Source organism: Protopterus annectens, chromosome 9.part0 (genome assembly GCF_019279795.1).
Source record: "Protopterus annectens isolate FY-2018-M chromosome 9.part0, PAN1.0, whole genome shotgun sequence".
Lineage (NCBI taxonomy): Eukaryota > Metazoa > Chordata > Ceratodontiformes > Protopteridae > Protopterus > Protopterus annectens.
Genome location: NC_056743.1, coordinates 1,498,084,376 through 1,498,156,464, shown reverse-complemented (window position 1 = coordinate 1,498,156,464; position 72,089 = coordinate 1,498,084,376).

Here is a 72,089-nt window from a genome sequence, read left to right as displayed (position 1 = left end):
GAGGCAGTGGTTGGCAGGTTTATTGCTGCATCAGCTCAGACTAGCCTATTCTAGAGCAGATACAAGATTTACTTAATGAGCATCTCCATGATATTTGAAACACAGAGGATGGCATGGTCCATACCGATGGTCGCTATAACACATGTGTACCATTTACTGGGTCCATCTAATATCGCTCTGGGCTGGTTTGCTGCTGACATGCTCCCTGACTACACACTATCCATAACAAGTTTGAAAACATAATATTTTGCCGTAACTCATCTCTGCATGTTTTCTACTCTTCCTCCTCATTGTTTGTCTGACATCTGTTTGTCTCCTATCCCTGGTATGTGCCCAACCAATCCTGTTTGTCTGGGCAGTCTTGTGCTTGTTAAAAACTGCTGCCATCTCTTCCACACCTTTCCTCAACTTGTTTGGCTATCACCCTTCTTGTCATCACTTCTGACTTAAGAAAATGTAACATGCACCCATAAAAAAGTGCCCTTCCTTACCCATTTGTATTTTCCTCTGTGCTTTCCTTCTGCCCATACTTCTGCTAACAATATTCTTTAATTTCCTAATTTTCCATATTTTCTATATTTCACTTTCCTCACCTTTAATGTAACTAAGTGTCCAGCTAATCAGGTACCACACAGCAGGTGTTCATAGTGTGCTGTATAAGTAACTCCAGTGTGGCACTTGGTGACACATTACTGCAGCAGGTACTGACTCATGCTATCATTGGAGCTATGCTGCAACAGTCTCACAAGCTTTATGACATCACATGCATTGCTGGTCTGTAGCTGAGCAGATCCTGCTCTTCTTGATTATACTGAGCTTGTGGCTTTTCATCACTGTGCCAGTTCCCTCAGTAATTCCTACCTCAATAAACTTGCAAAACTAGTTGCTGTTGTGCATGCCTCACTGCAAATCACAAGTTAATTGTATGCACAGCTTTCTCCAAATAACAAGAAGTGAGGCATCTTTTGAAATTATTATTAAGACTCAGCAGATATGGATATTTGTGTAGGGCCAGATACCCCAAAAACTGTGTGCAGTATGCATAGCTGGCTTTAGGCACCAGCGAACCCTGTGGTCGCTGGGGGCCCCCTGTTCCCTGGGGGCCCCCAACCACAGCACGTTATCTTATCCTGATATTTTGTTACATGTCTGTCAAACCAACAAAAGCTAGTACACCATTCTTGCATACTTAATAAACCACATGGATAATAACCCTTACTTATACCTCCTTTAAAATTCAAAGATATTTCTGGTTGTAGAAACAGATTTTTTTGTCAAGTAACATGCATCAGAATTCCATTAAGGTAGTGCAACAGTAAATCCATTGACTGGCGCTACATACAGTCCAAGAGCACATTCCCATCTGCTGACAATACAACATTAGCAGGTGCAATCAGGTGTAAAACAGTCCTAGTACAGAATAAAACAACTGCATCGCTGGATAGACAGCTTATTCAAATGTAAGACTCAAGAAGTTAGAATAAGGCAGTCTACCACAACAAAAAAAGGCCAGTCACTAGTAGAGTTCCTCAAGGCTCAATGCTGGAGCTGCTGCTTTTTTGGCATCTACTTCTCTGATATCAAGACTAACATCAAGGGCCTCTGGCTGACCAGGTTTGCAGATGACTGCAAACATGGCACATTCATAGAATCCCCCAAAGACACAAATAACCTCCAAAAATGCCTCAAACAGACAAATAACTGGTGTCAATGCCACAATCTAAACTTCAGTGCCAAGAAATGCATAATAGTTTCCTTTGGGAAAAAGGCTACCCCTGGACACTGGTACATTGATAATATACCATAAGCGTAGACTCAGTGGGCAGGGATCTGGAAATACATGTATGCAGTAACCTGGCCTTTGACCACAAATCTTCTATGGTAGTAAGGAAATGAGTGCATGTTATATAACTTATAAGCAAGCATATATCATCTAAATCCAAGGATGTCATTGTTCCAGCATACCTGACTCAAATCAGGCAAGCACTGAGTACAGTGCCCCCTTTGGTATGTAACTTACAAGGCATATGCATCACCTGGAGCATCAAGAGAGGTTCCTCACAAAAAGAAATAAAGGGCATAAAAAATGTCCTACGTGGACAATTGCAAAGCCATATTCCTATACTCAGTCTCCTAAAGACTGCTGAGAAGCAATCTATGCCTGGCCTACAAAGCATCCTCTGATTCCACTCTGATGGATTTATTACACATCTAGAAAATAAATAACATCCAAATTGCCCAATCTCGGGACCCAAACCTTCTCTGCAACATAAATAGGACTTGTTGAAGGGGCAATTATGTGTCTCAGAGACTACCACTCCTATAGAATAGGCTTCCCATCTATGTAAATAAAGCAGAGTTCTTCCCTAACCAAATTCAAGCATACTTGGACAAGTGAATGAGGAATCAGCAATTAATCCCTGTTCTGGCACTTATGTCTCTGTTAGACAGAGGCAGCCTGTAAATACTTTACCACCCTTTCCCAAGCCTACATATACTCATTAAAGTATCAAATTCTATAAGACATATGTGGGAAGCATGGTTAGATTTACATAGCCCCCAGGGATTGTTAGCCTCGTAATCACCTATGAGCATGTGATAACAGTAGATGCAGAAGCAAAACATTAGCAATTGGCACATGTTTGAAAGGCCACACACTCAAAGGCAGAAATGGTATTCTGCAAATACAAGTGTAACAATGTTGCAGGGACAGCAGATGATAAGGGCACCAACAAAGAATTGATGATGTAGTGTGGTTTTGATGCAAGTGCAGAACACATGGCACCTTTGCAAATTGATTAGCAATCTTCAGTGCATGTACACAACATTTTTAGCTTTATTTTTACTTCTGGATTCTATACACAGAATCCAGAAACAAAATAAAGTTTCGGTCTGACACAGATTGTCCTACAATCTAAAAATAAGAAGCGTTATGTCTGATTGCTCATGTTCTCTGCCATTCTATTAAAGGAAATAATCATGTCAGTGGACCTTATTTTCCCAGTGAAATTAGCCAGCTTAATTCAGATACCTTTAAATGCTATATGTTTCCCTATCTCACTTGGTTCTTCTCAAAACATTCTACACTGACACACCCTCACACACAAACGCATATTTGCTCTTCACTCTGGTAGCATAAAACATGCATGTTATATAACTTGTCCATTGAAGAATAGTCCAGAATAAGTTTTACTGCCCAACCATGTATGCATCTTAAACAGTGCTAAGTTTAACATTAAAAAAGACAACTCAACATGCTCCTTTGGAGGATATGGAGAATTACACTCAATAAAATAGTGACAATATTTTAAGAGCATCATTATGGAAACCTATTGAGATTATCGTTGCTGTATTATGTAATTTCCTTCTCATTATCTTGGAATTTTAGCTACAATATGACTAAAGTTCCAGTGCCCCATAAAGAAGCAGAAAATATCAGACAAGTAATTAGATGCCTTAGCACTGGGTCTTTCATGTATCGGATTAAATGATGTTTTGCACCTCTTGCCTATAGTTCATAGGTTGGTACTAGGTTATCGGCCCTAGGGCCTGTACAAGCCTAGCCATAACAATTTCCTGGATATTTCTTCCAACAATATTTACTTCTCTGGACCCCTGTCTATCAGGGTGACTGACATGATCCCCAGGGTGAATTTCCTATCTCCCATTCAATCATCAAGGTTCCTTTTGAAGATGGCCAAGGAAGCACTCTGCTTGACATGTATGGGCAGTCTATTCCAGAGTATGGGGAGTCTCTGAGTCAGGAACCTATCCCTCCAGCATGTTTTGTTCATTGTGATGACAAGGTTTAGATCCCTGGAGTGTGTGGCTCTGAGGGATTGGTATTTCTTTATGTGGAGCATGTCCAACAGCACAGGGTTTGACATGGCCTTGTATGTTAAGCAGAGATCGCCTCTGAGTAGACGATATGCCACAGAGTATAGCTGAAGTTTTTTTAGACGGTCAGCATAGGGCATCTGCTTTAGGCCTGTGATTCTGTTAGTGAGGTATTTCTGCAGCCTTTCCAGCTGTTGCAGATGTCTCGTGAGGTACATACCAAATGGGGCGTTGTACTCTATAATGGGTCTAATGAGGGATGAGTACAGTGGGACTATGACCTCCTTTTTCCTGGATGAAAAGCCCTTAGTGATGAGGTGTTCTACATAGAAGGATTTTCTGACTGCTGTGATGTGGTTATCAAAGGTGAGACCACTGTCTACCTGAGGCCCCTAAGTCTCTCATCACACTTTCAGTGTTTAGTGTACTGCCACCAATGTGGTAATTCATGGGTGCATGTTTTTTCCCCAAAGGTGATAACTATACATTTCTTGGCATTAAGCTTGAGCCCATGGCTCTGGCACCAAGCCTCTGTTTCTGTAAGGCCCTTTTGTGGAATATCCACATCATTTGGGGATTCAATAATGGCTCTCAGTTTGCAGTCATCTATCTACAAACTTTGTTAGCCAGAGTCCCTTAGTGTTGGCCTGTACTTCAGAGAAGTAGATGCCAAACAAGAGCGGTCCCAGGACTGAACCCTGAGGTACTCCACTTGTCACTTATCTGGAGCTGGATTTAGAGTCGGCTACTTTTACAGTTTGGGTTCTGTCAGTAACCCAGTTGGCAACCCATCCAGTGACATACAGATTTATGCCCAGCTTAGTAAGTTTATCTATGATTCCAGAGTGTGGGATGGTGTTGAAGGCCTTGTCAAGGTCCAGATAGGCTGTGTGGACCGCCTTAACCTTGTCCATAGCTCTGTAGACCGATTTAAAGAAGTCAATCAGGTTCAGGAGACAAGATCAGCCCTTCATGAACCCAAACTGGGTGGGGTCCAGTGTTTGAAGGTTGCCGATGTCTTTGTTTATAAGTTCCATGATAATGCGTTCCATGTCCTTGCAGATCAGGCTCCTCAGACTGATGGAACATTAGTTCCCGGGATCCAAGGTGGATCCCCCCTTGTGGAGTGGGATAACTGTAGCTGTGCGCCACTCAGTGGGCACAAAGCCTGATTAAACATGACACTTAGATGAGGTGCTAGTTCAATTTGTAGTTTATGTAGTACACAGGCCGGGATGTCATCTGGTCCTATGGATGCTGTATTCTTAGCTTTAGAGGGTGCAGTTTCTACCTGTGTGGCCATGATTACCGGAATTTGGCAATCTTTTGGTATTGAGATGGGCCCTTTAGGGGGTGAGAGGAGGTGAAGTTGGCACTAAATTGATCTGCCAGGATACTGGCAATATCCTTGGGATCAGTATATTTAATGCCATTCTGTTGTAGTTCAGAGCAGATTTGAGCATTGCCATTTACATTTTTGACATAACTATAAAATGCCTTGTGGTTGTCTTTGGGATTTTTGGCAATGTTATTTTCGTAACTAGCTTTGGAGGATTTTATGAGGGATCTCAGCTTCTTACTGAGGCTGTAAGGGAGTTTTTTGCATCCTGGGATTTTCCGCTTTTCTGCAACAGTTTCTTTCTTCTGTTGTATAGTTTGTTTATGGCAGGGGACCACCAGGTTGCCTTCCTTTTTTTGGAGGAGACCACCAGTCGAACATTCAGATCCCGTCTGCATGGGTGTCATGAAGTTTGTCACTTTTGACTTGAGTAGCATGAAGTTAGCTTTGGAGAAGTTTTTTACAGAGGTTTCCTTACTGGGGGGTGGGGGTGGGATGTGGATGTCAAAGGTGATTTGCTTATGGTCAGACATGACCAATGAAGGGGTGACCACTGGTGTGGAGCATCTGTCACCCATGTTGGTAATGAGCAGGTCTAGGATACTGGAGCCCCTGGTGGGACAATGGATTAGTTGATCCAGGGCATTGGAATTTATAAATTCCAAGAACCGTTGGGAAACGGTGTTGGTACCCCAGTAGTTTTCCCAGTTAATGACAGGGTAGTTGAAATCACCCAGTATTAGGGTGTTTGGTTGTATCTTAATGTTTTCCAGTATCTTTAGAAAGGTGTAGTGAGAATCTTTGGGCATGATGAGGGATCTGTAGCAAGGTACAATTTGGATTGAAGTCTTACCTAGTGTTGCACCTGGAGAATTTCAGATGCATTGTGTTGGGAAGCTAGTCTGGAGGTGTGAATATCCTTGGTGAATATGGACACTCCTCCAACTTTAGTGTTTCATTCTTGGTTTGGTGGCCAAAAAGTATGGTAAGAGTTGTAGCCTGGTATTGCAGGGGTGCTCTCTGGAGCCTTGAACCAGGTCTCAGTTACTGCACAGATATCGATGCTCTCCATTTTTAGGAGTACCTCAAGAGAGTGCATTTTGAGGTTTAGACTTCTAGCATTGAGTAGCATTACCTTCAGATTTTGCATGCTTGTATCTGTTATGGTGGTGGTTTTGTCCTTTGAATCTTGCCTAAAAAAGGCACTAGAGGGGAGGCAAGAGCTTTAACCAGTAACCGGAATCCCAGGGGTGACAGGTGCAGACCATCTCTGGCAAAGTATCGTGGTTTGTCGATCATGTCTTCCCAGGCAGACAGATACTGAATCCCCTTTGAATGACACCAGAAGCTTAGCCAATTGTTGAAGTCAATAATTTTGTCCTGATACTGTGGTATTATTCTGGGCAAAGGCAGGATGCTACTCATGGCTTGGGTCATACCTGCCTGGGCCACATGATCTGAGAGCTCTTCCATGTCTCTTTTCATGTAGTCCAGGGAGGTACGTCTCAAGTCATTCACTCCAACATGGACAATGACAGAGCTTGTACTTGTTGTGGAGTGACTTGAGTGCATGTGTTATGTGGCGGATCCTGGCACTCGACAGGCAGCTGACTGTAATTTTCTCCTTGTTCAGCCTGGTGAGTGGGACGTCAGTGGGCCTGACTATAGAGCCACCTATGACTAAAGTGTTGGGTACACTGTCTTGCCTTAGGGGCTGTTGTTGGGTGGCACACTGGTGTTGTGAGCTATGTGTCACTTTGGTTGTGACTGGTGTTTGTTTGCTTTTCAGCTTTGGAGGTCCTTGTTGCTTGGGCAGGTTAATGTTAAGGGCTGCCGCATATGTAGGTTTAGTGTTGCTATGTGTGGGTGTTGATGGTCTGGGTTTTGAAGGGCTATGTGTTGCTTGAGGTATAATGCAGGTGTTAACCTTCTCCTCTTGACTGGCTAGCACATTCTTAGCTGGAAAGAGCTTTGCTTCCAGTTTGGCTATGTAAGTGCATCTCTCACAGGTTGTAGTGTTGGGTGGTAGGAGGAGAGGGTTGTCTGTGTACATGAGACAGTTGCTGCATTGCCCCAGTATGCCCAGATTCACCAGGTAGACAGGATAAATCACTGGAAGCTGACCCTTGGACATGCCTGTTTAGGTGCTTTTTTGTAAAGTACAAGAGCTGTTTTCCCTTACCTTTGCAAGGTACTTTGCAATTATAGGCTGTTTAGTGCCTATGATTCATTTCTCCTTATTGACAAGAAGAGTTGAGTACTTGTATCAGTTTAAGGCTTCCTAGTGCTTTCCAGCAGGTTCTAGGGCAAGTGCTAGTCATAGAGGTTCAGATTTTTGTGCTAATACTGAGAAACCAGCTAGTTGTAAGGAAAAATTTGAAGAGCAGACTTTCTGACACCTGGAATAGTTTAACCGTAGCCCTGTTTAACCATGCTGCATGATGCGAAAAATGTACATTTTTAAGCCAGAAAGTTGAAAGGGAAAGAAATCAGCCCAAAAAGGCTAATACAATTACAATTTCAGAGCTGGAAACCATTCCTCTAGTGTCAGATAGGCAGTACAATGCTCACCACTCCCACTGGTAAGCAGTAGGACTTCCCTCTACCACAGCAAGGTCTGGATAGCTCCAAACACAGAAAATAAAGTCCTGAGACCAGCAAAGCATGGGATCTGGACTATACTAGTTAGGAAAGGCAGGAAACGAGCAAACAGGATAGTATTTTTTTTTTGTTAAAACAGGCAAAACAATGCAATAATACAGTAAATAAACACAGAAAAGACTAACACACTTGAGTGTGTAACCCTAAACAGTAAATGCGATCAAAACTCTACAAAATTAGCAATTTAAACCTTTTTAAATGAAGCAAGGCAAGTGCACAATTGAAAAATTATTTAAGAGGCATTAATACAGTAGAATAAGCAGGTAGTCTACATGTACAGAGAAGTCTATATATACAGAAAAGCAGCTAAAACACACTTAATTCAGATGTAGTGCAATCTAGAGCACTTGAGTTGTAGCAATATTAAGGTAAATACAGTTTTAATAAATGCACTAAAATATACTCTATATTTCTGAAATGTTTGAGAAGCACAGTCAGAACACAAGGAAATTCATGCAAAATTTATTTTTTTTTAAAGAAAGGGAGAAAGCTAATGACAGTGGACTGGGAGGAGTGTCACAGATCAAATTTACAGTAGGGATGGGTAACCACAAAGCCACCAAGTATAACAACAAGACACCAACAGGGAGAGAGGGTGGGGGACAATATTAAAGCTATTAGCCTGCACACTTTTAGACAGTAAACACTACAGAAATCTTTATCACAGCAGTGAGCCACAAAATGAAAGTTTTTAAACAGATAACGGATCAAGGGGGCTCTACAGAATGTTTTTAACTGCAAACAAATCAGTTACCCCTGCAGATTAGTTAATAGCAATAAAATACAGTAAAAAGTATGCAGCAGGCAATAGAAAGTGCTATATATAAATTTCTAGAAACAATAACCAGTATAAACAAGTGAAAAAAAAAACAGGATACTTATTGTTATATATCTGAAATCAGAGTTGTAGTCAATGCCCCTCCTCCATTCTGCTCAGTGTGTATGGACAGAAATCCTCTCAAAGTTATGGCATAAATACCAGAAGATACAACCTTAGACAACTTTTTTTTTAAAAAGCTCAAAGGAACCAACTCCCACTAGCCAGCAGCCAATCAACACAATCCTATCACTCAAGTAAAGAAAGGCTTCTGCTAATTCAAGATGGCCTGGTCATGTGCTCAAAACAATCACTGCAAAAACAAACAGGCCCAGAAACAGCACATCTGAACTGGGACAATACTAAAACTATTAGCCTACACTCTTTTTAGAAAATAAATACTACAAAAATCTTTATCACAGCAGTGAGCCACAAAATGAAAGTCTTTAAACAGATAAAGGAGCAAGGAGACTCTACAGAATGCTTTTAACTGCAAAAAAATCAGTTACCCGTGCAGATTAGTTAATAGCAATAAAATACAGTAAAAAGTAAGCAGCAGGCAATAAAAAGTGCTATATATAAATTGCTAGAAGCTATAACCAGTATAAATAAGCCAAAAAACAGGATACGTTTTGTTATATATCTCAGATCAGAGTTGTAGTCAATGCCCCTACTCCACTCTGCTCAGTGTGTATAGACAGAAATCCTCTTAAAGTTAGGGCTTAAATACCAGAAGATACAACTTTAAACAACTTTAAAAAAAAAAAAAAAAGCTCAAAGGAACCAACCCTCACTAGCCAGAAGCCAATCAATACAATCCTACCGCTTAGGTAAAGAAAGGCTTCTGCTAATTCAAGATGGCCTGGTCATGTGCTTAGAACAATCACTGGAAAAACAAACAAGTCCAGAAACAGCAAATCTGAACTGGGACAATACTAAAGTTATTAGCCTACACTCTTTTAGACAGTTAACACTACAGAAATCTTTATCACAGCAGTAAGTCACAAAATGAAAGTTTTTAAACAGATAAAGGGAGCAAGGAGACTCTACAGAATGCTTTTAACTGCAACAAATCAGTTACCTGTGCAGATTAGTTAATAGCAATAAAATACAGTAAAATAATGTTCAATATCAGATATAAAATCTGAAAATAAAATGAAATATGCTTCTATTCTATTATTTATTGGTCCCTCTCAATGATTACCATCATGATCACATGACCATTATGTTATCACCCTCCTGTATACTGTCTCCATAGCTGTTGTGTTCATGTAACTTCTATTTCCAACTGGTAAGTATCTGCTTCTGCTCAAAAGTACAGATATGAAACTAACTGCATACTTCATCTCTTCCATCAGTATCTAGTTGGATTTCTCTACATACATTTTCTCACACCATCATTTCCATTGTTACTTTATATTATTAATTAGTCCTTATTGCAGTTCTTTTGGATTGACCTTAGCAAAAGTTGGAGTTTAGGTCTCTTTTATTCCATACTCCAGCATTTCCTGTTAAAGTACTAAATAAATATGCAGGAACTGTTATGCATGTCTTTCTGAGCCTGCATCTTCACCTGTACTTGTAATTCATGTGCACTTTCTGTCCCCTTTCACACTAAACTAACTCCAGTTGTGGACATTTCCTTATTATGTAGATTTATTAATTAATTGTATGGCAATTAGCACAGGTGATTAAAGCTCTGAGCTGTTAATAGGCTGCTATCTGTTCTAATAGGTTTAAGTCCCTCAGTCTTTATTTATGTTCTGTGCGATCCTAAGGAATTTAGTTACCAGATAGTGCTTTGGGACTATTGGGAAATTATGTTAGGCTCCTCGTTTAGTCAATTAATTGCCCAAATCCACATGCTATCTGCTACCTACATACTTCCATAGTAACATATGTTATAGGTTTATAAGTTCATAGGTGTTTACTAGGCTAACACCCACAAGGGCCTTTTTAAGCCTAGCCTTGCATCCCAAATCTCTGACAAGTTCTGACACCCTAGATAAGTGTAAGCATGGGCCTGGGAGATGAACCATTTACAGGTTACCTGTTTGCATTAGAGACATAGGTGCCAAACCAGGGATGAATTTCCAGTTTTACATCCAATTGTCCAAGTTGCACTTGAATTGGGTTAGGGAGGAACTCTTTTTCACATGGATGGGGAGCCTGTTCCATAAACAGATTAGTCTCTGGGATACATACCTATCTCTCCAGCAGGTCCTATTTATATCACAGGCAAGGTAAGTCTTTAGAATGGGTAATTCTGGTACTGTTTGTTTTGTGGATATGCTGAAGGTCCATCAGAGTGGGGTCTGACAATGCCCTGTATGCCAGACATAGATCTCCCCTCAAAAGAATGTAAGAGACAGAATACAGGGATAGGGCCTTGAGGCTGTCAGCATAGGACATGTTATTTACTCCCTGTATTCTTTTAGTGAGGAACCTCTGTAGATGTTCCAGTTGTTGGGATATGCCTGGTTAGGTACATACCAAAGGGGCATTGTACTCAATAATAGGTCTGATGAATGCCGAATACAGTGGAACAATGATGTCCTTGAACTTAGATGCCATACCTTTGTTTATAAGTTGTGCAACATAGAATGATTTCCTCACTGCTGTAGACATGTGATGATCAAAGACTAGATTACTATCTATATGTGTCCCTAAGTCCCTGACTACTAGGTCAGGTCTAAGGGGTGTGTTGTCAATATGATAGTTAACAGGGATGGATGACTTTGCAAAAGGTACAATTATGCATTTCCTGGCATTTAGTTTTAGTCGATGGCTCTGACACCAGTTGTTTGCCTGTGTCAGGCCTTCCAGGAGAACAGCTGCATCAGTGTGAGATTCAGTGACAGCTCCTAATTTGCAATCATCTGGAAATTTAGTCAGCCAGAGTCCAGTGACATTGGCCTTGACTTTTGAGAAGTAAATGCCAAAAAGGAGGGGTCCAAGGACTGATCCCTGAGGGACTCCACTTGTGACTGGCCTCTTTGTAGAGGTGGACTCCCCAATTCGAACTTCCTGGGTCCTGTCTGTGAGCCAGATGGCTATCCACTAGGCGACATACACGTTGGTATCTAATCTCTTGAGTTTGTCAACAATGCCTGAGTGGGGTATTGTGCCAAATGCCTTGGCCAGGTCAAGATAGGCAGTTTGAACGATTTTACACTCATCCATTCATTTGGTGACCTTCTCAAAGAAGTCCCCCAGGATGACTATGCATGATCTGCCCTTGACGAAACCAAACTGGGTTGGGTCTAGTGTCTGGAAGTTTAGTATATCTCTGTTGATCATCTCCATGATAATTCTTTCCATGGCTTTACATACAAGACTAGTAAGACTTATGGGTCTGTAGTTTCTAGGGTCTGTAGATGGCCCACCTTTGTGTCCCACCTTTGTGTAGCGGGATGACTGCTGCCTTTCTCCATTCATGAGGCATGAAGCCTGTTTGGAGGCTACATTTAAATAGTAATTTTAGAGGCTCTGATAGCTCATGTTTCATGCTATTTAGAAGGCATCCTGGGATTTGAGGTGGAGAGAGGGGTAAAGTTGGAGCTAAATTTATCAGCCAGGAGGTTTGCTATGTCTTCTGGCTCAGTATAGGTGGCTCCATTTGCAATGAGCTCTGCACACAATTGTGTATTGCCTTTGAGGTTGCGGACATAGATAAATAATGCTTTGTGGTTGTTCTTGGCCTGGGAGGCCAAATGTACCTCAAATTTGGCTTTGGCAGACTTTATTTGTCCTCTGAGTTGTTTGTTGCTTTTATCCTGTTGGGTGTTGCACCTCCTAATTTTTGCCATGATTTTATTTTTCTTCTGTGTGCACCACTATATAGCTGCTCTGCTGTTACTTGGGGGGGATCTCTAGATTCCATTTCTTTTCACTGATAATTATTAGTACAGTATACTGCTAATCATCCACATAACCATAGCCACACTTGGGCTCAATCAGACTACCCTCAGTGTGTGCTTTTCTGCCTGATGCCATTATAGCTCCTTAGTCTGAGAATAATGTGGCTACTTGGTACAGCGTGAATATGCCCTGATTTTAGATTACTCCTTCTGATCACATTTGTTTCATTTTTCTTTCTCCACCCATTAATCATAACGTCGACAGAAAGATACCGCTGGATCTTAGAGAACCTTAGATTGCAGAGGCACATCATAAAGATGTACACTTTAACTAAGGAAAATCCAATCTGCACTTAGCCCACCCTGTTACATGCATGTTGTTCTGAGTGCTTTCAGAATGAAACTCCCTATCTAGCTACAGAGGAAATGTAAATGTTTCTACTGCATTTGTTCTTTAGTGTGCTTAACATGACAGACCTCATGTAATGTGGTCTGGTGGCTAGCTTAACGGGTAATGGATATACATTTCACTATTAATACTCTCTTGACTTCTTCTAATTCCTTTTTATTTTTTCACAGCATCTCATACCACTCATCTGTCTCACTGGATCTCAGGGCAGGCATGATAGTAGTACAAACGCCCTTTTGGTAACCAGCAGCTTTCATCACATGACTCCAGATCATCCAATAATATCTCACTTTATGATTTACTTTCCTTCTTTCCCTGCTTCAGCTTCATGGGGAAAGAAGGAAAGCCCACTTACTGCCTTCCAACCAAGGGTCTTCTTCTCAAATGCCATTTCTTCATCTGACTTCCTGTACGCCAATCTTTAAATACCTGCTTCCTTCTTACTGTGGGTCTTGCCTCCTTCTGTATTTCTTTGATTGACTTTACTATCTGCCAGTCTGGACTCTGGACATAAGATTGTCTTAATATTAGTCTTCACAGATGACTGCATGACTTGCTAATGGACAGATTCAAATAGCCCAGCAATCAAAGAGCTATCTTGCTTATTCTACTCTTTTGTTGGAGTAAGCTCTCTTTGTTGGAATTGCTGGTGCCATGAAATAATTTCTATGGCTTTTTCCAGTGACTAGAATCAGATTCTTTTTCTCCCTTTACATTGTAATCAGCCTGGCTGAGTAGGCCAGCCATAAAGGCATACCTGCATTCTTAAGAACATCCTTCATTTCAAATTAGGGTTTTATTTTCCAATATTTATTTATTTATTTATTCGGCATTTGTTGACTCAGAAAGTCCGTCTGGATCAGGAACCCATTTTCAGCGGAGGCCCATGGAGAAAAACTCCACAAACTAGTAGAGTTAACAACATATACATTTGAAAAAAACATTGGTACAATGGTATTTGATTTACATTTACATTAGAGAAATACAAAGTAAATATTCATGACTTAAAGATAGAAAGTAAAACATTTCCTTAACATTTACATTAGAGTGTTACAAAGTAAAACCTTTAACAGGTGTAGGTATCACGGTCATTTCATTTATATACAGGGGAAAATTTTGCAGAGTTAGAAGATAGCTAAATGGCATAAAAGCAGTTAGATTTGAATGGCTGAAGTCATTGGCAGCTTTTAGAAAGCAAGTTGGTTAGTATATCTAATCTGGAAAGTTGGAAGGCTAGAGGTATGCTTCTAAATAGCGTAAGTCTAATTGAGGTGGTTGTTTACAGTGGTGTTTAAGTAGTTGATAGGTAAATATTTGTAGATGAAAGAAGAATGCAATGGTCAAGTTGGAATGAGTAAAGAGTGGTATTTGAAGTTAAGTAGGAAAAAAAGGGTAGTTTAAAGAGGGGAGGGGGGAGTACAGAGGAGGGGGACGAAAGAAGGAAATGAAAAAAAAAATGATTTAGGGAATGGGAGGAGGGGTGGAAGGGAGATAAAGTGGAAACATAGTTCCTGGGTTTATTTGAAGCAGGTGCAGATGTAAGTTTCTAGGAGGTGTTTTTAGTCTGAGTTTGAAATGTTTGTGGTTAGATGTTGCCCTAATGTCTGATGGTAAGTCATTCCAAAGTTTAGCTACTGTGTAGGAATATAAACATTGTCCGGCTTTTTTCTTTGGCCTATGTAGAGTTACTAGTTGTTTGTCTTCAGATCGGTGGGTCCTGGTAGTTAAGTCAGATCGGAGAAGAGAGTTAAGTGATGGGCAAGTGTGAGGTTGATATATTGATGGGCAAGTGTGAGGTTGATATACTGATTTGTGTGCCATATAAAGTTGTTGGTGGTGTAAGAGATGAGGTAGTTGGAGCCAGTTAAGGGTTTGGAGAACTATGCAGTGATGAGTGTTGTGGGATGCATTTACAACAAATTTGGCGACCTTATTATAACTGGATTTCAATTTTTTTAGGGCAGTCTGGATGTTTATCAGAATGGGGGCAGCATAGAGGAGAGAGAGGAGCAGGTAGGTAGTGACCAAGATGGTTGTTATGGCTGAGCTCATGAACTTTTTGTGGCGGTATAGCATTCCAAGTTTATAGTGAGTTTTCCTGATTGAATTTTGAATATGCTGATCAAAAGAAAGCTTACTGTCTATGATTACTCCTAATAGTGTGGCTTGGGACACCACTTCTAGTTGGGTTTTGTTAAGAGAAAATATCTTAAATTCGGTTGAAAGATTTTTGGGTGTGAAAAGGAGGAGCTTAGTTTTACTTGAGTTCAGCAGGAGCTGGGTGTTGTTTTTCCAGGTCTCTATGGATGTGAAGGAGGTTTGCATTATTTGCTGGAGGTGTTTTATGTCACTAGAGGTGGAGATGATGGTAGAATCGTCGGCATATTCTATCAAGGAGCTTTGGTATGAGGCACAGTGTAGATTGTTAACAAAGAGGTTAAAGAGTAGTGGTCCAAGAATGGACCCCTGAGGAACTCCACTGTTGTTAGGTAGAAAGTTAGAGAGGGTTTTCTGCCATTTTACACATTGTTTTCTGCCTGTTAAGTAATTGTTGAAACATAGCAGGGCAGAAAGGGAAAGACCAAGAGTAGAGAGTTGTTTCAGGAGTTTTGGGTGGGAAGCAGTATCGAAGGCATTGGCTAGATCGAGAAATATAACGGAAGTTAGTAGTCCAGCATCTCTGGCTTTGTTGATTGTATCTGTAAAGGACAGTAATGCAGTGGTTGTACTATGAGAGAGTCTGAAGCCGTGTTGGGTGGGGATGAGGAGATTATTTTGTAGAGTGTGATTAAGCAGTTGTTTATGTATGTGTTTTTTAATATTTTGGATAAGGGAGAAAGAATAGCGATGGGGCGATAATTTGAGATAGCAAAGCATTTACCTCCTTTGTGCAGAGGGATTATTATGGATTTTTTTCCAGAAGGAAGGGATATAGGATTCTAAGATGGACTGGTCGATGATAATACTGATAGGATAAGCTACGGCATTGGCGACTATGTCTAAGTAATCTGGTGGGAGGTTGTCGGCAGATGCAGAGCAAGGTTTAAGTTTGAGAAATAACCTATATATAACTTGAGTGGGGACAAGATGAAGAGTTAAGAGGGGAATATGTTGAGTTTCTGGTAAGACTTGCGGGTCATGGGAAGATGAAGGACAGTATTGTGTGTTAGTTCGAGGAGGGCTGGGGTTGTGAGGACAGTGGGGAGAGCTGTAGTTCTGAGGGGAGTGAGAGGTTGAGTGCTGGGTGGAGGGATTGAGAAGATAAATACAGAAATTACAGCAAATCAGCATTATATTCAACTGTTGTTATTTGCATATGACTTAATGAAAGTCCTACCAATTCCATCAGTAGCCACAGCATCCTTTTTTTTTCCTTGCATGAGGAATGATAGTGAGCAAGTGATGTGATGGGTATCAATCAGCTCTTTTCTTCCCACCTCTGTGCATTTACTTGATAACAAACTGCAGTCTGAAGGGACAGATATTTTTTATTAGCTCTCTAAAGAAGAATGCCAGTTCTTCCTCTTCAGTGAATTGAGATATCCCAGTCAACCAATGATTTTTGACAGCTGGATCTATTTTCACGGTCATCTAACAGTTTAGTATTTGTTTTATCTTTTGGAATTCTGTCATTGATAATTCAACTCTTTTTATAGTGAACACTCTTCTTCTTCTAACTTCTGAACTTTAAGTCTGAAAGCCTTCCAAACAGTTTGGGTGTTTCTGCATTGTGTCCCTTCCTCTCCATGTGTTATTCAACTCTTTGAAAAGAATGCATGTCTGTGGATTCAAAGAAAAGTAATAGCCTATGTGCTCTCCACATTATGTGATCTTATTTTACATTTTCTTTAAGGATTAGAAAATGAATTATAGATTCATACCAACACCAGGTTAGATCTCATGGTTTAAGCTGATATCTTATAGACTACTAGCCATGTTTTCTTTCTACTTATACAAAGAATTTAACATTATTTAAATGTCAATTTGCAACCTGAAAAATCACATGTCCGTAACCCAATTATATAGACAGCTTAAGATGAATTGTCTGCAATTGTCTGCCTTGCTGTGCCTGTTAAATCAAATTTTATGGCTTTTTCACTGTTTGCAAAGGTCTTTTTGCTATTTTCACTGTTTGTTAAGTATTTGCTGGTGTTTTTAACTGTTGCAAAGCAATCTGTTCTGCTTGTTCTGTTTTTTCCCACCAAGTAGTGTTAAAATAACAGATTTGTTAGCTGTTTAAAACATTCTTTAGAGTCTCCTTGCTGATTTTCTGTTGTTTTAAACATTTTTAGGGTCTCACTGGTATTTTTCTGATGTGTTAAACATTTACTACTGGTTCCCACCAAAACTAGGTTAACTAGTAGCTGTAGCATAGTCCAGATACAGATTTGCTGCATCTGCATCTGTTTGTAGTGGCTGTTTGTTCTGAGCATGTTCTTGGCCATCTTGGATTGGAAGGGGTATTTCTACACTCTATTTAGTGTTTTGTGCTGATTGGAACCTGCCTGGTGAAGGGTGGTTGGTCTAGGGCTTGAAGAAAGCATCCTCATTTGTCCTTTTGAAGCTTTTAAAGTTTTTTTAAAGTTTTTAGCTTCTGCTAGTTAAGCCCTGCATTTGAGAAGGTTTCTGCTTGTTTGCGCATTGAGCAGCATCATGCACTGCTGCTCAATTGTGTGCGTCAGCCAGACAGATTAATTCAATGGGTTTTCCCTTAGATACAGCTGTAGCACATTAGTGTAGCCCTCATCCTTAGTACTTTCCCAGTCAAAGAAATACTGCTAGTGAACTGAAACCTATTAAACTACCAAAAAACCCAGGCAGAAATATCCATCCACTGAGCTCCTCCTTGATCAGTCCTTAAAAGCTCCCCTTAGTGACAATAGTCCTGAACCTAGTATTATGAACAGTTGGACCACTCTTGTTTTTTGCTGCCAACTTTGTTGACTTGGGTCTCTTGAGGCAGTGTAGCAATTTCCTCATGTACACCAACATCCCTCTACTAATGACTCACTCCAGTACAGAGTGTGAGAGATGTATCTACATCAAGAATCTTGAATCCATGCTCTCTCACACTCAAAACAGTAACACTGAAGAGGTTGTTAACCCAGCCACCGCTACACATGCACATAATATCACTTCTCATACACATAGTATGAATCTAACACAAAAATCTACATAGATGGAGGTTCTCTCAAAAAACCTCCCAAGACACCAGAAACCTCTAAAACACAAGGTTGCTACAACTAACACAGTTCCCACAGCATCCATGACACATAGCAACAGCAGTGTCTTACCTACCAAGCCCATAAGGTGGAACACTCAAAAAACAAATTGTCTAGTCATTGGAGATGCAGTAGTGAGATACACAAATGTCCCACTCACCAGGTTGGACAAGGAGAAAGTCACAGTCAGCTGCCTGTTCACTACTAGGATTTGCCAGATCACACATGCACTCAGGTCTCTCAGCAACAAGTATCATTATGACTCTGTCATAGTTCGTGTTGGAGTGAATGACCTGAGATGTACCTCAATGGACTATATGAAGAGAGACATGACTGAGCTCTCTGAGTGCATGTCTGAGGCAAGTATGTCCCTAGCCTTAAGCACCATACTACCCTCACCTAGAATGATGCCACAGTATAAAAAATTACTGATTTCTATAACTGACTTAGGTTTTGTTGTCATTCAAAGGGGATCCAGTTCCTGTCAGCCTGGGAAACCATGGTCAACAAACCTCTCTGCTTTGCCAGAGACAGTTTGCACCTGGCACTTTTAAGCTTTCAGCTGCTGGCCAAGGCTCTTGCCTACCCCACAGTGCTTTTTTTAGGCAAGGTCTTGAAAACAAACTTACCAATGTGAAATATGTGAATCATAACAAAATAAGGGCCGTACTGCTAAACGCTAGGAGTCTAAACCAAAAACTGCACACCCTGGAAGCACTTCTATCACTGGAAGATGTAGATGTCTCTGCAGTCTCAGAAACCTGGTTCAAGGCCTCAGCCAGTACCCCAGCCTTGCAAGGCTACAATGCCTTCCACACCTTCAGACCACAAAATGAACATGTGAGAACCAACAGAGGTGGGGTTTCTATCTGTATTAGAGATAAAATTCACCTCCCATCTAGTTAGACTGGACAACTCCATGGAGTTACTGCAAGTTCAGGTTACGGTGGGTAAGACCCCCATTTGAGTCATAACCAGTTATAGATCCCCCGCCATGGGTCATGACATGCATGAAGCCTTCCTGACCAAAATGGAGACAATCCAAATATTACTGAACACTCTGGTTATGGGGATTTCAATTATCCCACCATCAGCTGGGAAACCTATGCAAGTCCTAACTCACTAGAATAAATAAATGTTCCTTGACTTTGTTAACTCAAATGCCCTGGAACAAATTATTCATACCCCAACAAGAGGAACAAACATACCAGATCTGGTCCTTACTAACATGTCAAGCAGATGCACTAACACAACAGTCGGACCCTTATTATCTAAATCAGGCTACAAATCAGTCATCTTTGAGCTGACTCTAACACCAGAACTCACAAAGGGTGAAATCAGGCTAAAAATCTTCACCAAGGCAACATATACCTTCCTAGGTGAAGGTATAAATGTATTCAAGCCCCACCCTCAGCTGGAAGTGGTAACTACACCGAAGCTTACACTAAAGCCCTGTACAATCACTTGCATAACTGTATAGACTTAGATGTACCAGAAAGAATCAAAGACAGAGTCCCAAGTAAAAACAAGCCACCATGGTGGACATCCAGCCATAAAAACAAATGCAAGACCACAGCAATGGAAAAGCACCCTCCTCAGCCTCAACAGGCAAATAAGAGAACTTGTCAAATCCTCCAAGGGCTTCTTAGAGAAAAACTAGAAAAAATTAGCTAGCACAGACAAGGATAACCATAAGGCTTTTTACAGTTATGTATGAAGCCTAAAAGGTAGGACCCAAGCATATGAAGAACTAGTGACCAACTGTATCACACACACTGACCCCACAAAATTAGCAAACCTGCTATCGGATAGGTTTAGCAAAAATTTCACTACTTATCCCCTCCAAACCTATCGAAAACCTCTCCCCAAATTCCCTCACCCCACCCTACATATCTGAAGAACAGGTCTTTAAAGCCTTGTCCAAAGCAAAAAACACAGCTTCTACAGGACCTGATAGCATTCCAGGCTGTCTTCTAAATAGGCTAAAACATGAACTAGCATCACCATTAAGTTCCCTTTTCAATTATAGTCTAATCACAAGCTTTGTTTCTGCGGAATGGAGAACAGCAACAGTTATTCCCCTTCACAAAGGTGGCCTAGCAACAGATCCAGACAATTACAGACTCATAAACCTGACCAGCTTCATTGTAAGGCCATGGAACATATCATTATATGCCTCAAAAATAAAGACATAGGCGGCATCCAAACCCTAGATCCTACCTAATCTGTCTTTGTCAAGGGCTGCCTGTTAAATCGGGTGGATTTTTTCAAAAATGTGACCAGGGCTATTGATGAAGGCAAATTTGTGCACACAGCATACCTCGACTTGTCAAATGCTTTTAACACAATCCCACACTCAGGTATTACTGATAAATTAAGCAAATTGAATGTAAACCCCTTTGTTGTAAGATGGGTTGCCAACTGGCTCACAAACCAGACACACTTTATCAAAGTGGGTGACTACACATCAACCAGCAGACCTGTTACAAGCGGAGTGCCACTGGGGTCAGAGTTGGGCCCCCTACTGTTTGGTGTATACTTCTCAGAAGGTCAAAACTAAGGGGTTGTGGCTGACCAAGCTTGCAGATGACTGCAAACTGTGTGCAATTATTGAATCCCCAAATGATGTCGGTATACTCCTGGAGGGTATTACACAGACTACTGACTGGTGTCTTAATCACGGTCTCAAACTGAATGCAAAGAAATGCATCATCATTCCCTTTGGCACAAACAATATCCATTCACACTATCAGATCAACAGCAACACCCCAAGTACTCACAAAGTGGTAAGGGACTTGGAATCACAGGCTGATCGTGACCTTAACTTTGATAACCATAGGTCTACTGTAGTAAGGAAGGCTTTCTATGTAGCATACTTGATTAGTAAAGGCATCACCTCAAGAGCAAATGAGGTTATAACCCCTCTATATTCAGCACTAATCCAGCCCATAATTAAGCATAACACCCTGTTCTGTATGCACCATACAAAGCACCTGCAACAATTGGAGAGACCTCAGAGGTTTCTAACAAAGAAGATCAAGGGACTCCAGCACATGTCGTACAAAGACCAACTAAAGACCCTGTCACTTTACTCTGTATCATATAGGCTTCTTAGCGGAGACTTATGCTTGGCTTACAGAGCAGTCTCAGACTCAAACCTAATGAGTTGGCTGCATATCCGTAAATCAAACGGAACTAGGGCCACCCATTCCAGGGACCTAAATATGGCTTGTGACTTAAACAGGACATGCTGGAGGGACATATTTATCTCCCAGTGACTGCCACATCTTTATAATAGGTACCTATTCATATGAAACAGAGCATTCTCTATGACACTGTTCAAAAGAAACCTGGATGAGTGGATGAGGCACCATATATTCTTACTGGGAATATCACCCACAACCCTCCTGGATGTGGGCAACCATTACTAAATACAATCTTGGGTATTAACTCACATTTCTATGGTATTACATTGGGATAAAATGGCTAGGCTTAAAATGACCTCTGGGTCGATAGACTAGTAATCTCCTATAATCCTAATCTCCTGATTTGAAAATTAGAAGTTATAGCATGTCATTTCCTTACAGGCTTTTAGAAAGGACATAATTAAGACATATAAAGGTTCATTTTTCAACATTGCAAGGGACCCTCACAAATGTGAGCTAGAAAAAGGTTTCCACATCAAGCATTTGATTTGAAATGCTCTGTCATACAAGTCTACAAAATAATATGTACTTATTCCAACTATCGTGTTTTGGTAATTAATTATACTACTTTATCTATATCTCTCCCACACACTGCTCCTACCATGTCAAGAAGGGAGGGCATTTCTCCTAACATGCCAATAAGTACATATCTCATCAGTCAAACTAATACTGGAGCACAGGGACCCTGGACATGTAAATGATAAAAAACATAATTAGATAACTCCATTAGTTTTTGTGTTTAAACTAAGGGGTGCTGCTAAAGAAAATAATGTCCATATCAGCTACCCTGTTAATTTGCTCTATTTCTTTTAGTAAATTGTTTCAAGAATGCAATGCAATCATATATACATAAAAGAATTAACAGATAACAATAAAATTAGTTCTATGACACATGATAAAACATTAAAAACACATTCAACATTAAAGAATAATGCTCATAGAAGCCACACACAATACCAAAAATATTTTAACAAATATTCCTGCAATTAGCAAACTCATATTAAAACAAGCCGTTAACTTAAATGTTTTATGAATCTCTTTGAAGATGATAAAAAGTGCTTAAGTGACATTTCTATAGATTTTGTCCATATCACTAAAATGAAATAGCCATAACAGAAATAATTATAAATGAGGATGATAGTTGTAAATTTCTGAATCTTGTTAGATCTCCCAGTAAAAAACTAAGGATATGCTAAGTTTTATTGAATTGAAAAGAGATAAGAATATTCTATAAGGGATGTAAACATTTAGGAGACAAAGAAATATAAAGAGTATTAACCTCTTGATTGGAAGAATATTTACAAATCCTATTAAGATTTGGAAAAGGGCAAACAATCCAGTATGTGCGTAGCAAGCAATACAGAAACATCGGAATGACATAAAATATAAATTGAGAAAGATACAAGTTTAAAGTAATTTTTCCATAGGTATTCCCAATTAAATGATATTAATGCTTTGTCTGTGTATGCAGTTTAAACTGAAAAGTAAAGAAATCGTACCTCAGTTAATGTACTGAGATAAATAAAGTTTCAATGATTCATGGGTTCATAGATTTTAGTAAACATTACGTTTCAGTAGCAAATCATAAACGTTCAAGAGGAACTTTTATAACATTCTCTTAATAATCACTAATTTTGGTAAGACATTGCAAGTCAGATTAATGTTAAGAGTGTATTCAGTAATTGTGAAAGCATTCAGTAGAAAAACCTTACTCAGTACAGACAGAAAGAAAAAAGAATATATATTTTAGAAAGTCCAGCTAAAATGTTAGGGTAGAATGATTAACTAGAGCCCAAGAGTTATAAAATTACAGGCTTATACATTCTGGGGACTTATGCTAGGGTAGAATGATTAACTAGAATCTTAGGGTTTAAAAAATTACATGTTGATACAAAAATCTGAGGACTTTTTCTAAAGCAACAATTTTAGTTAATTTTTGAACCACGACCTTCAAACCTTTAACAACTATAAATGTATTTAATCAATGTGATGTGCTAGATGTAAAAAAGAAAGTAAATTAGTAAGACACGTTTAGAGTTTAAGAATTTAACACAAATTTGATGCAATAATATTGGCCTGGAAGTAGTTAATATAGAATACGTTGAAATAAGTTTTAGTTTGGCATCCTATTAAACCTTTTTTTTTGCCATCCATTATGCTTGATCAAAATTAACTTGTAATAATAGATGTGTGGAAAACGATGATTCCATGTTCAGTAGCTCAACAGGTAGCACACTCACTTTTGGTGCTAATGGTTGTGGGTTCTTTTCCCACACCAGCTAGTTAATTAATTTTCCAATACCGACACTGAAGTGCAGCATAAGGGGGGTGCTGTACTTCTAAGTGTTCCATTCTTTGGATGAGACACTAAACCGAAATCCCATCTACCTGAGTTGGTGTTAACTCAGATGGAAGTAAAAGATCCCACAGCACTTATCAAAAAGAGTAAGGGAAGTTCCCCAGTACCCAGTCCAAATTTATCCAAATGAGTATAAATATCATCTTGTGTCTCCCCTGAAAGAAGCCACTAGCCTAGTGGAACCAACCTGGTCAAAAAATGTAAATAAATAAAATAGTAGGTATTTGGTTTACAGCACCACTGGAAGGTCTTTAAAAGGAAAAAAAAAGCCCTGAATCTTAAAATTATTAGAAAATTCTAGAGTATTCTGCTATTTTGTACACATTTCTTATTTATGCTTAGGCAAAGGTATAACGCTATTACTTCAAAACACACTGGAAATAACTTCCACCATTCTAGGTTATGTTAAGGTCTGATCATTCATTCAGTGTCACAGCAAAAATAACCAATATCAGATATGGGTGTAAAGGATGAGAGACATACCTGCCTGGACTATATGAAGAGAGGGTCTATATTATGAGATTGAAAAAGATTGGAGAGCAAACAGCTTAAAAATCAAAAATGACGTACCACATAGTCGCTCTCCCCCACACGCCCGACTAATTATATATACCAACTCCAAGATCGCACTACAGTGAGGAAAGGGCAAATTTTCTGATCTTCACTGTACAGCAGTCTCACAAAAAACACATTGATGAATGGCACCTCCGATGTTAAAGCCGTTCGTTCTTCAGCCTGTTCGGTTTCATGATAGGAACCCATGAAGAGAGACATGATGGAGCTCTCTGAGTATGTGTAAGAGGCTGGTATGAGCCTAGCATGAAGCAGTATTCTACCCTCTCCAAGGATAGGTTCATAGGTTCATAGGTTCATACTAGGCTTTCTGCCCTAGGGCATTTATAAGCCTAGCCCAGAGTTTTGTGGCTTTCGCCACCCCTTTAGTTTGAAGGATACTATGCCCATTATTTTGCTGTGCCTCTGTCAAGCAGTGACACCAAGGTTATCCCTGGGGTATACCTGCGATCTCCCATCCATTGGTCAAGATTTCTCTTGAACAAGGCCAGCGAGGTGCTCTGCCTCACATGTACCGGGATTTTGTTCCACAGCATAGGCAGTCTCTGGGTGATGAATCTGTCCCTCCAGCACGTCCTATTAATAACCGTGTTAAGGTTTAAGTCTCTTGCCCTTGTAGTTCTGATGGATTTAGATTTTTTGAGGTGAAGCATGTTCATTAATTCTGGGTTGGACATGGCCTTGTATGTCAAGCACAGGTCACCTCTGAGCAGACGGTAAGCGACTGAATAGAGCTGGATTTCCTTCATTCGGGCAGCATAAGACATATTTTTGAGACCCTTTATCCTTTTGGTGAGGAACTTTTGGGGCCTTTCCAATTGCTGCAGGTGTCGGGTCAGATACATTCCGAATGGGGCATTGTACTCAATCATTGGTCTGATGAGTGATGAGTACAGAGGAACGATGACCTCCCTTGATCTAGATGTGAATCCCTTCATGATCAGGTGGGCAATGTAGAAGGTCTTCCTAACTACTTTGGCAACGTGAGTGTCAAACGAAAGGTTACTGCCAACCTGGGTCCCCAGATCCCTGATAACCTCTTCTGTGCTTAATAATAAGCAGAAGAAGATTGACTTTAATAATCCGCCTTTTTTGTGTGTCATTCCAAAAGGATACAGTATTTTTCAGCATGGGATAATATGGCCAGAAGACCATGCTTTTTGCCAGGGATGGTCTGTACCTGTCCCCTGCAGCCTTTCAAATATTGCTTAAAACATTGTGCTTCTCCAATGTGCCTTTTTAGACAATACAAAACAGGCAAACATTCTGACATAGCAAAATCATCCCTAGAAAATCTAAAGGCATTACTGCTCAATGCCAGGAGTCCAAGTGTGAAACTCTACTCCCTCCAAGCTCTCTTTACCAAAAACATATCTAGGGTTGGGTGAAGAGGCCAAATTTTAGGGGTTGTGGTTGGCTGATCCTGATCACTCTTTAATACATATAGTTTTTTTTTAAAGCCAGTATTTTATTTGCTGTAAAACCTGAATACTGTAGCTCATCATGTGTGATCTAAACTATAGCAACTGCTTGCTACAATGTAGCAAACAACGTGCTACACTTTAAACCATTTCTTTTTTTTAACTAAAAGCTGAGCACTGTAGCACATTGTGCGGAGTGGAAACTCGAGTAAACTTTTATATTGTAACAAGCACTTTGCTACAGTTTAAAAGTAAATATATATATATATATATATATATATATATATATATATATATATATATATATATATATCTATAACTGTTAAACTTCCAATACTTTAACATAAAAATAAAAAAACGAAGTACTACAAAGGAGCAGGTGTCAAGCTTTCATTCTTTATTAGTAAGAAGAACTTCATCAGATAAACTGTATTGCATCAGAACAATGGTATAAGTATGTTTGAAAAGGGGATGTGCCAACAGTTAACATGTCCAATAATTAGTGAATGAAAAAAATAATATATAACAAGTACAAAAAGCCCAATCAGCATTAAATCACATTGGTTGCTGTGAAAACCAAATAGCAACTTCAGATCACCACTAAAGCTTTAAGCAGATCAAATATAGCAACTGTGGGAAAGTGAAATATGAAACCATACTGAAAGAGAACTAGGTACATGAAACAAACCCAAACTGTAGACAGAATTAATACTTACCGTCTCCATTTAATGTTTTATTTAATGTTGGCACAGCCCCTTTTCAAATATACTTATACGAAAGATTGACACCTGCTCCTTTTTAGTACTTCGCTTTTTTATTTTTATGTTAAAGTATTGTAAGTTTAACAGTTTTGTATCAATCAAGTTCTTCTTACATGATCGGAGAGTTTACAGTGGTTATTTATATATATGTATATATATATATGTATATATATATATATATATATATATATATATATATATATATATATATATATATTTATGGGTTCACTTCAAAATCTTGAAAGCTCAAAATACTGAATCTCAAAATACTGAACTCAAAATCTTGAAAGCTCAAAATACTGAAAACTCATAATACCAAATCTCATAATATAGAAAAACATACAGGACACCAACACTGATTGATTATTTTTCAGCAGAAATACATACAGAAATATATTACCCTTCTTCAATTATAAGCAGGAGGGTTGTGCCCCCACACCCCCTGCTACTTAAATATATCAACTCCGAGATCACACTTCACAAAAGACAATGGCAAACATACCAGTACATGCTTTATGAATGCCTGTTGTAACGTTAGTCATGTTTCCTTTTAACCCTTTTAATGTACTATACTACAACATAACTCATCTTAGTGAAGTGTGATCTCAGAGTTGATATATTTAAGTAGCAGGGGGTGTGGGGGGTGCAGGGGGGCTTGCCCCCCCTGTTTATAATTGAAGAAGGGTAATATGTTTCTGTATGTATTTCTGCTGCAGTATAATCAGTGTTGGTGTCCTGGATGTTTTTCTATATCATGAGCTTCAGTATTATGAGTTTTCAGTATTTTGAGCTTTCAAGATTTTGAGTTCAGTATTTTGAGATTCAGTATTTTGAGCTTTCAAGATTATATATATGCATATATGGAGCAACTGCTTACAACATTTATAGCAAAATTTGTCGCAAGCAGTTTGCTACAATTTAAAGGAAAAAAGATTTTTTTTCATTGACTGAAATGTGATGAAGGAGGGAGACAGAGGGGGGTGAGCAGAGAAATGGGGTCTGATTGACTCCTCGGAAGGGGTTATGTATCAGCCACCTGACTGGTGTGCCAGTAAAAGAAGAGGACATTTTTATTTTATTTTTATTTTTTTGCTCTTCACCTGTTGGTGGGAGGACTGTTTGAGTGTGGATTGGGTGCTGTACTGCAGTTTTGTATGCAGAAGCCTTCTATTTATTTAATTAGTTTTTGCTCTTCACTTGAAGAGCTGTGTGGGTGGAGTGCAACTTTATGGAACCAGTACATGGTGCTAGTTGACTCAGCTATGACTCTGATCCTTACCCTGGGACATGCAGACATTTTTGCAGTCACTGACACATGGTTTAAAGCTGCAGAGAGCACCATAGCAGTGCAAAGCTACAATACCTTCCACACATTTAAACCAGCTACTGGACAGGTGGGTACTAAGGGTGGAGTTTTCTTGATTTACATAAAAAGCAAACATGCTTCAAAAAAAGTATAATTACTTCAAGGCTAGTCCAACAAAATGATTTTCTTGAGCTTTTCCACATCCAAATTACCACACCACATCCTTGCAAGATATAGGTCCTCCGTATGACTCCAGAAACTGATGATACATAGTTAAACTTACTGGAGACACTCACCATTCAACCCAATGTCATATTCATGGGTGACTTTAACTACCCCAGTATAAACTGGGAATCATACATGACCCCAAACTTGCAGGCCAACAAACACCCTGGACCAGATTGTCCATACACTCACTAGGTGCATGGACATACTGGATCTTGTCCTCACTAACACTGGAGAATGCTGCCCCCCTTCCATTGTAGAGTCCTAAGTGGACCATAAAGTTATTTCCTTTAAAAATAAATAAATAAATAAAAGCCAAGACCCCCGTCTAACCCTGGAACATTTAGGAACTAGTCTAAGGCAAATTTCCTGCTATTGAATGGTAATCTGGCACAATTTAAAACCCCTCCAACCACTGTTAACTATGCAGTATTGATCTCAGAGAACCTGTACAATCATGTTAATAGATGCACTGAGACAGCTGTGCTTGCCAGCAATAAGTACAGAATAAACTAATAAAAAACAAGACACTCCAGTGGAATCCCAACATCAGTAATTTGTATAACAAAAGGAGGAAAGTTATGTCAAAATTAAGAAGTGTAACACCCAGCAGGATAAAAAAAAAATCTCTCATCAATCTAAAAAAGCAACTTAGAGGACAAATCAAATCTACCAAGGCCAACTTTGAGGTAAAACTAGCCCCCTAGGTCAAAGACAGCATAAGGCATCCTTTAGCTATGTCAGCAACATTCAAGGCAGAATACAACAATGTGCAGAGCTAACTAAATTAAACCACCTACACTGAGCCAGAATTTATAGCAAATCTAATGGACAACAAATCCAGTGCCAACTCTCTTCCCCCCAGTCACCCCCATAGGAAATACTATCAAATATAATCTCCACAACTATTACTAGGGAGCAGGTCCTTAATGTGTTCTCCATGGCCAAGAATACCATATCAATAGACCCAAATAATATCCCAGGAAGTCTCCTAAACAGAATGATGCATGCTTTACCAGGACCACTGTCTTCTTCTTCTTTCGGCTGGTCCCATTAGGGATCGCCACAGCAGATCAACTGTATCCATTTCTTCCTGTCCCCTACATCTTGCTCTTACCAGGACCACTCTAATCCCTATCTAATAGCAGCCTCCAGAGAGGCTTCATGCCAAGCAAATGGAAAACTGCAACAGGCAGCCTTCTACACAAGGGTGGGCCATATACGGACCCTGGTAACTGCAGAACCATTTGTCTGATTCGTTTTATATTCAAAGCCATGGAAAGAATTATCATGGAATGATTAACAATGACATAGGAAATCTTCAGACACTGGATCCAATCAATTTGGTTTTGTCAAGGGCAGATCATGCCTACTTAACCTAGTGAACTTCTTTGAGAAGGCCATCAAAGTAATGAATGAGGACAAAATGGCATATACTACCTACCTTGACTTGGCCAAGGTATTTGATACAATACATCATGCAGACATTGTAGACAAGCTCACTGAAATGGAGCAACCTATACTGAGCCCAGAAGATATAGCAAACCTTCTGGCTGATAAATTCAGCTCCAACCTTACTCCTCTTTCCCCATCAACGTTCCTTCATGAAATATCATAAAATATAACTCCCCTTACAGTCACTAGGGAGCAGGTCCTTAATTCTCTCTTTAAGACTAAGAACATTGCATCAATGGGCTCAGAAAATATCCCAGGATGCTTTCTAAATACCATGAAACATGACCTATCAGGACCTCTGGAATTACTGTTTAACTGTAGCCTCCAAACAGGCTTTGTGCATCATGAATGCAGAAAGGCAACAGTTATCCCTCTGCATAAAGGTGGGCCATCTACAGACACTGAACACTATAGACCTATATGTTTCACTAGTCTTATATGTAAAGCCATGGAAAGAATTAGCATGGAGATGATCAAAAGAGATATAGCAAACCTTCAGACACTGGACCCAACCCAGTTTGGTTTTATCAAGGGCAGATCCTGCCTACTCAACCTGGTGGACTTCTTTGAGAAGGTCACCAAAGCAATGGATAAGGGCAAAATCATTCACACTGCCTACCTTGATTTGGTCAAGACATTTGACACAATACCCCACTCAGGCATTGTTGACAAACTCAAGAGGTTAGGTATAGCCAACTGGCTCACAGACAGGACCCAGCAATTTAGAATTGGGGAGTCCACCTCTACAAAGAGGCCAGTCTCAAGTGGAGTCTCTCAGGGATCAGTCCTTGGACTGCTCCCTTTTGTCATTTACTTCTCAGAAGTCAAGGCCAATGCCAGTGGTTTCTGGCTGACTAAATTTGCAGATGATTGCAAATTAGGAGCTGTCAGTGAATGTCACACTGACACAAATGTTCTACAGGAGGGGCTGCCACAGACAAACAACTGGTATCAGAGCAATGGACTGAAATTAAATGCCAAGAAATGCATAATAGTATATTTTAGGAAGTCATCCACCCTTAGGGTTGACCCAGTAGTCAGGGACTTAGGGACACACATAGATAGTAATCTAGCCATTGATCGTCACGTGTCTACAGTGGTGAGGAACCCATTCTATGTTGCACAACTTATAAACAAAGATATGGCATCTAAGTCCAAGGAAGTCAATGTTCCACTCTATTCAGCATTCATCAGACCTATCATTGAGCACAATGCCCCCTTTGGTATGTACCTAAGCAGGCATATCCAACAACTGGAATGTCCACAGACTACAGGGCATAAGTAATATGTCCTATGCAGACCACCTCAAGGCTCTATCCCTGTATTCTGTCTCCTACAGTCTTTTGAGGGGAGACCTATGCCTGGCATATGGAGCATTGTCAGATCCCACTCTGATGGACCTCCTGCATATACACAAAACAAATAGCATCAGAATTCCCCAACCTAAAGACATAAACCTTGCTTGTGATATAAATAGGACCTGCTGGAGAGATAGGTTTGTATCCTAGAGACTACCCCATTTATGGAACAGGCTCCTCATCCATGTGAAAAAGAGTTCCTCCCTAATCCAATTTAAGTGCAACTTAGACAATTGGATGGGAAACTAGAAATTCATCCCTGGTTTAGCACCTATGTCTCTAATACAAACAGGTAACCTGTAAATGGTTCATCTCCCAGGCCCATGCTTACACTTATCAAGGGTAGCAGAACTTGTCAGAAATTTAGGATGCATGACTAGGCTTAAAAAGGCTTTTGTGTTCATTAGCCTAATATACACCTATGAACCTATGAATTAGATATAAACCCCTATGTTACCCTCTGGATACCTGGTTGGCACTTAAATAGGACTCAAGAAGTTAGGCTAGAGGAGTCCACCTCCACAAAGAGGCCAGTCATTAGTGGAGATCCTCAGGACTCTTTGTTGAGTCCACTCTTTTTTGCTATCTACTTCTCTGAAGTCAAGACTAATGACACTGACCTGTGAATGACCGAGTTTGCAGATGATTGCAAACTGAGTGCAATCATAGAATCTCACCAAGACACTCATGTCCTCTAAGAACGGTTGACTCAGACAAATAACTGATGTTACAACTACAGTTTAAAACCCAATGCCAATAAATGCATAATAGTATCCTTTGGGAAGTTAGTTACCCCTAGAAATGACCTCATTGATAACATACAGTTAAGAGTAGAACTGGTAGTTAGGGATTTGGGGTTACATGTAGAGAGTAACCTGGCCTTCAACCGTTATATGTCTGTGGTAGTAAGGAAATCATTCCATGCAACTTATGAATTAGGGTATGGCATATAAGTCCAAAAAAGTCATTGTCCCACTATATTTGTCCATCATCAAACTTATAATTGTGAACAACATTCCCTTCATTATGTTCCTGGCCAGGTATATGCACCAATTGGAATGTCCACACAAGTTCCTCACAAAAACATACAGGGCATAAACAGCATATTCTAAGCAGATTTCCTCAAACCCTATCCTTGGACTCAGTCTCCTACCAAATGCTAAGGGGAGATCTAAGCCTGACAAACAATGACATTCTTGGATCCCAATCAATGGACCTTCTGCATATCTGCAAAACAAATAACATCAGAATTTCCAGATATAGGGACTTAAACCTTGTTTTAAACAGAAATAGGACATGGAGGGACTGGTATGTGTCTCAGAGATTACCCATTATATTGAACAGGCTTCCTCTAACCCAATTATTGTATAATTTGGATCAGTGGATGGGGAATAAGAAATTTACCCCTGGTCTGGCATATATATCCCTAATGGACAGTGGCAGTCTCTAAGTGCTTGACCATCTAAGCCTTAGCCTACATGTAACCCTTAGCATAATCTTAAAGTTCCTCAAATTATCAGATATATTTGGTAGACATGTCTAGTCTTAAAACGGTCCCTAAGATTATTAGCCTGGTATACATCTATGAACCTATATAAGCATAATATAGCCTATTGCATTCTTGCAACCATGTTGAAAATAATCTTCAACTGTACCTATTTTGGAACTGAGCATTTTCTTGTATATTTAACTAGGATTCATATTGTTGGTAAATTTGAACAACTGATATATGATGCAAATCATAACATCTTTCTAGATAATATGGATATCTGGAGATGTTATCTGGATGATTGTTGGATGGTGTGGAGAGGGAATGCTGGTTATGCTGAGGAATTTGTAGAATATTTGAATGAAAATAAATGGAGAATTCATTTTACTCTTAACTATGATTACAAAGTAATTACCTTTCTGGATGTTCAGATTCTACGTCAAGAAGATCACACACTAGAAACACAAGTTTGTTGAAAATTCCCCCAATTTAATACCTTACTGCATGCCTCTAGTCCCTACTCCTCCCACATCATCCAAAACATCCCTAAATCTCAATTTTTATGCATTAAGCGTATATGTTCCTCTGATGTAGCCTTTAAAATCAGTAAAAATGATCTTTCAGAGCATTTTTTTAAAAAGGGGCTATCATGCTAACAATATTGATAGAGCATGTTCTTTTGCCACTGAACAGGATAGAAAAAAGTTGTTGACCTATGGTAAGGGACCTAAAGGTAAGGACAGACAGTCTCCCCAATCCATTTGCTTAGTAACAACATTTGGCAAAAACACAGATGCTTTTAGAAATGTTGTCAACAATCAGTGGGACATTTTACTGGCTAATGAAAAACGAGCTGGAATACTTTCCACACAATGTCTCTTTTCATATAGAAGAGGCCGGAACATTAATTCTCATCTAACTCACTACAAACACTTTTCACCCACTACCACACAACAGGTCACCTTATTTGGAGACAAGCTAGTGGGTATCAACTCTTGTGGTCACTGCAGCTTTTGTAAATATATATATGTAAAACCAAGGAATTTACGAGCAGCAACACACTACATATTTATGAAATCAGATGCTTTGGCAACTGTAGCAGTGACTGGGTCATTTATTTGGCCACCTGTTTTTTTGCTCGGCTTTTTATGTAGGGCAGACTTCTAGGCCACTAAAACACAGGATTAGTGAACATCTCAGTGATATCAGAAAGAAAAGGAATTCTAATGCTCTTTATAGACACACAATGACCCATGTCACTGCTAAATTTCAATTCACAATTATAAATAAAATTCAAGGACACAAATCCAATAAAGCAGGTTGGCACTCCATATTAAATAAAAAGGAATCTGGCATAAACTAATCAATTTTCAGTATGTCTAATTAAGTACTATTTAAATGTGTAATGGATTTGATTCAGTTAAAGTTAATGCACTGAAGAAGGCTGTAAGTTTGGCTGAAACCGGTTTGCTGTTTTTCTTGCTTTAACCACATTAAAATTGGATTCTATCTACCTCCTGAATGGTGCTGGACTTTTTTTTGCTGTTTTACTATGGTAAATTTGATCCAAAATTATTTGGGTTTAGGAGCAGTTCCACTGGATATCAATAAGGTGCCTTTTTTATCTTCCTGGTAAAGGCAAACTTTATTTTGTTAAAAGTCCAGCATACCAAATTTTAAAGTTGTTTAACAGACATTTTTCATAATGATGTATTATAACATTTAAGTATATGCAGTTAAGCATTCTGCATTCACTTTTGGAATAAGGAACAGACATGTCTAACAGATCATTAATCGTGGTATAGAAAGCATCATGCTTCAGCAAATATTGAAATGAAATAAATGAGTGATGCAAACCATTACCATGATAATATTAGTTGATAACAAATGTTATTTGTTAACAAAGAGTCAAGAGAGATTGCATGCATTTTGACTTATTTGTAGGTTGATCATATAAACAGATTTAAATGCTTTACCATATATTAATCCTGTAAGCCTGATAAACATAATTCTTCCTTTGTTATACAGAGTTCTATGCAGTGGACTCTTTTTGGGGGTGCTATTTATGTTTCTATAGAAAAGATATACCAAACCACTTTACTTTTGATAACAATAATCTGAACTATAACAGCATTGTGTTGTTCTATTTATTTATTTATCAATCATTATTTTACTGGGTTGATGGAATGGTCCAAAGATCATTTTCAGGCATGGCCCAGGCGATTCTGGCGCAAAGTATAAGTAGGCTTAAGCGCTTGCTGCCAATACAGAGTACACATAAACGTACTTATTGCACACATATTTAATAGAAATTAGTATATTTCTTTACTAGTCATTGTTAGCTATAGCCCATTTTAGGACACTAGTCATAGTGTTAGTCGATATTAAAACTTCATATATTATTATACTCACAATTCTACTATTATTATTAGCTGATTACTGATAACTTTAATTTGCATATATGCATGAAGGCGTCTACCACAATTTCAGCAAATTATTCAGTGACTAGAAGTTGCAGAGTAAGTAAGCCAGGTTAAAATAAAAATAACATGCATCCATGTTTTGTATAACAGTCATACTTGTTTGTATCTTCAGTGAGTTTTTTTGAAAGTTTCTTCTTATAGTAGGTATTGAATATTCCAGATAGCTGTGGTTATTTTGGAAGAGAATTTAATATTTGTGAGTCTGAAGGGTGGTCTATACAATGCTGTGCTGGAAATGTTTCTGAGAGATTAAGGGCTGCTCTTTAAACATTATTCTTAAGTATTGACTGGTAGTAATCATGAATTAGTTCAAATGTCATTTTTTTCCATTACGATGGTATCTCAGTCTTTTATTTTTTGCAAATTAGCCTAGTTACAATTTTGTGGTGATGTTCATACTGGGGATCAAATGAATAAATCTTAGTATTTTATTTTTTGTTTATTGTGAAGTTTTGTGATGATAGTAAAGTAATGACTGTCAATGCATATTCAAGCCTAGGTGAAAGAACAGTAATGGTTCCTGCATGCATTCTTTCAATAGTGAGCAGGTGGGAGATTTTACAGTTGAATGGAATTTATTAAGTGCAGCAAAATATAATTATTATCTATAATTAACGTGGCTGATAAATAAAGCATCAGCTCCTGCACTTTCTGATATTTTCTAATTATTTGTTGCTATCTTTATTCCATGGAAGGTTGGAGGTATATATAAACAATACAGGTGCAATTTAGATAATTATTAAACAAAGGTGGAGATAACTGGCTACCAGATATAATTGCTGTTAGGTTGACAGAGGTAGACAGCGAAGTACTTTGCTGATGATAGGTGGCAACACACAGGTATCTTATTTTCTGAATTATGTCAGGAAACGTCACTGCTTCCAAAATTTCTCAGATTAAAATATTTTTAAACTGCTTTCTAAGTAATCGCCAATGTTAATGTCCATCATCAGTGACTTTCTGATGCATCTTCTACCACCTGGAGCATCACAGGCCAACCAGTTTAGTAAAAGGTAGCTGAATCATAATGTGTATTTTTTCAAGGGTGAACTGTGATACAGTTGTGATCAAGTCATTTCAGTCAGTTTAATTTTCTTAACTACCGAAAGTCAGTGATGTTTGCAACAGAACACAGCACATGCAGGGGAAGGGGGCACTATATATTTATATGAAATCCAGATCCCTGTACTTTACCATATGAATGTTGATCATATTTGTTTCTGAATTGTGAGAAAAAAACTGTATTGGTGTTTGAAAACACTGAGATATGGTTCAAATCCAATAATTGCTGTACAGTCATTTTAAAAAATATTAACCTTATCAATTATATACATTTTCTGTTTGCATCTACAAACATAATCCTACACTTATCACCATCCTTATTCACAGAAAAAAATTCAGCCAAATACATTATTACACCAAACTTACAAAGATATTGCAAAACCTATTATATCTCTCCTATACCACTGAGCATTTTCTTCCTCTTGAGTAAACTAAACTGTCATGGCCTTAAGAAACACCCTGTACTGTTTATATATATATATATATATATATATATATATATATATATATATATATATACGATGATCACCCTCATTAGGTTAAAGTCACCCTTGCTCTCAGTTTCTCCTACATATCTTGGTTCACATCCCCCTTTCTCCACCATGACACAGTTATAAAATAAAATAAAATAAATAACTTATTAGCAGCCCTTTACTTGCCATAGATGGTGTCAAGGCAAACTATGTCAGTCCATTATTCTTGATACATGCTAAGAAACAGGTCAAAGTATAATAAAGTAAGGGCACCAAATTAAATAATACTAGGAAAGGGTACAGTCAGGAATTGCAAACACTTCTGAAAGATTTGTGATGGATACACCCTTAATACAATCAGTTGATGAGATATATACACTGAAATGTGTTCCAAGACATGCCAAATACTATGATGTCCCTGCCTCAGATAAGTCAACTTCTGATGAACAGAAGATCACAAAATAACAGCAGACTATTTCTTTTTCCTCTTAATAAAATGACCTTTCTTTTTGCTCTGCTTACCTGGTCATTCATAAAGACAGTGTTGTGTTAGTGCATCAGTGATGGGCATACTGACTCACCATCAGTCATGGACAGTCAGAATGCCAACTACCACCCAGCACTAATTCTGAAACAGAAGAAAGTTAAAGTAGGATAGAAGCATGAACATTAAAAGTAACGCACAACAGTAATACTGAAATAGAAAAATTTAAATTAGGATAGAATCATGAGTATTAAAAATAACTGACAGTACTAATATTGAAACAGAAGAAAGTTAAAGTAGAACAGGAGCATGCAAAGTAAAACCAAGATATAACACTGATAATAAAAAAGAAGAAAGTTATAGTAGGGCTAAGCAGATAGAAGCATAAGCAGTAAAAGTAATATATGATACATAAAGGTGCAATATACCAAATAACACAGAAGTGTTTTGTAATTTCAGTCTTACTGGGGTGCTGAAAGTGTTTTTTTTTTTTTTTTGTCTTTCACTGTATTAGCATAAGACCAGCTAATCAGTAAAACAGCTCACTTTACCTATTCAGGCATGTCCAAAGGGCAGTTTCAGGTGTACTGTCCAGTCCATCTGGTGAATCTGGGCATTTTGAGGCAATGTTGCAACTGCCTCATGTACACAGACAACCCTCTCCTCCTACCATCAAACACTAATACATGCGAGAGATGCAATTATACAGCCAAAGTGGAAGCAAAGCTCTCACAACCCAAGACTGGAACTGACAGTCAAGAGGAGAAGGAAAATACTTGCAACTTACCAGTCTCACATAGACCTACTAAACCAGCACCGGCAAATAACGCACATAAATACACGAAAACATACTCGGAGGCTCTAAATAAAAATCTGCAAAAGCAACAGAGACCTCCAAGCAGACACCCAAGCAACCTCCACACCCCATCACAAACCATGAAACACATACTTCACATAATCAGTGTGCCATGCAATCACAGCCCTTAAGGCAAAATAACATACCCAGCACACTAGTAATAGGTGACTCTACAGTCAGACACACTGATGTCCCACTAACTAGGCTGGACAAGGAGATGTTAGCTGCCTGTTGGGTGCCAGGATCCACCACATAACACAAACACTCAGGTCACTCCAGAACAAGTACAAATATGACTCTGTCATTGTCCATGTTGGTGTGAATGACCTGAGACGTACCTCCCTGGACTACATGGGATGACATGCTCGATAAGCCACGTTGCTTCACAAGAGATGGTTTACACCTGTCACCCTTAGGCTTTCGAATACTGGCCAAGGCTTTTGCCGCCCCCACAGTGCCTTTTTTAGGCAAGGCTCAAAAGACAAACCCACCACTGTAAATAGCACAAGTAACTAAAAACTGAGTGTAATGCTACTCAATGCCAGAAGTCTAAACCTCAAAATGCATGCACTCAAGGCACTCCTCAGTATGAAGAACATCAATATCTGTGCAGTAACAGAAACCTGGTTTAAGGCTCCAGAGAGCACCCCAGCACTACCAGGCTATAACTCATACCATACTTTTTGGCCACAAACCCGGACCGAAACACAAAAGGTGGGGGTGTAGCCATATTCATCAAGGATACCCACACCCCCAGATTAGTGGCAGAGCACAATGCCTCAGTGATCATCCATGTGCAACTAACAATGAGCAAAACTGCAATTCAAATTGTAGCTTGCTACAGATCACCCACCATGACCCAGGACCCCCATTCCACATTTCTGGAGACACTGGAAAATATGAAGGTCCTACCAAATGCCCTAATATTGGGTGATTTCAATTACCCAAGCATTAACTGGGAGAACTACTCAAGTACTAACTCCCTTGCCCAAAGCTTCCTAGAATTTATAAACTCGAATGCCCTGGATCAACTGGTCAACACCCCCACCAGAGGTGACAACATATTGGACCTGGTCATCACCAACATGGGTGACCGGTGTTCTACACCGGAGGTCAAACCCTCGCTGGTTAGATCAGACCATTGACTAATCACTTTGGATATCCACATTCTGCCCCCATCCCCAATCAAGGAAACCATTTTCAAAAGCAAACGTCACGTTACTTAAGACCGAGGTGGGAAGGTTCACAGCCCCCATGCTAAAGGACAATGCTGTCCAAGCTGCTTAATCCCCTATAAAGGCACTCCATGAGCACCTGCAAGAATGCATGGATCGTGCTATCCCAAGCAAAGCCAAGACTCACTCCTCCAAGAAAAGGAAACCAGTCTGGTGGACCCCTGCCATAAATAAGCTATACAATAGGAGGAGGAAACTAGTACAGAAAAGAGTAAAATCCCAAGAAGGGAAGACATCCCTGATCAGTATCAGCAAGAAACTACGATCCCTCATAAAATCATCCAAGGCTAACTTCGAAAGAAAAATTGCCAAGGACTCCAAAGATAACCACAAAGCCTTCTTTAGCTATGTCAAGAACCTAAGTGGAAACTCTCAGATCTGCTCTGAGTTAGTTCAGAATGGCACAAAATACACTGAACCAACTGATATTGCCAACATTCTGACAGACAGGTTTAGTGCAAACTTCACCCCCCTCTCACCCCCTAAAGGGCCCATAACCATACCAGAGGAATGTAGTGCCCCGGCAATCACTGACACACAGGTTAAAACAGCCCTATCCAAAGCCAAAAATATAGCTTCAATGGGACCAGACAGTGTCCCAGGCTGTGTCTTACACGAGCTCCAAAATGAACTAACCCCTCACCTAAACATACTATTTAAACTCAGCCTCTCTACAGGCTATGTACCCATAGAGTGGCGCACAGCAACTGTTATCCCACTCCACAAAGGTGGAGCTACAACAGACCCCAGGAACTATCGCCCTATAAGCCTGACTAGCCTGGTCTGCAAGGCTATGGAGTGCATCATCATGGAATTCATTAGCAAAGATATTGGGAACCTTCAAACATTGGACCTTACCCAGTTTGGCTTTGCAAAGGGCAGATCATGCCTCCTAAACCCGGTAGACTTCTTTGAGACAGTTACCAAGGCTTTAGATGAGGGAAAGGAGGTCCACACAGCCTACCAAGAGTTCACAAAGGCTTTCAATACCATTCTCCATTCTGGTATTATAGACAAGCTCACCATCCTGAACATAAACCCCTACATCATGAGATGGGTTGCCAATTGGCTCACGGATAGAACCAACACGGTAAGAGTTGCAGGCTCTAGGTCCGACTCTAAACCAGTTACAAGTGGCGTCCCCCAGGGCTCAGTCCTGGGACCCCTCCTGTTTAGTATATACTTCTCAGAGGTACAGGCAAGCACAGATGGACTATGGCTGACCAAGTTCACAGAGGACTGCAAACTGGGGGCCATAATTGACTCTCCAGCTGATACAGACATCCTTCAGAAGGGTCTCACTGAGACGGATACCTGGTGTCAAAATCATGGCCTCAAGCTAAATGCCAAAAAGTGCATAGTCATCCCCTTTGGAAAAAACAAAGTACTCGCAAACTACCACATACGTGGTAGTCCCCTAAATACAGAAAATGTAATAAGGGATCTGGGGACCCAAGTAGATAGTAATCTCTCCTTTGATAATCATATTACCAAGGTGGTTAGAAAATCCTTCTATGTGGCCCACCTAATCACAAAAGGGTTCACATCTAGAACAAAAGAGGTTATTGTGCCCCTCTACTCATCACTCATCAGACCCATCATAGAGTACAACGTCCAATTTGGGATGTACCTTACAAGACACCTGCAACAGCTGGAAAGACCACAGAAGTACCTCACCAAGAGGATTACTGGCCTCAAACATATGCCCTATGCAGCCCAACTGAAGAAACTCCAGCTGTACTCAGTTGCATACCACTTACTCAGAGGTGATCTCTGCCTGACATACAAGGCCATGTCCAACCCAGAATTGATGGACATGCTCCACCTAAAAAAAAACAAATCCCCAAGAGCCACACACTCTAGGGATCTAAACCTCACCACAATGATAAATAGGATGTGCTGGAGGGATAGAGTCTTGTCCCAGAGACTCCCCATGCTTTGGAACAGGATTCCAATCTACATTAGGCAGAGCCCCTCACTAACACTCTTCAAGTGAAACCTTGACGAGTGGATGGGAAACAGAAAATGTACCCCGGGGATCACTGCAGTGGCTCTGCTGGACAGAGGCACAGGGAACTAATGGCTCTGCTGGACCGAGGCACAGGGAAATAATCTAAGGGGGTGGCAAAAGCCAACACATTCTGGCTAGGCTTATAGATGCCCTCGGGCAGATAGCCTAGTACTTACCTATGAACCTATGAACCTATTAATGTGTGTTTGAACTACAAAAAGGTTGTTAGTGTAAGTTGTACAGTCTTCATCTTTGCTAGACTAGTGCTGATATTCACATTTCATTCACTTTTGCCATGTGCCTGACATATATGTTGCAATCCTTAATGGCTTTTTAGTGGTGCATAATTTCAGGTGAGGGAAGGAAAGGTGAACAAAAGAGCTGTGAATTCTCTGTATAGCCTCTGTCATATACTGCACACATGAAGATACCACAAGAGCCAAGGGCACTTAATGAAGAGAATTTACAGTCCCCATGTTACTGGTGCAGGTGGCTGGTTCTATATTCATCTATGTGTAAATGCTTGCTGTTTGTTACAGAGGTTTTGGCCCTGACTATGCCCTGAATTTCTAGGACTATTCATCAGTCTGGACACTGGAAGAACTGGACAGGGAAGTATAGGATTAATAAGTTAATGCCAAGTCATCAAGCCAGACTGAAGGCTTTTAACAGCATCTTGCCACAAGAGCTTTACCATGGTATGTCCCAAGACCGCATCTCCTGCACTAAGAACATTGGTTGGGGATACAGACCTGCCAAGAAGTGCATAATGCATTCTAATAGGCCAGCATAAGTGCACCAAAGTGTAGACCTGTAAAAGACTTTTGCAGCCAATGGATGGGGGTGGGTGGATGGTATTAGGACTATTAGGACTATTAGGAGTATTAAAAATGTCCTAACTATAGCTTGATGCTTGCTACTCTTCCCAGCTCTCCTCTCTCTCTCTGTCTCTCTCTATGTTTCTGAGGGCTGTGTGGCAAGGGGTTTGAAAGAACCAAAGTGATGGGTGCTTGATGGTTATTCAGGGGCAAGAGTTGAAATTAAATTAAAGAAAAGAAATAAAACTGCATCAGTGGTACATGGTAACATGTGGCATGCTCTGATTCTTTAGTTTTGTGACAATTCTGGAAATACTGAGTTTTTTGTTTGTTTTTACTTGTGACAGTTCTGGAAATGCAGAGCTTTTTGTTTGTTTTTATATTGCTACTTCTGAAAGATTCCATGATTACCTGTTCCTGTCTGCTGCAAAATTTACTAATTTACTGTGTTTGCACATGTTAGTAACTCCTAAGGTGTGATAATGAACAACTATTTAGCATCAATAGTATGGCAGTTAGTGCAGAGGACTAAAACTCTGAATTGTTAATGATGTGCTTGCTTTGTCAGTGGTACAGTGTTAGAATATTTCTACTGTCATTTGCCTTGTATGACCTTAAGTAAGTCACTTAACCAGACAGAGCTTTGGGGCAATTGTGAATTTGGGCTGGGCTCCTTAATGGTATTCTGGATCACATGCCTAATAACTGCCTATGACTTTATCTCTGCATCAGTCACGTTATTTCCTACTGAAGAGACCGATTACCATGAACTAGGTACTTAAAAATCAAGTATTAGGAATTTACAGGCAACTTGTAAATGTTTCATCTCCTAGGCCCCTGCTTATAAATGTTTCACCTCCCCAACCCCTGCTTACACTTATCAAGGGTAACAGAACTTCCCAGAGATTTGAGATGCATGGCTAGGCTTAAAAAGGCCCTTGTGGTCATAAGCCTAGTAAACACCCATGAAGCCATTAAATAATAATCCATCACTGTGCATGAATATATCAGGATTTATCTACAGTCAGTGTAATAATCCACAACTGTGCATGGGTATATCAGGGTTTACCCACAGTTGGTGTAATAATCCATGACTGTGTATGGGTATATCAGGATTTACCCATAGCTGGTATAATACTCCATTACTGTGCATGGGTATATAAGGATTTACCTACAGTTCGTATAATAATCCATGACTGTCTATGAGTATATCAGGATTTACCCACTGAAAAAACAACCACTACTCCCCAAGTACCTTCATTGCAGAAAAACAGGAATCCTATAGCAAAAAACAATGCAGGCAAGGCTCCAGGTTCAGAGACAATCTTTTAATAAGACACACAAGTGCTTTCACCAAATGCTTCTTCAGATGTGACATAAAAACATGTTATGATTTATACAGAATTGTATATTATGCACTGAGTTAATGTAACCACAGCATGCCCTGTTGTCTTAGAATAGAAATGTATATAAACTATTGTAATTGTGTAACTGTATATGTTTTAACAGTAGAAACTGGGACATAGGTTAACTTGCAAACCTTCAAGAAAATAATTTATAATAACCACAGAGAAAAACCAGTGAAAAATATCTCTACTTTCCACAAGAGTAGATTTTATTATAAAACCTTCATTCTCTAGCGCCTTGACTATTGCCTTTACTGAGTAAAAATCCTTGTCTTCTAAAACCTCACAATATATATTCCAGACACTTAACATTTCAATAAACCAATTATACAATTAAGTAAAACAGCTCAATGCTGCCAATAAAACAATTAATGTATAAATCCTTGCCAATTACCACTCCTTATTAATCCCTTTGGGCTGTAGAGGTTCATATTTCATAATGAGAATAGCTTCTTTTTTCCTCAAAACATATTTCAACAAATCTTCATTATCATACTGATGTTTTATTTGTTCTAAAACTGTAACCTTCATATCTTTTATGTCCCCCCTCATGTACCAAATGAAAAGGCTCTGCTACTGGACTTGACATTTTTTTATTTTTCACATCCCTTATATGTTCCTTTATTCTCTCTGCAAATCTTATTTTAGTCTCCCCTATATAATTTTTACCACATAGGCACTTAATCAAATAAATTACACCTCTACTCAAGCAAGAATTAATGCCCATGGTGTTAAAACTTTTATCACCTATTCTTTCTGCCTCCTTTATTGTATATTGGCAGACTGAACATTTTCCACAAGGAAATGTCCCCTTCTCGGTTATAGTGTCTCCTATCTTTGGTATTGGTCTTCTATATCTTCCTCGTACTAAAAAGTATTTCAAACTACGTTCCCTTTGATAAGAAACACAAAGCTCCATATCTGACAAGGAGAACACCTCCCTTTTGATTTGTTTCCAATAACTTTTTACTATCTCATTGAGCTTATTGGAAAAAACAGAATATTTAGTAACAAAAAATATATTTGAACCTTCTTTCTCTTTCTTTTTTGTTATAAACCTATTATTCATCATAATTTTCTTATTTGGTATTTCCTCATTATTTTGTTTAAATAATTTTACATAACTGTATTTTACTTCCTCTGAATTACACCCTCTCTCTATAAAATTAAACAACATATGTTCGGCTTTTTCTCTTGCCTCTTCAACATTACTACACAATCTCTTTATTCTCAGAATTTCACCATAAGGTATAGATTTCAAAGTATGTTCCGGATGACAACTTGTAGCCTGTAATATTCTACTTGCCTGATTAAACTTCCTATATATAACAGTATGAATTGTTTTACCTATTTGTCCTTTTAGCGAAATATCCAGAAAATTAATTTCTGTACCTATCTGAATCCCATCAAATTTAATTTTATAGTTGTTGTTATTTAAATATTCTATAAAATCAGGTACCAAGTTGTTACCACCTCTACAAATAAATACCAAATCATCAATGAAGCGAAAATACTTTACCACATGCCTATTAAAAAACTGGCTTCTATAAATATATTTATTCTCTATTAACCCCATAAACAAATTAGCATAAACTGCGGCGAATGCCGCACCCATAGCTGTGCCCACATTTTGTTTGTACAAAATTCCATCAAACTCAAAAATATTATTTGCTAAACAAAAATGTATTAGTTCCATAATATATTGAGTCCTTGGTGTATCCCTCAAAAAATGCTGTACAGCTCTCAAACCTAAATGATGTGCTATATTTGTATATAAACTAACTGCATCCGCTGTAATGAAAAACATGTCCTTAGTCCATTCTAGTTCTTGTATTTTTCTTAAAAAATCATACAAATCTCTAATATAAGATGGCAATTTGACCACTTCTTTAACTAATATTTCATGCAAGAAACTGCCTACATTATGCATAAAACATCCAGTAGCAGACACTATTGGACGACCAGGAGGTTGGTGCAAATTTTTATGTAGCTTAGGAACACAAAAAAATGTTGCTATTGTGCTGTCCTTCATATAAAGTTTGTGTGTTATATCTCTAGCCACAAAATAATGCAACCTCTCTCCTTTTTTAATAAATCATATAGTTCCTGTTGAGCTTTTACTAGACATGTTTCATCTACAGCACTATACACCTCTTCATTTCTTAAGTGATGTAGACACATCTCTAAATAATCAAGAAAATAAGTTGAAACTAAATTATTTTGAAATTGTGCTATAAAAGTTATCTCTCAGTTTCAGTGTTGCAGACACAATGTCTAGAGCTAGAAGTTTTTTGTATTGTTTGGAAGAGAAGTAATTATTAGGTTTGTGATGCAGAAAGGTTTATTGCTTTATGACTTCCTAGCAACTGCACAGCTCTGAGCAAACATCTGAAGGATATGTATTTTTCACACAGAGATGTTAAATTCGGTTCATTTCTGACAAAATGGGTTTAGCTTGGAAACTGAAGTCAGGTCGTCCAAGCTAACCCAGTAGTAATATTTGATATTAATTTAAGAACTCTCTCAGAGAGAGACTGGGCATTTTATATTTTATCTTAGACCTAGCAAGAGCATCCACTCATCACATCTGCACTTGCCTTGCTGTAAGTTTTTAGGGCATAGCACCTCTTTTAGATATTGTTAGGAATATAGTAAAGATTAGTTTTGATGTTTCTGTACTTATTTGAGACTGTCCTGCAATGTTGTTTTAAATATTCCCTGTGATTTTGAACTCTGAAGTTACTGTGTTGATTTATTGAGTATTGTCTTTTTGTTTTATTATTTACTATTAAATATATTTAAACCTATCTTTGTGGCTGATACTTGTGAGACATATTTAAGCTCTGAGAGCACCTGCATATGTATTTGGTGACGCTGTAGAGGCCACTCCTAAACAGCCTTGCTATTGGTCAGACTACCATTTGGATTAATAGTAACATTACACAGAAGGATTGGGCACCCTTTGTTAAGTGCCTTAAGTAGCTGATACATAGTGGCTGGTGGCAGCTGGAACTACCTTATAGTTTGGGCAGAAGGGGCCATAGCTAGTAAACCTGTGCCAGCCTTCCCCAGGTGTGTGTGTGTGTGTGTGTGTGTGTGTGTGTGTGTGTGTGTGTGTGTGTGTGTGTGTGTGTGTGTGTGTTTGTATATAAATCATATCTCAAAGAGTGTGTGTGTGTCAGCTACTTGAGCAGGGACACGAAGCACTGGTTGGACAGAGAGGGTGCTGGAGGTCTCAGCTTGGCCACTCAGCTGAGATCTCAATTCTATTGCTGTGCCAGTGGGGGTCTTATTGGCGATCTGGAGAAAGAGGCAGAAACCAGCCCCAGACTGACTGTGATCTCTATGTGCTCTTAAAGGAAATTACACTTTAATATTTGTGTACTTGACATTCTCCAAGAGTGTGTGCCCCCCACTTTTGCCAGTGGTGAGGATTGAGGCTCCTTGATTACCGGGCCAGTGCAGGGACATCACAGGGTATATCAGGATTTACCCATGGTTGGTGTAATAATCCATGACTGTCTATGTATCATGAGGGCACTTCAGTCTTCTTCTGCATTCTTCCTTGTTTACTGATGTATTGCACATGTGTATGAGACTTACATTCCCGCACTTGCACAATACATCAGTGCAGTACAGAAGAAGCAACAGAAAAAAAGAAAACCTCCTGTGATTTTTTTGTTTGTTTGTTTTATTATGTTTAATGATTAGTCATAATTTTACAAGGGACAGTGGAGAAAGAGAAAGAAAATCAAGTATGTTTCTGATTCTTTAGTTTTGCAGAACATACATGAATTTTCTTGTATTTTGCTGTTCCTCAGCATATGCCATTTGAAAGTCTGATCACTCAGTGGTACTTCAGTGGTCAGACTTTTTTCTATTGGTATATGTTCAATTTCCAGTGGACGTGCTGGTTGGCCTGTCTGGTTTTTGAATAGCAATGAGCAGTCATTGTATAAATCCGGTTTAGATTACAGGTTGCATGTATGTTAGTAAGCTAAAACATTTACTGTAATTCTAATTTTTCAGCTAGCAAACTGCACTAAAACATACATTGACAATGAAATACACAATCATTTACATGAGCAGAAAACAGAGACAATGAATCTCTCTCCTACAGACATGCACACACACGCACACATGGACACACACCCCTGGATTTACGAAGCCTTGTAGAATGTGCAGGATTAGTCTAAGAGCTATTTTCAGCAATATGGCCAACTTGGGATCCAGGAACAAGCTCCCGGGATGTGCACGTGAGCTCTTAGACTAATCCTGCATGGACTGAGCTCCTGTATGCAAATTACCCTCATTTGCAGGTGAAAACCATGCAAATGAGGGTAATATGCCATCCAGGAAGCTGGCAGCTGTCCATGCAAGACGAGTGCAGTGTGCAGAAATGTACTCGCTTAGTAACCGAGTACATTTCTGCAATCTACAATACCGAGCTATGACAGCTCCAAGTAAAGGCTGCATATCATTGAGGAAGCATGCCAATGTCCAAGTAGAAGGCCATTGGCATTGCAAACTGTTTAAAAAAAATAAACTTTTATTTTTTTTTCGCCAATCTCGCCTGTTTAAGCATAGGGCAGTGGCGCGCAAACGGGATCGGGGAAAAATAATAAAATAAACCTAAAATAACCATTCTAACTAAAATCAGTATTCAGCCATGCAAGTCAGTGGCAGGCAGAAGACAACATGGCCAGTGAGTAATTGTTGCTAAGGGGAGAAGCTCATTGTGGGACATGTAACTATGCATTAGCAGGCAATCCTATGCAAATGAGGGAAAGATTAGTGAATCCCAGATTTTCCAAGGGTGTGAGGCAGGTCCCAAGAGTGTAAGAGTATAAATACCTGGGTGCAAGACTAGGATATAGGTGACATCATGGGGGTGTGTCTCATGTATACTGTAAGTGGATTGGAGACCTGTGGCTTGGGACTGATCCTAGCTTAGCACAGCTAAGCTAGGGGTGTGTCTAAACCTGCCTAATACTCTTTACAAAGTGTAAGCAGGTGTGCGTGCCACGCATCGGGTTTTACAGGAAGAAAAAGGAAGTTAAAACAGGAAATAGCAGCTCTGTGCACATTTGAGCACTCCATTTGCGCGGCGAGTACACAGGCTTAAACAGGGAGGCAATGGGAAGGGAAAACAGCAGTAGGAAGGTAATCAAGGAGAACTAGCTTAGTTGACAGGTGAAATGTATCAGAATCAGCCAATTACATAGGCAGCAGACCAGCCCAGCCCAGCACACCACTATAAACTATGCCAACACCTTTCCCCCTTGTTTTTCCCAAAAACTCTGCACCACCGGTGTATACAGATGGAGAAATTTTACAAAACGAAAGTAAGAGAAAAAATGTTAGGGGCTGCTTTTGCTGTCATAAACCAGCATGTGCAAGAGGCTGAGGGTGGTGAGGATGTGAATGCTGCTGAGCAACCCACAGTGAGGAGACCGAGAAGAGTGTGCAGACCCAGGGTCACCTACCAAGGGCTACATGAGCTGGAGATAGTGGAGCTCTATAGGGTGGACAAGGACCTCCTACAGCAAATTGTTGAGCTGTGCCGGCCACGCCTGATACACAGAATGAACAGAGGGGAACCCATCCCAGTGTATACCAAGGTATGTGTAGGCCTAAGAATACTAGCTACAGGTACCTTCCAAAGGCCAACTGGGGATATGATGGGGATTTCACAGGCATCAGCATCCAGGGTACTCCACCAGTTCCTGGATGCCATGTCAGCACATGTCAGTGAGCATGTATATTTCCCCATCACCCATGAGGAGTTGGCCAGCAATATGCATCTCTTCCACCAAATAGCAGAATACCCTGAGGTAGTGGGTGCAATAGAATGTACGCACATACGCATTAAAGCATCACCAGGTGAGCATGGTAGGGTCTACATCAACCACAAGGACTTCCCCTCCATCAACTGCCAGGTCATGTGCGATGCCCATGGCATACTAATGAATGTTTGTGCTGGCTGCCCTGGAAGCTAACACGATACCCACATCTGGCATCTGACGCAGCTGTACCAGACATTTGCCAATGGGGACATCCCACACAGTCACCTAGTGTAGTGGGGGATGCTGGATATGCACTGGAGCCATGGCTGATGACACCCATCAGAAATGCACACACACCCGAACAAGAACTCCATAATGAGGCACAAACACGAATCATAATACAGCGTGTGTTTGGGATGCTCATGTCACGGTTCCAGTGCCTGGACACATCCGGTGGAGCCTCGCAGTACTCACCAACTACATGTACCCAAATTGTCCTTGTATGTGCCATGCTACACAATATGATCCTGCGGAAACAGCTGCAGCAGGAACAGCATGGGGCAGGGCCACACAGTCCCCTACTAGTGCCAAGGCCTGCACTGGTGCAGAGCGACTCAGAGGAGGAACAACCTGAGCCTGACCCAGTAGGCAGAAGGAGGCATGCCCAGTATGCCCAGCCTTGGCAAAGAGACAACGCATAGCACATGCACTGACACAGTAAGGACCCAGGGAATGACACCTCTCTCCGACTCGCACATATAGTAAAAGGGATGCCAAATATGACACTACCTGTCCTCAACCATGTATAGGGAGTGTACTATGTGCATCTGACATAGGCAGCCCTGCAGCACCACCCTCAATACTGGGACACCCACAAGGTAAGTGACTTACACATGCCGGTTGGGGGGGCACATACCCAACTACAGCCAGAGCCAGCAGGATAGGTGTAGACAAACACAAACAAATGCTGTACTATGGCCTCTGAATGAGCCCCATGGGTAACCCCTACCCCAGGCCTACACAGACAGACTACAGCAGGCCAGCAAGTTGGATGTAAGTTGTGAAGGCTAGGTAGTCAGAAACTAATATGTAGGTAGTGAAAGCTAAGATCTGTAGTACTCTGGTATGCCTCTAGCCAGCACGATAGGTAAGACTACAGGCTGAAATAGTGTACCAGACATACCAGTGCAGTCCTAGAAAATGTGTAAAAGTGTAAGGTATGCCCCACCATCTTATGTACACTTATAGTAACAGTCAGGTGTGCCCTCCCACCCCTGTGTAGAAATGTAGAAAGAGTCAGATGTCCCCCCCTGCTTTGCAGAAATGTAGCAACAGTCAATACCAAATGACCGATGTATACTCTGCAGACACTGCATACTACCTGTAGCTGTACAACACAAAGGTCAGCACCGCAGTACAAACTACCTGGACTAGATCCACACATGCAATATAGATGGCCACACTCGACATGCTCACACACTTAGAGGAATGAAGGCAATGTCAGTCAACAACATACTGAAAGACCATATTGGGCATGCTCATGCACTTAAACACATGAAGGCCATGTCAGCAAACACCAGTGGACCAGACATATCTGGCAGTTGCAGTTCTTAGTGCAGACACATGTCATTATGCACCACTCCTGCCTTGCACACACAGTGGATAGGAATACAGACATATATGTAAGGACAACACACTATAATAAGCCATAGATGTGTTGAAGAGGGTGACCGTGACAAGGAGCCATCTGGGCCTGTCCCACCCAACACACAGCCAAAGGGCCCCAAACACATGAGGTGCAGGTGTCACTTACTGCAGATACTAGCCACCAATATCTCTCAGCATGATGGCGTGTTGCACGTGCCAGCTGTGCAACATGACTGTACAAGGAAGTTGTCACCTAGTAGCTGTATATACGTGCCTGTGGCATATGACCCCATGTGTGCCCACATGCGGCATGTCAACCCCTACATGAATGGGTTACTGCCCATGCACACACCGCCCTCCACATAGCAGTATCATGACAAACCTGCTGAGGTCATCCAATGTGAAATACACCTTTGAGAGAGCTGTAGCTCAGTAATTCCCATGGCGCGTCCCATAATTGCATACTGCTGTAGTGATAAACTAGTTAGGTTCATAGGTTCATAGGTAGGTACTAGGCTACCTGCCCGAGGGCATTTATAAGCCTAGCCAGAGTGTGTCGGCTTTCACCACCCCATTGATTAATTAACTGAGCCTCTGTCAAGCAGAGCCAATGAAGTGATCCCAGGGGTGTATTTTCTGTTATCCATCCACTCGTCAAGGTTTCTCTTGAAGAGTGTTAGTGAGGGGCTCTGCTTAATGTAGTTAGGAATTTTGTTCCAAAGCATGGGGAGTCTCTGTGACAGGAATCTATCCCTCCAGTATGTTCTATTTATTGTTGTGGTGAGGTTTAGCTCACTAGACCGTGTGGCTCACAGTGACTTGGATTTCTTTAGGTGGAGAATTTCCATCAATTCTGAGTTGGACATGGCTTTGTAAGTCAGGCAGAGATCACCTCTGAGTAAGCGATATGCCACTGAGTAGAGCCGGAGTTTTTTCAGTCGGGCGGCATAGGACATATGTTTGAGGCCAATAATCCTCTTGGTGAGGTGCTTTTGTGGAAGTGTCTTGTGAGGTACATCCCAAATTGTAATGGTACCAAGTGGTAGTAGTCCTAACCCCAGACTTGGCAGCTGTGTGACTGTGTGTTTGTGTGCGTGTCTCTCGGTCTCTGACTGTGTAGAGAGAAATGCTTTTTAGGTTACTCACACTCCGTACAGTTCATATACACAGCTTTGGCACGGCTGCTGATGTCACTCACCTAGAAATACACCTCTGGGAAAATCATAGTCCATTATTCTCTGTAACACATCCTGTAACTGTGCACTGCTGTAGTGTAATAAAGTAGTTAGGTAGGTGTTCTAACCCCAGATCTGGCAAGTGTGTGAATGTGTGTGTCTGATTGAATAGAGAGCAATGCTTTTTAGGCCACTCATACCCTGTACAATTCATATACCAACTTTGGCAAGGCTGCTGATGTCACTCACCTAGAAATACACCTCTGGGGAAATCATAACCCACTCATCTCCTTAGCATGTCCTGTAACTGCGCACTGCTGTAGTGTGATAAAGTAATTAGGTAGGTGTTCTAACCCCAGACATGGCAATTGTGTGTGTGAATCTTTGTGTCTCTCTCTGTTTATGACTGAGTGATGAACAATGCTTTTTAGGTCACACACACTCCTTAGAATTCATATACCCAACATTGGCAAGGCTGCTGATGTCACTCACCTAGAATACACCTCTGGGAAAGTCATAGCTCAGTAATGTCTGTAGCGTGTCCTGTAACTGTGTACTGCTGTAGTGTGATTTAGAACTGTGGTAGGGTTCCATCACCACCCATGGGGATTCTGGATGTTTTGCATGTGTTTCAATGTCTGTGTATGGAGCAATGCATCATAGGCTACTCACTTGCAATACAATTCAAATGCCCTACTTTGCCAATCCTGCTGATGTCATTCATTGTGAAATACAACTTTGGGGAGAAAATTGCTTGTAATCCATGTGGTGCAATCTATAACTACTCTATGCTGTAATGTAATATAGGCCTTGGTCAGGGGTTCTATACCCACACATGACAGTTTTTGATGTTTTGTGTGTGTCCCACTGTCTGTGTAGGGAGAAATGCATTTTAGGCTAGTCACTCTCAGTACAGACGAAAAGCCCTACTTTGGTAAACCTGCTGATGTCACTTGAGTGTGAAATACACCTTTGGGGAAGGATGTCTCTAGTAATCACTGTGGTGAGTCCTATAATAGCTCCATGCTGCCTTGTGGTATAGGCATTGGTCAGGGGTTATATACCCACACATGACAGTTGTTGATGTTTTGAGTGTGTCTCACTGTTTGTGTAGGAGAGCAATGCATTTTAGGCTAGTCACTCACAGTACAGGTGAAATGCCCAACTTTGGTAATCCTGCAGATGTCAGTCACTGTGAAATACACCTTTGGGGAACAAGTACTCCAGTAATGTCTGTGGCGCGTACTATAACTGCATAGTGTTGTAGTGTAATAAACTAGTTAGGTAGGAGTTCAACTCCCAGATATGACAGGTGTGTGTGTGTGTGTGTGTGTGTGTGTGTGTGTGTGTGTGTGTGTGTGTGTGTGTGTGTGTGTGTGTGTGTGTGTGTGTGTGTGTGTGTGTGTGTGTTCAACTCCCAGATATGACAGGTGTGTGTGTGTGTGTGTATGTGTGTGTGTGTGCATGTGTAACTCATATCCTGTGTAGAGGTGAGTGTGTGACACCTGTGTCCAATGTGGAGGGGGTTTTGCTCATTACTTTATGGTGGCTCTACTATATATCACAATGTCAACCATACAGGGATAACAGATGTAAATTAGCTGGGAGGCTGAGGTGAAAAGCCATACCCATACATGTGACATCAAGGCCAGCCAATCCAAATTAGCAACCCCACTATTACCCAGAGCACACACTCAACCCATGTGTCATACGCACACACATGCCTAGGCAACAGCCAATATGTGGTTAGTACACTGCATATTGGCCACTGATAGTAACTATGCAGTGATGGCAGTGGGCTACAGAGGGCATGTCACCCTGCCCATATGTCCAATATGCACGTACATGCAGACAGTGTAGCTCCACCATGTTCCCCAATGGACATATGCACCACCTGTGGTGCCTTCACATGTGACTCACAATGGGCATACCATGCCTGACAACATGTCCTGTATGGACAGATGACACTGACAGGGAATGCTATTGGCATGCTATCAATGGAGGTGAAAGGTAAACCTGCTGCCCATTACCAGTTCCTGCCACAGGTGGGCAAGACTGGAACAGCTGATGATAATCTGTGTTCACAAAATGGGCCAGACACCCCAGGTACAGTTCTACATATCACTATACATGCATATGGAAGGTGTGCACATCCCAGACACCATCCATGTCATGGACTAAGGAAGACATACATGGCATGTGGTGTACCGCATTGGCCACACTCAATAGTCACCCAGCTGACTGGATGGGGGATGCAATACCCACGTGTGGGTAAATGCAGTAACTACAGGCCTGAGCCACAATGCAGACCATTGTCATGTGGCCTGATGCCATGGTATAACCATTGGCTACCCTTGTACAGCCTGCTGGCAGAGTTGACCACCACACACCCATGCAGACATGCACCCATGCATGTCAGAACTGGCACCCTGTGTGTTCATGTGTGTGTGTTATATGGTGCGTATGTCCACATCCACACTCACTACAACCCCCCAGTGCATACTGAAGCATGCTGTCTGATGTCTGCCATCTCCTCATAATCTTTGTCCATATGGCTTCCGTATGACCCATGTGGTGCATGTGATACCTGCACATTGATGTATTGTGGCAATCCCACTACTGATGAGTTGCACTCCTGGCCCTGCCAAGTGTGTTAATGTGTGTGCATCCCTGTGTGAGTATGCCTGTGTTGACGCTGGAACCTGTTCATGCAGAGAAGCACGTGTACGACACCTATTGTATATCTACCGTATCCCTGTTGCAGATGTCACTCAACCTGACATATATGTTCTGAGTGCTCCCCATCAGGTAACCCATGTGATGCATCCAATAACTGCATCGAACTGTGATAGCACTACATAGTTGTCGGGGTTTTGATACCCTGTGCTAGTAGGTGTGTGACACAAACATGATTCAGTTTTACTCTCCCAACCCTCCCTGACATGTATCTGCCTCCCCCACTCCCTCTCTGGTGGATGTGGAGACCCACACCTGCCTTGTTTAGGCAGCAGCATGTGTATTTTACATGATGCTCATGATCAGCTGATGGCCTCTGCATGAATCGCAGCCCCCCCCCTAGCTGATTGCATGTGGAACAGCTGTGGTAACAATCCCATAGCCAATTTCATGGAAACACACTCCAATACCTAGGAACATCATAGTGGTGTTGGGCCTTTACAGTCATTGTGAGCAGGAACTAGATTTGATGTTTGGCAAACAGCATCCCAGATGGATTGGGGATTTACCTCTAACCAGCAGATAGTGGAAGCCATAAAACTATATATTAATTCACTTGAGTCAAGACATCAATATACAAAAATTACAAACCGATTTTGGCTTAAAATTCACTAAGCCTTCATCAGTGTAAAGATACAATAAAATATCACACATTTATATACTGTGTCACAATCCAATAAACCAATTAGAGGTGTTCATTTAATCCTGGGGCAAAGAGCCATCCCAGTTTGATGATCCATTTTCTCTCTTTTTGTATTCAGTAACTCATGCCATCCAGATTTGTTGTATTTCATGCCCAAAATTTTGTCAATAATTATAAAATGAAAAGAGGCTGTTTGGTGGACTTCAGTATGTTTGTATAGAACATTTGTACGTTTCTTATTTTTGATTTCACTGATATGTTCTGAAATCCTATATTTAAGTGCTCTAGACATTTGGCCCACATAGAAAGCTGAGCACTGACAGGTGGCCAAATATATAACCCGATCTGAGCTGTAATTCGCAAAGAAGGAAATGTCATAAACTATACTGGTATTTTTGCTAGTGAAGCTATTACTTTTTAATATTCTACTACAATGTGTGCAATGAACACATGGGTGACATCCTGTAGCAATTTGTTCCTGAGTGGTACTCTGCAGTTTCACCTTATGTTGATATTCTCCTTGTTTATAATGGTTAAAGATGGATGCCAAGTTCCTCCCATTCCTAAAGGAAAATAGTCAATCTGCTCCCAATAATTCAGAGAGCCTATTATCTGCCTTAAGGATGTTCCGATTGGATTGTACACTATCGATAAGTGCCCCAACATTTCTACCATAAGTAGTCACTAATCTAGGATAACCAGTACTTCCACCTTGTTTGTCATGATATTGTAGGAATGCTGCCCTGTCCATACTATTGACAGCATTCCTGGCCTGCATAATCTGCCCTGGTTTATAGCCCCTCTCCCTGAATCACTTGGTCAAGTCATCCCTGTAGTGCATATAAGTATCGTCCTGTGAGCATATTCATTTTACCCTCATATATTGTGATTTAGAGATTAAGAGATGCACATCCAACCCCACAGATATAGTTTTACATGTCAAAATATTAGTTTGATGGAGTTTGTGGAATATTTAAATGAAAACAAATGGGGAATCGAATTTACAGTTAACTACCATAAAACTAATATTACTTTTTTGGATGTAATGGTAAGCAGGGCTTCAGATAATACTCTCACAATGGAAGTCTACCGTAAATTCCCTAAGTATAATTCCCTTCTCCATGCCTCCAGCTTTCACCCCCCCCCCATATGTGCAGAAACATTCCTAAACATCTATGTTATACCCCGCCAGACATCTGGCTATGGCTTCTGTGTCCTGACTCACGTGCCATAGATACCACACTGTCCTGGCCAATGCCAACCGTAGGCTGTCCCTCAGCTAAGGCCAATGGTGATGAGGTATGTAGAGGCAGTGTGACTGTGTGCGTGGATGGGGTGGATACGTGTGGGTTGTCAATTTGTGGCCCAGTAGCAGCCCCTGATGACCCTTCCTGTGCCTCAACACACTTATCCTCATGGTCACTGTCTGTATCAGTGACATCAGATTCCATGCAGGGGGACCCAGACCCACCTCGCCACCTGTGAGGGGAAAATGGGGAACAGACTGTAAAACCTGTACTACACCACTAAACAGTACACACACACACACACACACACACACACACACACACACACACACACACACACACACACATACACACACACACACACACACACACACACACACACACACACACACACACACACACACACACACACACGTGCAGACATGGCCACACACAGACATATACACATGCAGTCGACATACATGGCAACCCATACACTCCACCAGGCAGCACCTACAGACAGCTCCTGCACCTTCAAAATACACACAGTTGCAGGCGATGGTGCAGTACAGTATCACACACAAACCGGTAATTACACACGTCAGCATGCAGGCATGTGGTGCTCAACAGCATGCAGTGCAACTGTGGTCAATCCCCGTTACCGACATTATACATGGCTGTGATTCATGGCTTCTGTTTGTAGGTGATGGCCCTCCCCCTGGAACTCACTGCACCCATGTCCACAGCACTGCTGTGCATCTGTTCAGCACCCTGGCATGTACTGTGCACCATACCTCACAGGTGTACACACCATTGCAGGATGTGTATTTGTGTACCAGTTGTGTTTCTGCTGCTACTCACAGCCTCTGTGTGTTTCTGGATCATATGTGGACACGTGTTTAGTGAATGCTTGATGTGTATTCACAGATGTCATCAACAGTGGTGCATGTATGAGTGATACACTACCATTAGACCGACCACAGACACAATGTACTGTACCTATGGTGAGTGTAGAGACCAGTATTGACCATGATTGTGCCCTGGCTGATGCTGCCTGTGGTACACATAGGTTCATAGGTGAGTACTGGTCTATTGGTCCTGGGGCCTACGTAAGCCTAGCCACAGGGGTTCCCAGCCATGCACCACCCACTAATGTTATTCCCCTGTGCCCCTGTCAGGCTGTGGCACAGACATACTACCCAGGGTGAATTCCCCATTTCCCATCCAATTGCCAAGTGTTTCTGCAAAGAGGGCCAATGAGTAGCATTGCCTGACATGTATGGGTAGTCCATTCCAAAGTGTGGCGATTCCCCAGGACAGGGCCCTATCCCTCCAGTATGTTCTGTGTAATGTGTTGATGAGGTTTAGGACCCTGGAGCATGTGTTAACAGAGGGAGTGGGATGTCTTTATATGTAGCATGTTCAACTGCTCTGTGTATGACATAGCTGTGTATGTTGGGCAGATGTCAGCTGTGCCTGGGCAATGTGCACTGGAGTGTAGCCACAGTTGTCTGAGATGGACTGTGTATTGCATGTTGTTGAGGCTGGTAATCCCATTAGTGAGGGGTGTGCTCTGTCAGTGCACATGTACAGCATGCATTATGGGTAGGTGTGTTAGATGTGTACATGGCCTACACCTTAGCTATGACATGCACAGTGAATTGCCAAGCATAACCTTAAACCATACTCACTGGCATCTGTCCGCTGCCTTGCTGGTATCCCAGAGGTACCTACATTGAGATGGGATAGAGTTGATGTCAGTGGCCACAGCTGCGGCATTGCTACAGGGTGGCTGCAATATTACAGTACAACAGTTGAAGTCCACAGTACTACAGATTATGCATAACTGCTTATCGGTACTACACAGCAGCAGACCCTACATCTCACATATGCATGATCTACCTGTACAGATGCATACACTACAATAGTCAACTGATATGCCCTGGAACCTTACCTGCATGGTCCATGTCTGGTGTGTGTAGCACCCACCTCCATGACTGTATAAGTCTGTAGCTCTTGAGGATGGGCAGGTGCTACCAGGCTCATGAGCAGCTCCTCCACTCTGGTGAGGGGGGATGGATGTTATGGCCCCCCATTGCAAGGTGGTCACCCCACACAGCAGCGGCACAGCGACGTACTTGGTGGAGCAAGTCACTACAGTGGTGGCGGACCTGCTCATATGTACGGCTGTTCATCCCCACCTCATTCACCCTGCAGACCACATCATTCCACATGGCTGTTTTCTCCTGCTGGTCCTGGCTTGTCTGTGAGAACAACAGCTGGCAGTTGTGGATGATGCTGGTGATTATAATCTCCTCCTCAGCGGCACTGTAGGCAGGATTCCTCAGGTGCACCATACTCCCTGAAAAACATAATGATGAAAATATGTCTGAGCAACTCATATGTCAAGTTTACCATAAAACAATACACATATCAGTCTCCCACAACCATATCAGCTCCAACATAATATTCACACTACGCTAGTGGTATGTGTCTGGTATGTGTACCATTGGGTAATATATTGTATTGTACAACACTTTTTGCTATGTGTTTATAGACATGCTCCCTGTGGGGACACTAGAGTTGCTGGGCCTTTACAGGGTATTTCACCTGCATGCCATTGTCACTGCCACTATGTTTCCACATATGCATGTGGTAGGCCTGCTATGTGATTGCTACACACCTGCCATTCTGTGATATTGGGGATATCTATGCATGCTGTTGGACATGTTCTGGGATTGTGTGGACTATTACAGCCCACATATGTTCCATGACAGTTACACACCAGTATGTGTAGGGGTTATGTCCCAGAAGGAACACCACTCCAACCTAATGTGCACATGTTACCAGTCCAAATCACATCCGTGACACACCATGGAACCTCATTATCTACTGTTCCATCACTACCTTCATGTGGGACTACCTCAGGGGAATGGTGTTCCCCCCATGGAGTACACACAGGCATGTGTCTGTCACCCAGTTAGGTCGAGGGTCTGCATATGGAACTCCACAGAGACATGGAGTATGTGCTACTTCACCTGGAGGCATGCAGTACACATACACAAGGTTCGACATGCATGTCCCTTCTGCCCAGTGCACAGCCCAGGCACCTTTATATCCATGTAGATGCTGTCATGACTGTCCATGGGTGGGCATCATGTTCCCTTTGTTCCCATGTGGGGGCTCAATGGCCTCCACATTCCAAATGTAACTACCCATCCACAGTGTTTAACCACTACAGCTGTCATATACCAGCCCTGTATGGTGTCTTGTCACCCAACCAGACCTACATACCAATATGTGCTTAATACCCTTCACCAACATATATATCCCACCGTCTCATACAATTGCGATGTGTTCCCAACATGGGTTACACACCACACTCCACACTCCTTCTTTCAGCCATGTACTGGTGTGTAGGTATGTTGTGTATTGATGTGTGATGTTCTCTCACACATGTCATGGCAGGGGACATGTATTGACATATATATATATATATATATATATATGTGTGTGTGTGTGTGTGTGTGTGTGTGTAGACATACACACACACATTGTGTATATATATATATATATATATATATATATATATATATATATATATATATATATATATATATCTGTCTGTATATATATATATATATATATATATATATATATATATATGTATATATACATATGTGCATATATGTGTAGATATCCTTTTGTGTTGTTTATATACCTATATAAATGTATAACTGTTCGAGATTCTGTACACATACACAGCTGTGAATATGTATCACACATATATGTATCTGCATGTGGGATGCATAAGAACATCTGGACCATACTCATGTACCCTCTTTACTTTACAGCTGAACTGTTCTGCCTTGCTGCAATACAGACAGGTGTCACATGTGAACACAGACTAACATTAGGGGGGTATATATGGTGACAAATTTTAGATAAGCATATCATACTGCTATGGCAGTTGGGCATGCTATTTAACACTTTAACATGACTGTCCTGCAGGTGGTGTGGTCTCTCACCCATGTGTCTATCATGACAGTATTAATACCCCGAACTAAAAAACGTAAAACCTCACCAAATCCAAATATTCAAGACAGCAAGAATAAGAAGCAAGTACAAATGTCACTTCTTCTTGAAGGTAAATTTACCCAGTTAACAGTAGAGTAATTTCCAAGCCAACGTGATGAATCAAGTTGAACTTTTAATTGTCATAAGCAGAAAAAAAATAATGAAGGCAAACGTAATAAAACACAAGCGCTTTCGCCCGGTAATACCGGGCTTTTTCAAGTACAACCATCTTTGAATTTCAATGAGCTTAAATAGTCTACTAAACACAAATTAATCAATTAAAATGCTAACTTGATTAAATAATTGATCAAATTGATCTGCAGTGTGTGAGTGATAAACACAAGAAACTGTAATATACACTCTATGTACTTCACTGTGCAACACTTTAAATGCAAGAAGTTTAAGTACTAATAACAACTCATAAAATTAATAAATTAGTAGATAAATAAAAACAGCTTGCTTTCAAGCTTGTTACTTCTTGCAATGAGTAAAATTAAAAATTCTTAACAACTTTTTAAAACTTTTTAAAACCAAAGTTGTAAATCGTGACTTTAAATGACTCCAAATAATGAAAATGTAGAATACATATATATACCTGTGCAAAACTGTGACCCTGAATGAATTGATCTCCTGTGCACAATTTAACGTGCATAATGTTACTGTAAACTTCATTAAATTAAGGAGCTAATTAGTTGTGTGTATATAAAATTCTCAGTCATAAGTTAAAATAAATACTGGAACCAGCTTAGAGAGTCCAACAGTCGTTGTAGATGTTACAAATTCACTGGTCAGTAACCACGCAAGAACCACCAGGGTAAAATAATTCCAGGACCAAAATTTATTGAAGCCTATTTGATATTCGCAAGTGCAATATTTAATTCATTTATTGAAACAGAATCATAGATGTTGGTATCTAGTAAAAGGTTGTGAATGTAGTTGTCATATTCAAACTGGTGCATCAGAACTATACCGCCTCCCTTATCTGGTTTCATCACTCTGATCCCTTTCATTTTTATCATGTCTACTACTAGTTGTAAATGCGGAGCGAAGTTTGAAGGTTGATCAAAGTGTTTCCCAGTCATGTTTTCTCTCCAAACTTTCTCAACAGATTCTTCAAAGATTTTGAGAGCTGGGTGGGTGGGGGGATTAAAAGTACTACTTCTAGTAAGGGAATCATTTTGTGGTCCCTGCCTTTTAAAAAATAAAGTTAAATTCAAATTCCAAACAAACAATTTGAGCTCTATGAGCAACCTCGGTAAATAACTAGATTTCGTGGGCACAAAATGTAAACCTTTGGTAAATAATTGAAAAAAAATCAATAGTTACATCCAGGTCTGTGAAGTTAAAAATGGTAAAGTTCTCTTTGTTGATAACTTTGTAACCTTTGTGCTCACCTTCTAATTCTAGTTGGTCACTTGTGAGGTATGGTGCACAGTACACGCCAGGGTGCTGAACAGATGCACAGCAGTGCTGTGGACATGGGTGCAGTGAGTTCCAGGGGGAGGGCCATCACCTACAAACAGAAGCCATGAATCACAGCCATGTATAATGTTGGTAACGGGGATTGACTACAGTTGCACTGCATGCTGTTGAGCACCACATGCCTGCATGCTGACGTGTGTAATTACTGGTTTGTGTGTGATACTGTACTGCACCATTGCCTGCAACTGTGTGTATTTTGGAGGTGCAGGAGCTGTCTGTAGGTGCTGTCTGGTGGAGTGTATGGGTTGCCATGTATGTCGACTGCATGTGTATATGTCTGTGTGTGGCCATGTCTGCACAGCTGTGAATATGTATCACACATATATGTATCTGCATGTGGGATGCATAAGAACATCTGGACCATACTCATGTACCCTCTTTACTTTACGGCTGAACTGTTCTGCCTTGCTGCAATACAGACAGGTGTCACATGTGAACTGCTATGGCAGTTGGGCATGCTATTTAACACTTTAACATGACTGTCCTGCAGGTGGTGTGGTCTCTCACCCATGTGTCTATCATGGCAGTATTAATACCCCACCAGCCATTGGCCACAGTAATTTACAGAACACAGATATCATGGGTCACATCTTTGCCATTCACTGCTGGTCTGCACATTTGACAGGTATGTCCCACTGCCCACAGGGACTGACACTACTGTCCAGTGCAGTTGTTGAGCACAACATCATTACAGGAACAAGTACTGATGTCACATATACATCCTTTCACAGTATACATCCTATTATTCTATGCCATATACTACATGCCAGCAAATGCATATCTGTTTCACATACCTGTTATGTTGTTTCCGCTGTAACACAACCCTGAGCTTTGTGAACTTTCTTGAAGGTTTTCTCTCTCTCTCTCTCTCTCTCTCTCTCTCTCTCTCTCTCTCTCTCTCTCAGTCTCTCCAGTAGAGTGATTGAGCTGGTTTGAATGGACTGCAGCATGCTTTTGTTGTGATCAGGTGGTGGCCTCTGCACTAGTCAGTGTCCACCAGTTGCTAATTGCATGCAGCCTGCTCTGAAGTACTTCAGATAACCACTGTCATGGCAACCCTGTATTATAAATTGTTGCCTTCTGTGGGTGTTGTCCCTTCACCTTTACAGTATGGATGACATCCTTCCTGTGTGTGGACATCAGTGTTACAGACAGCAGGTAGCAATACCTCTTACAGAAGAACCTGCAGACACAGGCCAAATTCATATTTGGGTAAGGTTTCAGACCTACAGACAGCGTGAGTAGTGTTGTTGTGTGCAATGTATCTTGCTGTTCTTACAGGGTTTCTGTGTACATGGTACTTTTTCATGGAATGTTGTCTGTCTGTATAGCTCTCAACTGTGGGCCTATCTGTATGATACCAGGGGGATTGGTTGTTAGGTTTTGTCTGTGCACCACACAGGTATTGTCCCAAATATATCTGTGACATTCTGTCTGTTGAGTGCTATCAGTACATGGCTACATCCATTTATATTTCAATGTTGTATCCCTGCATAAGTGTATGCTGCAACAAATCCTGTAACACCAGCAATTTCCAGGGTGTGTAACAGCAATAATGCAAATATGGCCCTATGTTCCTGCCTCTGTCCTCCACATATATGACAGTCTTTGTCCTGCTGTGATACAGGAAGGGTTGTTCGGTAATGGCCTATCATTATTTACTGCTAGCATTACTGCTGTCATCCCAGTCATGTTATGGACTCCCACACCAACTGTTGGGACAAGTCCATATATATGGGGGAAACAGCTGTAGAACACATATGTGCCCTTGTACATTCCAGAGGTAAGTGTATGGTACACAGTGTTCCTTGCCCTTGTACAGCCTTTTATGGGGGGTTCTATGCCGTTAACCTAAGCTATGGCACCTTTTCAGGGATATAACTGTTAAGACGAGGGTCATTCAGTATGATAGTGAGATGTAAGGTTAAGCAATGTTATGTACAAGATACTGTGACATTAACACAAGTGCTACTTTTCCCCCTAGGACTTGACTACAGGGTGTAAATGGAGGCCTCTAAACTACGTCTGTAATTGTTGATTGTTACCTATCCTGAAGGCAAATCCTGTTTCTACTTTTGGCCTGGACAGCATAGTATGGTATATATACACATTGCTTGCATCTACTGTTTTGTGTGGGCCTTGCATTCATGACTGATTACATATTTCAAACCATATGTGGTGTCAGTACTGGCAGACATTATTGTATAGTACACGAATAAAGGTTATCTGTGTATGCATACCTGTGTGTCGTGTCATGTTCTTTGAATTGTGGGCGGGTATATGTTTAATGTCAGTATTCTAGTTTGTGGAAATAGTTGCCACACTACACATTTCACTGATTCCAGTTGAAGGGCTTGTGGCTGAGGGATATACTTTGCACCCAGTACTTCCACACTACTTCTACATATGTATGACTACTGATACTTTTTTATGTATATATGTGTATGTAGCTATATATATCTCATATGGCCATATCTATATATATATGCATCTATAGATATATACATCTGTATATATATATATATATATATATATATATATATATATATATATATATATATATATATATTTACACACATATATATATATATATATATATACATATATATATATATATATATATATATATATATACATACATATGAACATATGTATGTATCTATATACAATTGATGTTATATGATTATTTGTGAGTCATATATATATATATATATATATATATATATATCTATATATATAACTGTCTGTCTACATTTACAGATATATATCTGTCCATATGTTGATGCATGTTCGACTCATATTTTGGCCTGTTCCTCATTCACTTGGCAATTGTCATGGATGATCGCAGCATTGAAGTCAGTAACTAGTGGCAATACTTTTATGTTTCAGACTTCATCTCCTTCTACATATGTGTTCTAATACATATAACTGTGTAACTAGCAACATTTTAAGTGTATCAGAACATTAGTTGACATCTATCCCTATTTGTACCCACAGTGTGGCATACTTTGTCCAGACTTCTTGCATTAACAGGTTATGTGGTGTGATAATAATATATTTCCTGTACTGTTGACTGATTGTGCTGTATGATATGTTTGTGAAAACTTCAGGTTATGTATATCTGCCATGGGTGAGTGGTAAATCTTTTTGTGTATGGCGTTCAGGGTCTTGGGTTTGAGTCTTGGAGAGGTATTATTTTGTTGCTGGACAGAAAAAGGGACATTGGCTACAGGGTAATTAAGGCCCTTTTAAGAAGTTGTAAGTGGGTTTGCACGAGTTTGTGGGACGGTAAGCACTGCCAGCCTCCGCTTATGTTTTCTTACAGTGAGTTAGCTTTGAATTTCTCAACCTGTGTAGGCATAGCTTACCCCCGCGCACACCTACGCAAACCTGCTTACTGCCACTTACCCACATGCTAATTCCTTTAAAAGAAAAAAAAGCGGTTGATAGGACAGTGCTGAAAAACAGGGCACAAAGAGGGAAAGACAGTAGGGAAAATAGCTAGGCATGTGCAGGAAGGGTATAGGAAAGGTCCATAGCTGCTCATTTCTTCTGCAGCAGCAGCTGTGCATATACACTATATTTGCAGTTACATTTCGACCCTCAAACTCCTGGGAGAGGGGTGAGGACAACATATAATCATTTTGATGACAATTGGACCAGATTACATGTGTCCAGTGGACACGTGTATGAAATGGACAGCTATGTATGGGGTAAGATTTTTTTTGTGGGAACAGATTGCCCTTTTTTCAGGTGAGAGTGGGATGTTGGGGAGGGGTAGTAGGTATATTTGGGGAGGTTGGTTGGGTAGGTTAACAGACAAGACACACAAGACTCATACAAGGCCGGTATATGACACATGCGGGGGGTAAACACCTTGGACGGGGAGGGGTGTTTGGAAGTCTCAAGCCTATGAGCCCCCAACTGGAAACAGTGGGACTGAGGTCCACACCCATGGGCAGTCACCACTGCACCTTCATGGCCCCAAAGGTGGCTGTGCGAGGGCTGTGTAGGAGGGGCAGGCTTACCCTCTAATAGCGCCATTTGGCCCTCAAGCTGGCGTAGCCACTCTCAATGCTCCAGATTGAGCTCCTTATGCACCACTTCCTGGACGTGTTGAGGGGGGACAGGTTCCTCTCCACACCCGCTCTGAGGGGGGGCAAGCCCCATCCGTTGCAGTGGTTCCACCTGAAGGTGACACAGGGCCCACGGAGGAGGAGGTCCCAGGCTGGGCTCCAGATGTGCTGGTGCCCAGTGCCATGGCCAGCTGAGGTAGGACAGGTGGGTCCACTGGGACCGGCCTTCCCATACAAGCTGTGTTGTCACAGGTTTATGACAGATATGAGTTAGTAACAGTCAACAGCATTCAGGATTAGTTATAACAGCACGTATAAGTATTCCCATTAACCCAACACACCAGATTTAACACAGTTGCAGAGCAAGCAGAACATACGCATATGTGGAACAACAGTGACTATTACAGGAGCATGCAGGTTTCATTGATGGCAACAGGCCACCAATATGGTGTATTTTCACATGGCACATGTATAGAAACAAATGTGAATATTTATAAATCATAAGGACATATGTCACAACAAAAGTTTGGAGTATACACATACCAGTTGAGGGGTGTCATTGGGTTATTATGCACATATGGTAGGGGTGAGAAAGAGAGTTCAATTAACAACTAATATATCCTTGTAGTTTTCACAACATTGTTAGTCACTGCAGTGGTCTTTCCCTTACATGTATTATTACACTACACAATGACCTTATATTGTACACTAGTATGTTTATAAATTATTATATACATGACCTGTGTCTTACATACAGGCGTGACAGGCTGCAGGTGTTAATGCAACATATGTTGAGAATTGCTGTCATACACTTTGGGTGAGGTGCTAGAATGACAGGTTTGTTTCCATCTACATTCTCTGACCATATACATGTTTGAATATCAGTTATATGTCATTGACAGCTGCCTACAATTCTTGGAACATCACACTGGATTTTCAGGGGAACAGGGTACCAAGCTGGTAATATGGGCCATTTATGGACATACTGGACAGATTGGAACAGTTGTGGGGTATGAATTTGCATACAACTTACAATTTGAAAATTCTAGCAAATTCTGTACTGTTGTTGGGTGTAAGCATGCATATAGCATTCTATCTAAAAATTGTATCAAAATCTGTACAGTTGTGGGGTATGATTATACATACAACTTAGTAGCACTCCTAGGATTCAAACCCCTTCTTTGTGTGACAAAATATTATAGCTAACATCACTGTACACTGTGCTATCAGGGAATTGATGTAAAGCTTTTGTCTGCTTTCTATCTAAGTCTCCCTAACTTGTACAATATAACTGACCTTTTGGCACTTCCAACATTGTTATGCAGGACTTCATGTCCATTTTATCTGCATACCACGGTGTGGGTGACACTGCTTAAGATACAACAGTACTATTTATAGTATGGAACAGATCGCCAACATATGAGAGAAGAGTAAACAGAAGTACTCCAGGGATTATACCTTTATTCACAGACTGTTACACATTTATTTCTACTGGTACAACACTTTCTAAGGTTCTTATATTTATTTGTTGTGATAGTACATGCAGACTGATTACTAACCTGCCTCACAACACAGCCTTTGCAGCTTAGCATTACGGGTTTGCTGGTTCTCAGCCGGCTCATCTGCAGCTGACAGAGAAATGCAGTGATATTTAGCCATACCTATCCATGGTATACACTAGCTAGGCAATTATTTACTACTTAGTAGAATGAGTACTTACTCAGTCCTGGAGCATTGGGTATCTGCCGAGACTCCTGGATCCACTGCTCCAGTACATCCCCCCTCTGCTGCTTCAGGTCAGCATGGTGGTGCCTGACCTGCTCACCAGTCTGGTGGATACCTGTGGCACTGGTGAGGTCATGGGTGAGACTGTCCCAGGCCTCTGTTTTATACTGCGAGCCCTGGTACTGGCTCTGCAGAAGTCTCTGATCATGGTGTTTTACCAGGAACCATACCATGATTTTTGACTCCTGGATGCCCCAGCGCTGCGCTCTAAATTGAGTGTCTTCACCCACACCAGCCATTCTGCCTGCAGTAGGAAGCTGCAACCAGTTATGGGTAGTATTCCTGCCTGTGGGGTTTAAGTACAGCCATTTTCCCACTTCCCTGTGATTGGCCAGTTTTGAAAAGGCTAAGCTATGGGAAGATCTGCTTACATGAGGCTGGCACTGCTTAAAGAGCTATACCACTAGGCAGACTGAACTGGCTTCCCTATACATTGCTTACACTTACTAACTTGAGCTGTGCTGCAGTTAGTATTGCTTAATAGTTAATTAGCACTATATTTGCCATTTGGCAATGATTTATTCTTCATTACAGGTTATATATGTGTCTGGTATCCATGATTCATGTGTACATACACTGTATGGGGACCCGGAGGCTTCTACACTTTATTACAATAACATCTCAAATCTATGCTTACTGCAGTACTCCAGTTCACATATTTATGTTCTGTGGCAGATTCTCCAACATCACACTGTACATAGATTCACTTCACATGCTTGGTTTGATTTTCCTGTGGTGATGATTAATTTGCTGATACCTCATTCATATCTATTGCTATGATGGCTTGGTGGTTAATTACTGTGACTATAGTGTGCAGTATTCTGAGTTTGAGCCTTGCAGGGGTAGTTTATTCTTTTGCTAGGCAGAACAAGGGCCGTTGGATACAGAGTGATTAAGGTACTTTTGAGCAGTTGTAAGCAGGTTTGCACTGGGGTAAGCACTGCCTACACAAGTTAAGCAATTTAGAGGCTTACTGGGTGTAGGACACTGTAACCGGAAATTAGCAGTGCTTACCTTCGCGCAAACCCACACACATAGCCTTATACTCACTTACTAGTGCTGACATATGCTTACTACTGCTTCTTGCTGCTTAATTTGACTACTGCTTTATGCATAATGATACTGACTCCTCACATATGCATTTCCTGCAGTACTCTAGGATATATATATATATATATATATATATATATATATATATATATACATATATATATGTATATGTGTTCTTTCATGGCAGCAGTACTCCAGTTCATATATATATATATATATATATATATATATATATATATATATATATATATATATATATATATATATATATATATATATATATATATATATATATATATATATATATATATATATATATATATGTGTGTATATATATATATATATATATATATATATATATATATATATGTTATTCCATGGGTTATGCAACATACATATTACTCATAACGTGCTTTGCCATGGGAAATGGTATGTCTCAGTTACCTTCCTGTCCCTCCCCTCCTTTCTCAATTACATCCATGGGGCGGTCCCATTAGAATGGGTCCAACCAACCCCGGCATGCCTCGGCCCATAATGTCTTACCCATCATTCCCTCCATGCTACACATCAATCATCCTTCCTACAGGTTCCATCCGAATCTCACCACACCACTACGCATTGCCCACTGTCCACTTCTTTGGACCCATTATGTAAGTTGTCTCACCCCATGGATCTTCAGGGTTCCCACACATTCAGTCCACAAACATACATATCCTTCTTTGCTTACCTGTAAGGCATGGTATGTTACCCCAAGAACTCTTTTTAGCAGAATTGTTGGGGTCATCCCACTAGGGACGAACATGCATTTGTTTAAGATTAGACTTTGCAGGTTGACACTGTTTCTCCCACTGGTAGTATCCTGCCAGTAGTCTGGGTAGCAGTGCTTTGCAATGCTTAGCAGTGCTTAATATTCAATTTGCATGATATTTGCCTTTTGGCATTGATGTCTTCTTCATTACATGTTATTTATGTGTCTTGCATCCTTAATTCATGTGTACGCATGCTGTATGGGGTCCTGGGAACTTCAATACTTTATTGCAATAACACCTCACATCTGGCCTTACTGCAGTACTCCAGTTAACATATTTATGTTATGTAGCAGGTTATACAACTTCAAACTGTACATTGATTCAGTTCACATGTTTGGTTTGATTTTCCAGTGGTGAGAATTAGTTTGCTGATACCTCATGCATATCGGTTGCTATGATGGCTTAGTGGTTAACTACTGTGACTATATTGTACAGGGTCCTGAGTTGAGCCTTGCAGAGACAGTGTATTTTGTTGCTGGGCAGAATATGGGCCATTGGATCCAGAGTGATTAAGGCACTTTAAAGCAGTTGTAAGCGGGTTTGCGCAGGTTTGCATGATGGCAAGCACAGCTAACCTCTGGTTACAGTTTCTTACACTCAGTTAGCTTCTACATTGCTTAATCTGAGTAGGCAATGCTTGCCCCCATGCAAACACACTTAGACATGCTTACTACTGCTTGTTTGCGCTTAAACCTGCTTACTAGTGCCTTATTCATTATGACACTGACACTTCACATGTGCATTTCATGCAGTACTCCACTTCACATTTAAATGTTATTATGTGGGTTATCTGGTAAAAAGATGTAAATATATGCTCATATACAGTTTTCACATGGAACATGACATGTGCTGCAGTGGGGCTCAAACCGGGAATGCCTTTTCATTAGGCAGATGCTCTAACTACTACACCATTGCTGTGCTGCTTCCTTTGCATATATATTCCTTGTTATCCTCTTCAGCCTTTTCAGCTGCTTTAACCGTAGCTAAGTGATGGGCAAACCCACGCACCTACTGTTAGCTGTACTCAGGGTTTTAAAAAAAATAAATACAAGGGCTTCTTTGTTTTATTTCAATGTACTGTTGCTGTTGAACACATGGGGCTGTTGGTGGGGATACGCGGACATGTATGAGCAGTCTCTCTCATTTATTTACACTTTCTTCTGTTCTACTTTGCAGGGGCGTGTTTATTCTGAGAGCTCTGCTCTCAGACATGCCCGCTGTACTCATCCTTGCTCAGTGCAGGATTTGGAGCTCAGGCAGCACGCCTTCATTAATATGCATGGCGTGCTGCCGTCCTCCTCTTAAACTTCCACTAACTAGTCCTGCATGTCAGATTAGTAAATCCAGGGAACACACAAACACACACTTATATATATACATATATTATACACACTGGTTTGTTATAATTCAGTAAATTAACAAATTTGATAAACCATAGTGGTGATACTTCATTTGATTAACTATGGCTAGGATGCATGTGATGTAACAATACTTTTACACTTCATAATAGGTTATTGTTTAAACTACAGGAACACAGATAATAAAATAATGCCGAAAAGAACCCCTCCTCCAAAAAAAAAAAAATACATGTGTGTGTGTGTGTGTGTGTGTATATATATATATATATATATATATATATATATATATATATATATATATATATATATATACCCACACACACACACACACACACACACACATATATCTATATCTATATCTATACACATATATATATATATACATATATATATACCCACACACACACACACACACACATATATCTATATCTATATCTATACACATATATATATACATATATATATATATATATATATATATATATATATATATATATATATATATATATATATATATATATATAAATATATATATATATATATACATACATATATATATCTATATATATATATATATATATATATATATATATATATATATATATATATATATATATGGGTCTACCTGAGATGGTCAACAAGCCATCTGGTCGACAATTCATTTGGTCGACAGGCAGATTTGCCCCCCTACCCAATGTTGTGCAACCCTGGAGTTGATATATATCATTAGGGGGGGTGTGGGGGGCACAGCCCCCCATATTGGGGGGTGTGGGGGGTGAAGCCCCCCACATAAAACTGCTTGTCGACCAAATGAACTGCCGACCAAATGAAAGTCGATCATTTGGCCTGTCCACCATGTGATAGGGAGATAGGGATCCATATATATATATATATATATATATATATATATACACACACATATATTTATATATATATATGTTGTATATATATATATATTTTTTGTGTCTGTGTGTATATATATATATATATATATATATATAGCTCTAACATCACATTATATATAAGAGAGAACAAATAAGCAGCCTAAACACATATGATTTCTATGAAGGAAATACTTATGAGCAAATTCACAGTAATTATTTACAAGATTTT